Below are 60,948 nucleotides of genomic sequence, written 5' to 3' on the forward strand. Positions count from 1 at the left end.
TCAAGGAAATCATATTATCCTGACCGACAGCGTATGCAACGTCTTCAACCGCTCGGCTATTTAACCCTAATGACTTAATTATTGCTCGGCCATCTCACCTCATGACGTTATTATTGCAACTGATATTTTTGAGTCCCTCAACCCTTGCAAGATATCGGTCATATTTGACTGTTATGTTCATCCAAGCTTAGAGTGCAACCCTCTTCCGTAACCAACCATGTTTTCTGGACACTTCGTGAAGCAAAGGTTCCTCGTCTATGCGTTCAAAGGGATTTCCATTATTCCACACTTTCCAACCCATTGATGAGCATGATCTTACATATTTTATGCAAAGAACATTGCCATCTAGGACGTGCTGTGAAATATACAGGAAATGGATAAATGTTACTGAATTTTTCTTTTTCCAGCGATGTAGCAATACTTTTGGCCAGTGTGTGTATAATGATTTGTTTTCACGAGGTGTCGATGCGGCAGTAGACGCTTATGATGGTTGCATACTACCATGTCGCTTGCCGCTAACGCGCATTGCAGACAAACGGATGCAATCAAGGCTTAGGCCTACCATTGGTTGATACGCCTACGCCATGTCACTTGCCACTGCGGCAATCGGCAGAAAAAGTTTGACAGGGGCATTAGACGTGCCCATATCAGTGGTTAGCTACACACATGCCTCTCTTGTTCTGGTAGTTACGAATTTTTAAGAGTAGACGTTTGGCAAATAATAATATTCCACATTAAAATGAAGTAGTCCATAAACAATAGTTATAGCTTTCTTAGGTGGCGTAAACAGCGGAGCAGAGCCCCCCAGGAACAACCAAACTGATTAGCAACCACTCACACAAGTTTACCGTTTGCAAGAGCTTTAATTCATTATCGGTATTTTGACTCAATTATCCCTCCTCCCCCACTTTGGTGATCGATTTATTCCCCTCTCCCTGGCTACCACAGTGTCCTGCAATTGAAGACCTGGGCGCAAGAAGACCGTAAGTCCACTTGGCCCCTCAACATGTATACACTAAAGTTGCGTATAGTTTCGTATAGTTTCGTAAAGTTTTATGCATGTTCAGGGGCCAAAACAAATCTTTCACAACCTTTCATGATGTTCTCACCCTGAAACATGTATTATAAAACCCTAAGAAACTATACGTAACTTTAGTGTATACATGTTGAGGGGCCAAGTGGACTTACGGTCTTCTTGCGTTCAGGTCTTCAATTACATGTATACACTGGGATTTTTATCACTAAAATGAGCGCAAAGGATGGATCTATGATTAGCTTAGGTTGCTTGGGCGTAACATGTGGTTTTTATGACGAATAAAAAATCTAGGAGGTTGTTCCCCACGCAAATTTTACCAACACAAATACTGCACCATTAGGATGATTTGATTTGACAGAACACACCATGGTATTCAAAAGGACAATTCCAGCAAACAATGAAAACAATTTGCAACAAGTTTCATTTTAAGTTTATTTTAACGATATTCTACTAACAAATTGCTTACCATTATCTTATTAATAAGAGTGTATAATATTATGGTCTGACTTGACCATTTCGAGGGTTGACAAACAGAAGGCCTTAACTCACTTTTGGCCATTTTGAGATTTTGGTACCAAAATAATCTGTAATACCTACAGATTCTTAAAATCATAAGCCTTAACTCAATTCAACTTCCTATTGCATCTATAGCACAATAATACTTGGTCACATCTCAATGCAAAATATTATTTTTACTCATTTTTCTCAAAAAGGCACTTCTGTTTGTCAATCCTCGATTTGTAGGTACTGTATTTATTAGTGTATAACCATGGTACATTCAAATTTCTTTTTCACAAAATGACTGACAGATGATACAATTTTTATAATATACATTATACATTCATCAACGCATGCATTATTTACATAAATAGTTTTACAATTTATATTATACAATCGCACATAATTTTTCCAACCATTCAAGCATCCCCCTATACAGGTTACACATAGTTCTTGGTACTTTTTATTACATTCATCAAAGTTAACTTTTGTATACAAATATAAACGGCATATGCAAAGTCATTTCGAACACCAGTTTCAAATGCTTAAAATTCTTAACCTTAGACGTGTAATTGTTCCTATACCATGTATAAATTTTGTATCGACCCAACTACAATCTTTCATTGTTCTCTCGCAACCAAAAAAGAATCACAGGTCTACAATCCCACTTGATAACTCCTACTAAAAGTAACTCACACTTACGTTTCCAACCTTCGTATCTCTCCAACTCATATGCATAAGATGCATATACCAGAAAGGTGCAAGAACATTGATAGATTGTTATTTTACAATAAGGATATTCTGAATTCAAAAACTGCAGGTATTAAGTTTTGACACTATATCACGTATATATACAAAATTTACGTTACGCATAACGAAAGTCCACATAGAAACATATTTCATGTTGCACACAACTTGAGAGGGCACGGTGAAGTCATTTGAGACCATTTTTGGCCTAAAAATTTCAAAATTGTTTAAATTTCGTTATTTGGTTGAATTTTGACCTAAGACCCATTTTTATGTATCGATCAAGTGTTCTAGAGTATCTAAAAACCATTTTTGGATGTTCAAAATTGTGGGCAAAAATTTCAAAATTTTTGAATTTCGTTATTTGGGCGAATTTCGACCTAAAAACCACTTTCATGTATCGATCAAGTGTTCTACAGTATTAGGACACCGTTTTTGCACTTTTGGGTAAGTCCAAAAACGGTCTCAAATGACTCCAATACCCTTGATCGATGCAGAAAAACGATTAAAAGTGTTATATGCAACGTAATAGCGAATGTCTAATCTCTAATCTCGAGCCAACTTCACCTTGCTCTAGAGAGTTACTGCTGGCATACATCAACACACATTTGGTTTGATGCAATTTCGTAGACTAAATAGACCAAATCGCAAGTTACCCCTGCATTACAGCAGTGACATATTTTAATGTGTAGGCTACTCAAGGAAATCTTGTTATTTTATCCAATATGCAAACAATTTACTGGGAGCCTACAAAACGCTGTAAAGTGTCCAAATGAGCCTCATTTTTTTAATTTTCTTGAGGCCTTCACATCCGAAACTAATTTTAGCTGCCTCAACCGAACTTCAACTTTCAAGTAACTCAAATCTACCCTGTCTACACTGTCTCGTCTCTCTAGTAACTCATCAACTCCTAAATACACGATGCAATCACCAACATTATCACATTTTACAAAAAAGTGCATTATGAATTCACAAACTGTAAGTATGTTTTGATTGATATTACATGTACACACCTCAAAAATTACATTACGAAAGTGCTCGTGGAAATTTATGTTGCACACAAATGGTGGGTTACATCGACACACTCTGCACTACTGTTTTGCACTTGAAGAACAGCTTTTTGGGCCAAATACGTGAATAAGACACAAACTGTACATATCGCACGCGAAATCATTGGTGTATTAATATTTCAGTGTCACTATCTCTTGTTTTTGTTTGCATTTGTTGGCTACTCAGGCGATTTACGGATTTTCATCTATATAGGCACATTGTACTTTAATATTCAATACGGAAATTGTTCCGAAACATAAAATCATGTGAAGAACTTCCAGTTTTACAAGCCGTCGGCAACGGCCGGGGCTCGAACCGCTAAGGTAACCCCATATCAGTACATGCATGTATATCACTATAAAAAGATAAATTATATATAATAATATATAATGTATAGTTTATTATGTACCAATAAAATCAGAATAAAATGCAAACATCATCTAGATAACAAGAGAGGGTGCTAAATAATGTCTCAATATTAGTATTTTAAGATTTTAATTTCAATTTTAATACAGTGCTTAATATTAGACTTCAGTAGACTGCCTGTGTTAGATAATGAGAAGCTAAGTTAACCAAACTGAAATATTTGTAGAGTTATGCTACCTGGTTTTAATTTTTTGTGTCCAATCTATCAGATATTATTGTGGCTAATGTGTACAGAAAGGGGTTAATTGAAGAATTTATAGGTAGAATTAAACCCACTGTCCAAGCGTACATTTCTGGTTTGACAGTAACTGCCCCACACTGAACAAGCAAACACACAAATGCAAGTGGCACCCAGCAACAAAAGTCTGTTAGAACAATAACAGACATCTTCCTAGCCATGCGAATTTCTCTCTCTCTTGCAGAACTTTGAACCTGCGTAGAAGATTGCTTGGCCAACAGAAATATCCGGCAGTAAAATACAGCTATCGCTATAAAACAGACCAAATTCAATCCGATAAAAACGACAATTGCTATGTAACTAGCTACCTTGTATCCAGATATAAACGAAATCCGATGTAAAAGTTGATGAAATATATATGCCCTTCCTATCTTGAAATTCCCAAGCGCAAACAAAGCTCCGTGATCCTTGAAGCCTTGGTCATTAGGCCTAAGGAAACTACTCGAATTAGATATATACTCTATAGTGAATTCTGTTTCAGCAAACTCTATATAAATGTCTCGTGTTGATTCCACCGAGGTCTTAACCATTGGAATTCCAATACAGACTTCTGATATCTCAAATAAAAAGGGAAAGTAAAGTTGTAACACAATAGGACCCACAGAGAGAAGTAAGCAAACAGCCCAACAAATTATGGAGAATACATGTGTACGAGTATTTCCATATCCAATATCCAAAGGATACCTTATTCCAATATATCGGTCATAACTGATAAGAGTCACAAAAAACACCGATGCCTCACTTGATAGAATAGAGAGAGTTGCAGCAATCTTGCACACCGCAGTATGCCTCCAAGCATAAGAATACAAAGGAAAATCTTCTGAATAATACGCATCAGCACTTGCTAATATGATCATATCAACTCCCATTATAAAATCAGACAAAGCAAGATGAGAAATCAACACTTTTTGACCCTTATCCCCTAAACCTCTAGCTCGAAAAAAACATACTGCTCCATTTAGCATTATAGCAGTAATGCCAATAAGCCACATCGATATTCGTAGAAAGACATTGGCTAGCATTCTTTTACACGTCAAGTATACCTGACGGGGATGCGTTGAGATACACGTGATGTTGAGGGCATCCATAAAACAACAAGAGGAAAAATTGTCTACTATTATAGTTGTTTTCTCTAATCCTGTGAATAAACTGTGACTTAACAACTTCATCGGATTTCCTCTCAAGTCAATTGTTTTGTTTTGTAAATGTGAGGTGTAATTTTGTTTAGGCACTTGGATGTCTTGAATATTATTATGTGATATATTCAGAATATCTATCTTCCTTAACGGTTCAATTATCAGACTTGTGATATGAGTCAATTTGTTATGTTGTAAATCAATATACCTTACTTGCTCTAAGCCTTTAAAGGTATTTAATGGGACAAAGGAGAGATTATTTCCAGCTAATTGCAATGTAATTAGCTTAGTTAAGAATATGAAGGAACCTTCCATAAGAGAGCTAACATTGTTGTAATTTAAATTGAGTACCAATAGATTCAACATCTCATTAAAAGAGGTTTGGCCAATCCACATAATGTTGTTATTATCCACGTTTAGTATTTGTAAAGATGTCAGTCCTGCAAATGTAGAAGAATATACAAAACTTATCTTATTGTCATTGACCAGAAGAATTCTCAAATTTAAGCATTTTGAAAACAACGGTAAATCATGCAACAAATTAAAAGCTAAATTTAAATATCGCAAGAACACTAATCGGGTAAAAAGAGCTAGAGGTAAACTTTCAAGTTCGTTCTTATTTAGATCTAATAGAGTCAAGTTGATCATGGAACTAAACATCTCTTTAGGTAAGGTAATCAATTTGTTATTACTCGCAAACAATGTATCTAATTCTGAATCCAAATTAAGCAAAGTATTGGGAAGGATGGTAAATGTGTTACTTGAAATTTCAATCATTTTTAACTTTCTGACTGACTGGAATATATTGTCTGTAAATTCGGACACCAAATTACCAAATAAGTGCAATATTTCTAATTCCATGTTTGATCTAAACAATTGGTTTGGTAAAATACTCAATCTATTGCTAGATAAATAGATCACTCTTATTACTTTCAAATTACGAAAAATGCCTCCAGGTAATGACAACAACCTGTTCCTTGATAAATCTAGAAGAAGCAATTTTATCAGTGACTTAAAGGTATCTTTATGTATTTCTGATAAGTGATTGTCATTGAGCACTATTATTTTCAACTTAGAGTTCTCGATAAATAGGTCTTCATTCAATGAATGAATATCATTAAAGGCAGCTCTAAATTGTTTTAACTTCTTACATGAAATCAATAAACCATCTCTAAAATGGTATAACTGATTGCTTTCTATATGCAGTTTTCGCAAATCAGTCGCTCTTGCTGGAAAAGAAATATTATTAAATTTGTTGTTATTGGCGAATACAGATCTTATATGGTTTAGATTAAATATATCAGGGAAACTGGTAAGATTGTTAAAACTTATATCAAGATATCTCAATTTAATCAGCGGCGTAAATACATCATTGGTCATATGTGCAAGGAAATTGCCCTTAAGTATCAGTCTCTTTAAATTAACAAGGTTGTCAAAAATATTTGTGAGCAATGATTCCAGCGCATTCCATTGAAGATATAAATGACGTAAAGACCGCAATGTTAGAAATGGATCATTGGATAGATGTGTTAACCTGTTGTACTCGGAATGTAATATTTCTAGCTGTAAAAGAGGTAAAAGCACTCCTTTCGGCCATACATGTATGTTGTTATGACTTACATCCAATTCAATGAGATTAGTAAGCGATACAAAAGTTCCATTTTTAACAAATGTAATCGCATTATTATCCAAATGTAACTTACGCAATGAAATTAATCCGTAGAAACAGTGTTTAGGTAAAACCCCTGACAGCATACTGCTTGATAGAGATAATATCTTTAAATTCATTAAAGTATTGTTTCCAAAGTATTGTGTCAAGTCTCCTAGAATCACAAGTGCATTACTTCCAATGGAAAGGTGTTCTAAACTCTCCAGTCCCATTAAACTCATATATATCGATGTTGCGGACATCAAGTTTTGACTCAAATCTAATGAAACAAGATGATCAATTGTAGAGAATATATTGGTAGAAAGATGAACAAGCTGATTATAAGCCAAGAAAAGTTTCTCTAACTTAACAAGAGTATCGAAAAGCTTGTCTGACAGAACTGTTAGAAAATTAGATTCCAGATACAAAACAAGTAGCCTATCTAAACCATTGAACACGTCATGTGGTAAAACCTCAAGCCTGTTATAACTTAAAATTAGAATCCATGCATTTGAAAAGTACAAAAATGCGTCAGACGAAAGGAAATTGATTCCAGTGTGTGCAAATGTCATACCTGGTATGTTTGGATTGGAAATAAGAAAGACAACGGTTGTATCATCAAGACATTGTACTAACCACTCCTTACCATCCAATGTACAAATACAGTTGTCAGGACATATAATATCATATGAGTACACTGTGGTCCACTCTTTGATTTTATTAGTGTATTTCGCAGTCAAATACGCATTTGAATGGTAATAATACCACGCAACGTCTTTGTAATTGGAAGTTATACAACTATTTTCTGTTACTTGTTGCGTACTATATTTTAGACTTACTTGTACTTCCAGGTATACCATAACGAGATTAAAAATTAGCGAGTCGGCAGCTAACGAAACACTACAATTATTAAGAGGGAAAACAATAAATCTACTATTTTGAATTTGCTCAATAAAGAAATATGACGAGTTGTGTTCACCTTTTATTTCTAAAATCTCTATGAAAAACTGGGCATTGCTTTTTCCATGAAATGTAATAGTGCACTCACTGACAGCAAAAGCTTGTATGCCTATCGGTGAAGTGATTTCAAAGTCTTTGTAGCATGCGTTTTCATCCGGGTTTAGGGCACTACTCATTGGATACTCATAGGAAAAACTCTTAATAGAGTGACCAATAAACCTATTTATTTCGATACTAAATGGATAACTGTATTTGCATTTGAACGAAGAAGCATAAGGAATAACACTTTTAGGGTTGAAAGTGCCATTGTCATACCAGCTTAGAAGATCACTAAAGTAACCAAATGGGGCATAGTTCTGGACACTATCGAGTAATTCAAGCAAGTCCAGTGATGATGATGGCTCGCAGATACAAGACGAACAAATAGTATATACTGAGCATAAAATAGTCAGCATGTGCACTCCAGCTTGTAGCTGCATTTTAAGCTTAGTTAGGAAAGGCTCACATAAAAGAAGCCTTCAATGATCAAGTGCTTATCAAATTAGATATCCAGATATCTTAAATTGCTGACGGGGCAGTTCTGAATCCCGCAACAGGTCCAATCTAGTCTACCGGACAAATCGACAATAAACTTAAGTGTGATCCCTGATACTTTACCTTTACCTTTGTCCAGGCGTACATAAACAGCGGAATGCGAGTTTCGTCACCACTGATGTAACACGCTTTGTTTGAAATGTGTAGCTTTTAAAGCCAAATACTCCATACTTCTGAAAAGAAAATGATAATGATCGTACAAAGCATTAATTAGTTCCCAGCAAACACAAAACGTTTTCGACATCATTCGCAAAAGGTTATAAAAGGTTGTCAGAAAACGTTTAAATGTCGGGTTATATAAATGGTATATTAAGAGTATAAAACGTTTTCATAACCTTAAAAAACATTTTTTGATAATCTACTGCTCAGCAAACAAAAATGTTTTACAGAAAACGTTTAAATGTCGGGCTATATAAAGGGTATAAAAACGTTTTAATAACATTCCAAAAACATTCTTGAAAACTTGATACAAAACATTCTAAACAGAATGTTATTTTGGGGTTGAAAAAATATTTTGTGAAAAATGTTTGCCCAAAATATTTTCAATAACGTTTAAAAACGTTTTCATGACCTTTATATAACCCGACATTTAAATGTTATTAAAAGGTTTTGAAAAAACATGTTAAGAACAGTTCTGTGTTTGCTGGGTTCAAATATTTTAACATAATGTTATTTAAGTATTGACACAATATTTGGCAAAATGTTTGCAAAAATAGTTTACAATAACATTTTTGAAAACATTCAAAATATTGTTGTAGTGTGTTTTTCATACAAAACGTTTTAAAACGTTATCATGACCTTTATATAACCCGACATTTTAATGTTATTAAAACGTTTTTACCTAAACCAAAAGCCAAAATATAACTTATTTAAAACGTTTTTAAAACGTTTTTGTGTTTGCTGGGTTAGTCGTCAATAAGTGTCTAACATATCACATCGTGTTTGTATCTTCAGGACAACAGATGTTCTGGAGGTTATATATCTTTTCAGTATTTTCCGAAATCCTTTGACAATCGATGCTTACGCCGTCATTGAATAGTTTTGACTGGTCACAAGCCGCTGAAATAAAATGTAATTGTATGGAAATATTTTGCTAAAATATTTGCAAAATGTAACAAATGAAAGTGATGTTGTAATGTTTTTTCATATCAAATGCTTTCATGACTTTTATATAACCCGACATTAAATGTTATTACAACGTTTTGACCAAAACTAAAACGCGTTTATAAGATGTTTTCAACTGTAGGTTTTACAAAAATACCTGTGTTTGCTGGTATAGTTTCCAATGTACTACGACAGGTTTTCCTGAAATTTTGTGAAACGAGAAAAGCAAATTAAAAGTTAAAATTGTACAACCAACCTTATCACATGTCGTCTCTGTTGATCATTTCATGGATTCGAATAATCACCACCAGAAATAGTTCTCTCACAAAGCAATACACCATTAATTTTCCATTTATTATTATATTTCCTTCTTAAGAGCCGCGTTACATTGCCAAATTATAACCAGTCGCATCTAGTATCGTACTGTAAGATCAAAAACAGAATGAAATCACAAAGATAAAGTGTCGACAGTTGTTTAATACCGATCGCGATAATTGAAGCTATAATTGAATCCATTTTACGCAAGATTAGCAATACAACTTGTCTCAAAAATACAAAAGTACAACCAAAAGAAAACGGTTGGTTCTTCTACCAGTTTTTGGTTGACACAAAGGCTGTGGTACAGCTTAAATAGTTAAGGCTTTCTCCTTCTACTTAATACTGAATCTAAATCTGATAAAAGACCATACATTTCCAGGGTGGACATGAAACATCACATCCAATACCTTTTGCTTGATCCAATTCGTTGGTGTCGTTGGTTAGATAGGTTGTTTTGTGTGATTTTTTTGTGGACAGGTAGTTAGTTAGTATATGATTAAATAGAGAGATTGAGTAAGTTAGTATATGGTTAAATAGAGAGATTGAATATATTGCAATAAATAGCAGCTAAAACAAGCTTTTGGTGGTGGTGATCAGTCTTGTGAATAATCCGGATAGATCTCTAATGGCCAAAGAGTGAGAATAGCGTGTATAATAGCGGAGCGGCCCAAAATAGTTCCTTTAGTAATGAAGCAGAAATTTGAAAAAAATATGCAGTATATGATCGTAGTGGAAATTCACAACTACTGGTACTAGTATTGGCGACTTAATTTTGCAACAAATATATTTACGATTTGAAAAATATCAAAAGGTATAAATACGGCCTGGTGCGAAACAAACTATAAACCAAGTATCTCCTATCGTGAAGTTGTTTTTGCTAATGGCGCATATTGTCTAGACCTAGGATACATATTCTCAAATCATGACGTAATTCAAGTTGTTATTCCCATAATTCAACGTTTCCTAATACGAAACGCTGGATCAATACGACAAAACACAAAGCTCATCACCAACTGTCTCCTCGTTACATCTCTAATTGCTTCATCCACAACCAGTTCGTCGATAACTGCGGTCATCAACAGCATCACCTCAATATCTTGAACTCAGAACCAATAGTGTGTCATTCGCAGACAGATCTTTTTCATGCTTTGGCCCAAAAGAATGGAACAAACTTCCCATCTATATTAGAAATGCTCAGACTGTTGGCATTTTAAAGAAACTGCTAAATTGCCAACTGTTCCAACAAGCCTATCAGATTTAATTTCTGCCTTTCAGCGCCTTTGAACAATTGACTTTAGAATATTGGCGCTTTATAATGTTATTGTGTGACCCTTAAGGGTATCCGTAGGGAGAACACTTTGTTTTACGGCCAGGTCTGACCAGGTGCATGTTTGTTCGCAGTCTACAGGTGTAACTAGGTTGTTGTATATTCTATAATTTTCCTGGTGTGTTAACTGTGATTACATCTAGACACCAGTTTATTTTTTATTTGAACGGGACCCTAATTTAATGAGAAAAACGCCGAAAAAGAGAGGCCCGGCAAAAGCCGATTTGCAGACAATTTTGTAGCTACAGACAGCTCGTATTCCATATAACAACTACGGAAACCAATCAGTGCCAGAAGTGTTGATTTATATTTCATCCACTTAGGTTTGGCTTAACCCACTAAAAGGTAAAACTTTAAGGCTGATCATTTTAATTATAAATGTAGTGTGTGTGTAAAAGTATATTTCTCAAAATGGAGGAGAGCGCCTATGACTATTGTCCGTTCTGTCTACATGGTCTATGATAATTATTTTCTTACCGAAATATATTCACTTAACACAGACCACGGTTGCCAAACAAATGAGGGCAAACCGCGGTCAAATCATTGAAAAAGTCGCCCAATATTTTTTTTATCAACCGTTGGTTTCTATGAGATAAAAAACTACCAGAAGTCGCGTAAGCCAATGTTGAGAAGTCATGCTATATTTTTCTTAACCATCAATTGGTGTCTATAGGACAGGAAATTGTCGCGAGGAAAATCTTCAAAACTCATCCTATTGACCTAGGCCTATTACATCGCGGGTTTGAAAAGTCGCCCAATATTTTTTTTATCAACCGTTGGTTTCTATGAGATAAAAAACTACCAGAAGTCGCGTAAGCCAATGTTGAGAAGTCATGCTATATTTTTCTTAACCATCAATTGGTGTCTATAGGACAGGAAATTGTCGCGAGGAAAATCTTCAAAACTCATCCTATTGACCTAGGCCTATTACATCGCGGGTTTGGCAACCCTGCAATATATACAGTTATATAACATCGCACCGCATTGTGAGGTGAACGAACTGAATGTTGACATTGTATTCAGGATTTAAAACAAGAACTGTCTTTAACCAGACAATGCGGTTGGTATAAAACATAGCGTGTGATATCATGATATCAACTTCAAAATCTAAAAACAAAAGTAAAGAAATAATTTAGGGCGAAATAAATAAACAGCGTACAGCAGGTGCTATCTTGTCAATAATGATAAGAGGAACATGAAAAAAACCAGCAGAGAGCATGCACCCCAGTAAAGAGTTAAATAAAGCAAGGAAAAATCATAATGTGCAGAAGGCCTACTTTTCGGATGATATTCACAGAAACAAAAATAAAGAACTAAAGATCTAAAACAAAAGTAAAGAAAATGAGGGCGAAATAAATAAACAGCGTACAGGATGTGATGATAATTATACACTTCGACCAAAAATTAAAAAAATACTTAACACGCGACATAAATAAACAGCCATCTATCAAGAATGACAAGAGGAACATGAAAAAAACCACCTAATATATGAGAGCATGCACCCCAATAAAGAATTGCTTTAAAATAAAACAATGAAAAATCATGACATGTGAAATGTATGTTGATACACTTATAAATAATACTCAAGGGTGAAATAAAAACACCTTATCTACCGATATTTCCACAGTTAAACATACTCAGTGATCACTTGTACTACAACAAAAATAAAGAAATACTTCACAAATGATAAGAGGAACACATAAAAATAAATAAGCGAGCATGTCCCAAAAAAATTAGTAAAAGATAAAATAATGATAAAACGTACAAGAAGGGGCAAAATATTTGTCGCAAAAACTTATTAAATGCTCATTTGCTCTAAGATATTTAATGTTTGCAATTTACTCCTAGTTTATCATTTATTTATTATTTATCTATGCTTATATATCTTTTATTTATTTATCTATTAATTTATCTATTTATCAATTTATTTCAATATCATTATTATTAAGTGCCTATTTATAATGATATTTAAATCTATCAACATTATGCTTACGTCATCCAGGAGTTATTATCCCACTTGAAATCGCCATATAAACACAAATTAATAAAGAAATACCCAATGGGTGAAATAAAAAGCATGATCTATCTTTTCAAGAATGAAAAGAGGATATAAAAATATAACAGAGCATGTCCTATAAACATGATAAAGAATTATTTAAAATCGTACAAATGTGAAACATGTAATATGACATTATACTTAAGGGATCTGGAATGAGCGTTTTGAGCGTTTCGACAGTATTTTTTGTGGGAAATGAGAGCACATCAGACATATCGAATTGCATTCTGAATACGAAGAATGTCTTTCTCATATCAAATAATTTTCATTTTTTGAAATTCACGATATAATGCAAATTTTATGACAAATTATTAAAATTTGATATTTTTCAAATTAATGACATATTCTTAAAGTGTATGTAGCTGGGAGGAAAAGCCGACGATCAATTGAAAATTTTGACCTTTCATATTGAAGATATGGATTTTATTTCCCAAAAAGACCTATTTTTTTGGGGGGGGGAAATCCATATCTTCAATACGAAAGGTCAAAATTTTCAATTGATCGTCGGCCTTTCCTCCCAGCTACATATACTTAAAGAATGTATCATTAAATTTATAAAATTTACTTCGAGGACTGTTATATATCAAAAATATCAATTTTTAATGATTTGTCATAAAATGTGTATTACATTGTGAATTTCAAAAAATCAAAATTATTTGATATCAGGACATTCTTAGTATTCAGAATGCAATTCGATATGTCTGATGTGCTCTAATGTCCCACAATAAATACTGTCCAAACGTTCATACCCCAGCCCTTAACATAAAACAAAATAAAACGGTCATGATAATATGACATTAAGGGCGAACACCACTAATGAAGCGTCTTGGTTGAAATGCACGTGAAAATTAATGTCTTTCTTTGCTCAATTTGAGGCCTTTTTGGCTCTCATAGTTGCCTGATGTACCCCGTTACATTTTATTAAGAAACAAGGTAGTATAGTTTCTCTCCATTGATTTTGCAATAACGTCTCCAGGAGGGGGGCTCAGAGGGGCTTTCAGATTTATGCGGTGGGGGGGGGGGGCTTAATGGCTAAAATCGCCAAAAACCGCCTGATTTTACATATCCCTCTAGCGTTGGTTGTCAGTAGATTGCAGTCACTCCTCATCAAGTGTTGACAAAGACAACAGTGGTTGTTGAAACGTACACAGTAAGTGCATTTTCTTGGATCAGATACTACGAACTCTGGTTTACTAGTTTACTCTACCGATCCTGATGAATTTGTTCAATCAATAACGATATCTGGGGACCAATCACAAGCCAGATTCATTTAAAGATGCATTACATCATGACCAATTTTAGTTAGGCCAGAAATTGGCCTAACTCTCCATAGAATCCCGTGTTAAAAAGTTATCCGCAATCCAAAGTCAGTAGTCCACTTGGGAAGCTAACAAACAGAGGGCGTACGGTGACTGAAAAGATTAGATGTGAAAATCTATCAATTGTGCACAAATAATAATCAGAGTTTTAAGCTTTAAAAATGCAATAGCCAGAAGCACAATTGGCAAGTGGAGTACGGAGAAGTCTAGCTACACCCTGGAAGGAAAAAAAAACAGTATTTGAAACGAGGAAATGTGCAATATGACTTAATGTAATACATTAGAAAAGGCTTAAAAGGCAACTATTAGGCCCTGATTCATATTTAATCATCATTTAGGCCTGTAAATTAGATTGTCTGTGTAAATTTAGCAGGATCCGACTTTTTATGACGACTTTCAAAATGTGTTACATTTCAGAAACACCAAGCTGTTTGTGAGGTGGCGTTAGCTGTATGGGTTATAGGTTGAACTTTTTACAATATTTCTGGGAAAAAAATCCTGAAATCCATATATTAATTTTTACAATGGATGTCGTCATCTGACCTTCTGCTTGCAGAAAGGGAAGTTTTGAAGAACTGAGTTGTTTTCCCGGCCCCTGTCTGTACAGAAAGTCAGTGGGGTTATTTACTGGTGTGCACCCTAAAAGGCCCTTGTCATAACCAATGGTGGCGGCATGATTTTTCCCGTGCATGAGGGTTTAGGGAAAATTAAATTATATGTCTAAACTTGAGGTTGCATGTGTAAAACATGGTCTTTTTTAACGCATGTTTGGGGTATTGAAATGATATTTTTTTTGCTTGCACAATCATGGTAAAGATCCATGTCCAAGAGATTATTGGACATACAATACTTGGTAGGCCTAATGATAATGCGTAAACTTTGTACCTGTTAGGGAACTGAAATCAGACTGAAAACACAAACGTCATTCGAGGCTCTGTCTCACCAGTTGCATTTACAAGGCCCTTGTTATAACCAGTGGTGGCGGATTATTTTTTTCTTGGGGGGGGGGGGGGTCACACAAGGTTCTGAACAGAAACGTCACATACGGACCAACCCACACTGCCGAGAACCGCGAAAGCCGAGAACCGCTCTAGTTGTTATTATTATTGTTGTTGTTGTTGTTGTTGTTGTTGTTGTTGTTGTTGTTGTTGTTGTTGTTGTTGTTTACCCTTCCCCTCTCCCCATCAATCAATGTTCGAACACATAAGGAAACTGCTGGCGACATTGGTATTTCTCAACTTTGTACAGGGAGAGAGGTGAGAGTTTTCCGTTCTTTGCACGAAAGTGTTCCAAGAATATTTTTCCAAGATTGTAGATAGTAAATGCGCACTTAAGGAACCGACCTGAATCTTAAAAAGCCACAGTGACCATAACTCAATTGTTGTCGCTTTCAAATGTGTAAACAAATTAAATTGAGTGAAGTAATTTGACAAAAATAACGGGTCAGACCTTATACCAGGTCGATCCTTGCATTTGTTTTACTGAGTGGAAAATTGAATAAATCATCTGTATAATTATATACTCAGTGGCGTATCCATTTTGGAGGGGCTGCCGGGCGGTGTGGCCGGTGCCCTCCAGACATCATAGGTCATCGGTATACGCAACTGTCCCCTGGGCCGTTTATACCAGCAGTCCAAGGGAATTACAAAATCGACTGAAATATGAGCTTATTCCTTTTCGCCTGTTTGAGTCTAAAATTAATTAAATTTTGGCATTTTTAAGAATTAATATTGCAAATTGTCATGGCTCCGCGCGCACTTGTCCTGGTCATATAGTCATTCACAATTTTACGGTACGGCGCTGAGCGTTTTAGAGGAAGGGAATCACAGACTTGACATGCTTGACACAAGAACACGTGTTGGTGTTACTAATCAAAACTTTTAAAATTACTTTAAAATCTTTACACTTAAAACAAAATGGACAATAACACTTAAACTAACAAATAAGTGGTTGAGGTATGGATAAATTTGTTTTGCTATTTTGATACACCATTGGCCATGATGTGACTTTATTTCTCCACTTATATTAAAAAAGAAAACGTTAAAAAAACTTTTTCCTCGAAACATGCAATATATAACCCCATGAGAACTACCTGCCGATTGGCCAAGAAGAAGTTTGCATTATCAATAAGATCAATCAGCAAAATTATTAGAATAATTTCACCACGCAAAAAAATTGGGGTGAATTTAATATTTGCAAAGCTCCATTCTGATTGGTGACTTAAGTGAAAATATCATATAATTGACCAATCAGATGCAATGTTAGATCGGCAGATAGTATTCTGTCACGCTGTAATGAGTCCGTTACAAAATGCAGCGAGAATCGTTCTGAAGGAGGAAATATCAAGATTTGTAATTTTCAAAATATTTTACTATTAAGTTGTGCGCAATATAAAAACATATCCACTATGACATAGCAGGTAAAAAAATGAACATTAGAGGAATTTTTTTATGAATTATGGAATTGATTGGATAGAAAAGCAACAATTGAATATATGAAAACAAAACCCACCCAAGTCCATACTTTGGCCACATTGAGTTAAGCATGGAAAATTGTTGCTATACATAGGCCTGTCATATGTATGGAAGAACAACTCAAAATCATCCTCTGTGTTTATTGAGCATGTGAAAAATAGCATGTATGAAAGAACCACCCAAGTCCATGATTTGAGTCTTGTACTTGTAACACATTGATTGAAATCCAGAATGTATAAAAGTCCACTTGTAACACATTCATTGCTGGAGAGTGACTTTTGAAAAAAAAAAGGTTTAATCAAGGAAAGTGTGTGTTTTATATTACCTGGCAGAATGCTTATCAACATTATTCTTAACGGTGTGCTTTATTTTGTATTCTCTTACTAGTGGTAATCTCATTCCAACATTGTTGTCTTTGTATATGATTTTAAAAAACAAGTCCAACATTTAAAATAAACCCCACGAAGCCCCTGAAATGCTAATCGTCATACTTAATACAGTTTAACCCACTCATTTGCACGTAAAACTTACCATATTGACCAGGTAAATCTAACTGAAAGAATTAAAATGATACACAGGTTTTTTTCTCAAAATCACTTCCCATGGACTTGGGTGGGTTTTGAATTCATGTATTCAATTGGATAAAATGCTGTCCTATAAATGGGTGATTTGTTTGTACATTTTTGCAACACAAAAGTGAACTCGTAATATAACCTGTGTAGAAGAGATAAAAGTTTGGTATTTTATTGGCAAAACTGCACAAATGTTTGTATTATTGGTTCTGCTAGAAATGGCCATAATTTATAGGTCATTTTATTGCATTAAGCTATAAATTGGGTGGAACTAATGCTGCATTTGGATATGGCAGTTGTGTTATTATCACTGAAAACCGATAGTAACATTTGATTCAACTTGTAAAAATGCCAACATCTCATTCCACTTGTAAGTGGAATATATGTGGCGCTGTTCATGTACTGTGTGATATTCTCTACGTGTTCAGGCGATGGACAATTCTACCACCAAACACTTTCATGCACCGAAGTATTACGTCGACAGTTTGAGAACTTGATGTGATGGAATGTAGCCTGTAATCTTTGGTGTGGGTATGTATTTTTGATTGTATTTAAATATTGTTATGTTGCATGTAATATTATGGTTAATAGTATATCCGTATGTATATGACCCATCCTTAAACAGATAAAGTATACGTACCTGTATGACCGTTCTTTATTTTATGCAATGTCGTGTGTAGTTGGTATAGTAGTTGCAATTATTGATAGCCTAGTAAATTAGGTCGAACGTACACTGTTGCATCGCATTTCAACATCAATCACCCTACATTGGCTTTAATTAATCAAACAATCGATATTGTTTCTATGTGTTGTTGGTTTGAATTAAAGGCCCATTCAGTGATTTGCTCATCCGGACGATCGTAAAAATCATCCAAATTCAGATTTTGGTACCTTTGTTATTGTCATAAATATGTAAACATAGCCTGCGAGTGGTTCAGCCGAAAGCCGTGTATTTAAGACAAAAATAAGGAATTTACATGAATCTGTAATTTAGATACTGACAGTATCTAAATTAGCTACATGTATTTGAATGGGGCTTCAACTTCGTTAATACTGCTGTTTTCTTTGTGTTTTGGCAAATTTTTCATTTCAAAAATACCAAATGACAATTTGAATGACTTATCCTTCACTTTTAAGCAATTCATAAACACTTTTTTTTTACACTTTCGCTAGGATCACTGAATGGGTCTTTAATAGCACTACTCTATTTTGACCATTATGTAAATAATGCTGAATCAAGCCATGTAGTCCTATTATAATACTTCATGTACTTGGAAAGATTTGACTGAAATCCGTAAAAATGTTTTGGCAAGATTGTTTATCATTTATTGCTAATTACTACCCAGCAAACACAAAACGTTTTCGACATCATTCGCAATAGGTTATAAAAGGTTGTCAGAAAACGTTTAAATGTCGGGTTATAAAAAGGGTATATTAAGGGTATAAAACGTTTCATAACATTAAAAAACATTTTATGATAATCTACTGCCCAGCAAACACAAAATGTTTTACAGAAAACGTTTAAATGTCGGGTTATATAAAGGGTATAAGAACGTTTTAATAACATTCCAAAAACATTTTTGAAAACTTGATACAAAACATTCTAAACAGAATGTTATTTTGGGGTTGAAAAAAGGTTTTGCGAAAAATGTTTGACCAAAATATTTGCAATAACGTTTTAAAAATGTTTCCATGACCTTTATATAACCCGACATTTAAATGTTATGAAAACGTTTTGAAAATAATATCTTAAGAACATTTCTGTGTTTGCTGGGTGCAAATATTTTAACATTATGTTATTTAAGTGTTGACAAAATATTAGGCAAAATATGTTTTCAAAAGTAGTTTACAATAGCATTTTGAAAACATTTAAAAAATGTTGTAGTGTGTTTTCATACAAAACGTTTTAAAACGTTTTCATGACCTTTATATAACCCGACATTTTAATGTTATTAAAACATTTTCACCTAAACCAAAAGCCAAAATATAACTCATTTAAAACGTTTTTAAAACGTTGTTGTGTTTGCTGGGTAATTTGTTTATTTTTGTTAATAATCTCATTTATTTGTCATATCTTGAGAGACTTCATATGTTTCGTGTGTAGGTGTTGACGGGTCTGCTTATGTGGGGTGGGTGGGAGTGTGATTTGGTGTGAAGTCGCTTGTCTAATCCATGCGCGTATAGGGGGGCTTTGGGCGAGAGCCCCCCTCCCCTCCGGTAAAAGCAGGGGGCTGCAAAAAGAAAGGAGCGTCAGAAGAAGAAAGAGCAGAAAATTGTCAAAAATGTTAAACAAATGGAATTACTCATTTAAAAAAATTGTTTTTTAGTTGGTAGCGCCTATTATCTTTTTCAAAATCGGAAAATGGATAAATCACTATGAGGCCAGCTGATACTTTTTATTTGACGTAGAATATTCCATGCAACATGTTATTCCCATTTATCATGGGTCATGTTTAACTTCTAACGAATGGTTGTTAACGTATATACAATCAATAATATATTTCCACCAGACATTCGACATTAAAATTAATTTCCCGTCAATAAACATTCGTTAGAAGATGAAAAAAAATTAATTGAAATGGATTGAATAACGAATACTTATTGGAACGAATATTTGGAGTATAATTATATATATTACTTATACACATGCACACATTATATCTTTCTGTACTTAGATGTCTTTAAGGCCATATTATAACATTTTCATACAAAATAGATCAGTATTTCTTTGTCATAAAATGTTAATTTTTACTGTCAGAAGGCAAAGCAAAGAAAATCGGTAGACTAATACTTCCATCGTAACAATAAAACGACGGTACCTTCGTTTTATTCAAAATCTCGGATTTTGACAAAACTACAGCACATAGGGTTTTGATTTTTGCAATGTATGATGGTTTAATAAAGTACAATATAATCATGTAAAAACGGAATTTTGAAAAATATCGAAGGTGTCCTCCTAAGCAAATGTTATAATATTGCTTTAAAGACGACAATAATTAAAATCATTCCAAAATATAATATTATTCCTTTTCAATTAACGAAATGGCTGTGCATTATTTATGACATTACTTATATTTCTTGACAAGCAAAATATCTTTCTGTACTTGGATGTCTCATAATAACTCATTCCATAATAGTTTAAGAAGGCCAAGCTGAATGCAATATTTTGTTTTGCTAGACACACTTACATTTGCTCTATTTTACAGGTGATATGTAGTCACAATGGTATTTACCGGACAGTATGGATTTATATTTGCTCTTGGCTGTTTATTAATATATTGTCAGCTCCCTACGTTAGCAGCTAGTGGTAAGTGCGTTGTCATGCTCATTTTAATTTTTAATTATTTTAATACAAAAACACCATGAACATGAGCGTCTATCTTACTTAAAATATTAACATGTATTGATATTAGGTAAAACTGTATGACACATGAAATTGTGTAAAAAGTTTAATGGATATTGCAATATATCAAATTATAGTATACAGTGTCATGCCATTGAACGCATACTAAATTGTATTTAGAAATACCTTCTAACATTAATGCAGCATATGCAAAGTTTGGCTACGGAAATGATTATCTTATATATGCATCTACGCACAGTTTTCACCTCGATACATCCGAATACACAGATATTTCCAAACACAGCGAGTCCAGCCTCTACGCAATCTGTGATTATACAACACTGTTGCGCGCATAGCATCATAAGAGCTGTATGAGATCTGGTGGAAAATAGGAATCTGTGATTGGTTTTTGACAAAACCTCAAGTGTTCCCTTCATCCAATCAGAATTGTTTTATATATCGAACGAAATCTAACACTTCCCCCTAAAAACACCTTTTTCATTACGTCAACAGACAACGCAATTTTTTATAGGAAGGTGAATGTGGTAAATCTGTTGAAACGACCCATCCAAGCACATTTTTGACCAAACTGTAGGTTTTAAAAGTCAAAACCAAAAATGTTCCTTACAATATTTTTTCAAATTTTATGTCATTAAATGAAAGAGTACACTTATATTGTTCATATACGAGTACTAGCTTCATTTCAATGAGCAATGGTCAATTCTCTTTAAATTGCCAATCTTTACTTTACTAAAAAGCACTTACAAATTGATATAGAGTAAAATATTGATTTTGTTAATTGAGTCATAATCTTTAATAGAGCTCGTTATAGCCAAGTATGAAATCTGCAATGTTTTGCCAGAAATGTACCAACTAGTTGATTTATATGGACAAAATATCCGTAATTTAAATTTGTTCTTTTTCGTTGCTTTTAATTGTATTTGGAATGTATAAATTTTCTCCATAGGGTACAAACTTACAACCACTGGTAAATTTTATCTCAAAATAACTTCGTTAACGTAGGTTTAATGCATAACAACACGGACAATGTCATTAGAATTAAACAAATGTTTGATACAACGACGTAGTAGTTACAACATTCTATGAATGACATTTTTATAAAGCGCAATTCCAGTTTCAAGGGCGAAAATCAGACATTCTAACACATTACACTCTTTTAAATGATTGATAAAGAATAGAATTGAATGACAGTTTTAAAAAAAACACCGCTAATGGAAATTTGCGTGTGCATTCCCTCTGAATTATGAATAATAAATAAGTTAACATTGTTAAAATAAAAATGTATGACATGAAATATTCAGCAATTAATTGATATCTGAAATATTGCTATTGACTGCGCCAGACAATATATCCAGTAGGGGCACCGGCGCCAGAGTTTTTCTGGAGGTACAGGGGGCAAAGTGAATTTCAAGTGGTCAAAAAATGAAATGCCATGAAAACTGTAAATTTTGGATTTGTTTGTTAATTTTATTGGGTGGGACCGTTGGGAGGGGCAACATCAAGGCTAGACCATTGAGGGGCACATTAGAGGTTGAAGCGCTGTAATTTCAGGCTTTAAATCAGTGCTGTATTCATGGTGATTGATCCAGCAAATCTTTCAGCCCTATTGTTACAGTTGTCACATTTTGTTAAACTATTGGATTTTCTGGTTGACTAAATAAACAATTACCTTCTCAGTAGGGCCATCAACAATAGAGCAGTGACTAGCTTTAATGGCATACATGCACATTGTATTGTGTGGGGGTGGGGTGTGTGTACAATTGTGTGTGTGGGTTGAGAAAATAATACCCTCTGTATTTTGGCTTATTTAATGGTAGATTGGATAACAATACCCAAATCAACTAGACTACATAATTTAATGGTAGATTGGATAACAATACCCAAATCTACCAAAAAACGTTTCAAAACGTAAAAAGGGGCCAAGTTTAAACAATCTTTCCTGTGTGGCTTTTCACCCTTTTTTAAACTTGGTCCCATTCATGAAGAATGAGTCATAATTTCTACATGCAACAATTAGGTTTAAGACTGTTCGAAAGCGGTGCAATATGACGTAGGCTATGTATTATCAAAAACATTTGAAGGTTTATGTTTCATTATATTGCGTGTTCATTAAGAGTAGTAGAGTATTATAATACTTAGCAAATTGAGTGTCTGTCAACCTGCTACATATAGGCCATACATCTGTACATAAGGCGCAGAATCGCACAAGACGATGAAGAATTTAACAAAGTGAGTATTATTTTGCTACTTTTTTTAAATCAAAATACATTATAACGCCTTTACGGAAAAACTTCAATCAAGCACGAACATTAATTAATTTACTCTACAAAATGAACACTGACAATTAAGAAAACAAACAAGGAGCCTAAAGATGACTTCGTATGGGTCTTTAGAAACTTTCATAAATGGGACCAAGTTTAAAAAAGGGTGAAAAGCCACACATGAAAGATTTTTTTAACTTGGCCCCTTTTTACGTTTTGAAACGTTTTTTGGTAGATATTCTTTTTTTGACGTAAAATATATTGCGCGGTAAGTGGTTCTTTGTAGCCATGCGAGGCGAACTAGTTGGATATCCATATTTCGCGGTTAATGGTTCTTTGTAGCCCTGCGGGCAAACTAGTTGGATATCCATATTTCGCGATGAGTGGTTTTTTGAAGCTTCGAGGGGCAAACTAGTTGGATATCCATATTTCGCGGTTAGCAGTTCTTTGTAGCACTGCGGGGCAAACTAGTTGGATATCCATATTTCGCGGTTTGTGGTTCTTTGTAGCCCTGCGGGGCAAACTAGTTGGATATCCATATTTCGCGATGAGTGGTTTTTTAAAGCTGCAAGGGGCAAACTAGTTGGATATCCATATTTCGCGGTTAGCGGGGGATTTTTGGCCTGCGGGGCAACCTAGTTCTATATCCTTATTTCGCGGTTAGTGGTTTTAATGACCCGCATCCACCCACTGCATGGGGTAAAAGAATTATTTAAAAAATTAATAGCTGAACCCAATAGTTCAGCCAGGGACTGGAAACGACATATTTGATTTCACTCACGTAATACATGTAGATCAATATGACCTTCATCCAGCAAGGATCAGCCAAGCACGAAAGGTTTCTTGTTTATCTCTTCAAGTATTTTTACCTTAGGTCTATAATCATAATGCAGGTCTAATTCCCAGGCCTAAATTTAGTGTACTGTTCGAGTAGGAGGATTTTTTGTTTGATATTATTCTTGATTTTGAATAATATTATAGTACCTGTTCGTTTCCTTAGCATATATCGGTTATTAAAATTACAATTTACCACATACACATTCCAGTTTGCAAGAGGTTTATAATGAATAAATGAATAGGCGTTATTATTTCGAATTCACATAATGGTGTTTGATACATGCCCGCATTTGTGATACTTACGTCGGGGAGTAACATAATATTCTGTGTGCGTGAACTAATAAGATCTGTAGTACCAGAGAAGATGTAAGAAAAGAAGGGAGTACAGAATTACATCCTTGAGATAATCCCGTAGGTAATCCTGTCGCACCTATTCATAGTCCTTTATTCTCAAGTAGTTACACATCTACAAGTAGCCTTTGATCATGTTGATGTGATGTGTGTTGTCGACCACGGTTGATTAATTTTCACTCCAGAATTGGAAATATTTCCAATGTTTCTATAGAGAATTCCTTGAAAATATGACACGTGTGTGTTAAGTAGCTGTTGCTCTGATGGGATACCACACGTGGATACTACAAGAAAGAAATGTAGTTTTGTAAAAATTCCCACAAAATCCGCAGATTTTGGAACATTATATTAATCATTTAGGGAGAGTGTTTTGTTAGGATTTTGTTAGAAAAGGGATGATTGTTGATCATGTTTATTTTATTGTTTTATGTATTTTCCTGTCATTTCCTGCAAACCTAATAACAGATCTGGTATCATAAATCGTAGAGGTTGAAAGAGTCAACAAGCGTCAGAAATTATAATTTGCCATGGAACTTCGGTCATATTTTATTTGAAATATAACTGGATGTTTGGGTCTGCATGCATGGTATACATAGTATGATGATATACAGACACTGACCTTTCCTAAAACTAGTAAGCAGCAACTTGTGTATCACACCCATCATGGGTTGTTAAACCTGAATAGCGTGATTTCTTTTGAATGAGCGGCAGCACACATATTTTGTTTGAGGATAGCTGGATCTATCTCCTTTTCCTCACATCTTCTCTGGTAGTACAAAGCTGTCTTTTTATCTAGTGTTTAGACAATGTTTACTCAACCATTGCTATCAATGGATGTTGCCATTTTGGCGACTTCTAACTTTTAGTAAGCCCAAAATGAATCAATAAAATCGTGTATAAGATATTTGCGGGGAGTATTTGGGCGCGATTACAAAAATTTAGAAAATAAATGGGCACTTCTGGGTTTGGTATCTATAGATTCTATAGAATTTAAGTATGATATATTTTCGATGGTAATATATTTTCACTTTCAAAGTTTGTAGTTTTCATAATTGCAATTTCTGAATATTATATAAAAAGCAGGAATAAATGTAAGAGTATCGGATCATTTTGAATGTTAATAAATGCGAAACGCCGGCGGTAGACACCAGCGATATCAGAGATTGCCGCGATTCTTGCAGTAGCTTTTATGAATAGAATACAATAGCGGATACAATAGCGGATACAATAGCGGAACAATAGAGCTCTCTTACGGGCAAATAAACCTCATCGCGTTTTGCTAAATGTCACTTCTTCTTTTTCATGAACTAACCGTTATTTTTAAAACTTGGCAAAAAATCGACCGATGTTTTTAATCAACTAGACTACATAAACAAGCTTAATGGATTATAGATATAGGAGAACCTCAACATCAGGAGGATGTCTCATAGTCTGAGTTAAAGCCTGATATTACAGGGACTCAACCTTAATGCATTTTGGTAATTTCAAGAGGATACCTCATGTTGCATTTGGAAGAAATATGTTTTCAATTAACATAACGACTGGATGGGTGGCAATCATTTTGATACAGCCTGTATCATGCATTATGCCACTTTTCTCAATGATGTTGTGGAATATCAATAATAAGATGAAACCTGCATCATATTTATTTGTTATATTATTATCTCTCTTACCACTAGATTTCGTGAATTGCAGCAGCTCAACATTTGAATGTCATAATGGTGTGTGTATCGGACAAGAAAACGTATGTGATGGGACAGAACAATGTCCTTACGGGTCCGACGAACGATATTGTGGTAAGCACTAACGATGTATAGCTGTGAATACGTTTACTATCATCAAATTGTGATCACTCCCTCCCTTCTCTAGATCTCTCTACCCCTCCCCCTTCCCCATCTCTATCTCTCTCGCTCCTCCCTCTTTATCATGTTTGTCGCTATCACTGTCTCTTGTTTCTCTTTCTACCTGCTTGAATTATTTATTTTCAAGTATTTTCAAGTATTTGTTTAGATCAATTTAAATTAAACGATCTTGAAAATAATAATGTATTAAAGGATAATGACTAATTCATCATTCAGCTCAGACCTTTTCATAGAGATTTTGGTTTACAATGCTTTTTATAATGCTTTTTGAAAGTATATATGCGAATAGGTCTATTTATTATTAACTTGCCCTTGCTATATACTAGCTATTGTACTGCGTTAAAATGAAAGCATTCAATTCAAAGACGTTATGGTTACTCGACTTATGATTTGAAATCTTCTATTCGATTATTTTATTTTATTTGATAGATATAATAATTATATGTGTCACTCTACTGTTAATGATATCAATATAAATCATAATTACTACCAGTAATTTAATATTTATCAATTTAATCTATTTTTAAAGTGTAAAATAATATAATAGGAATAGGAAAATAAAATGACCACAATACTAATAACAAAAAAATGTGTCAGTAATTGAAAAATGGGAGCAGATATTTCTGAAGATACAAGAATTAATAAACAAGGGGCAAGTACAAACGCTTGAGCTGAAGGAAGGTATTAAATTGTATCTATCAAAATAAGATTTAAAATGAAATTATTAAAAAGGTGAGTTTTAATCAAATGTCAGTGTGACCCTGTCCCCTGCACAATAATAACATTGTCGATTGGAGACGTTATCCAAAGGGTTGTCTTTGATACCTGCAGGAACGTATGATTGTTCAACATTACATTCCAGAAATGCAAGAGTAAATCACATAGAAGCTGCGGTATAACTATTAAAACATTATTCAAAATATAAACTAATACTTGTGTTAGCCAAATCTAAGGTAAAAATGCTCACGAATCTGAGTTTTCGCCATCTTGGCTGATGGCTTGATCACAGATGAACTGGTCCACTGCTTTTCCCGCGAGATCTCGTTACCCGGAAGTGATGTTGATTCTAGTAGTGGGTCATATACATGATCTAGAAAATGTGCACCCTCCTCACGGTTTACTAGGCAATAACTCACCATATATGGCACATAGCACAAGATAATCATGTCATCGACTGGGACCAAATTACTCGACAGAGACTCAAATGCTTTCACACGGAGTGTCAGGGAGGCCATCCAAATCAGAAAGAAAGGAAAGAACTCTCTTGGTATTTATTGGTCAATATCACCAATGACATACTACTCAAGAATTTTAATGTTGAAAGCTAAATTGAAACATTTGTGCTAAATAGATCTACATTTAATTCATAGTTGTAACAAAGGCCTCAATGGAAATCACATCCTCCGAGTCTCACAACAATCCAACAATATATATTCAGACAACCTTTTAATATGTGCTGCTCAATGGTGATCACATCAACCAAGTTTCATAACAATCCAACTACCTATTATCAGTAACTGTTAACCTTGATATGACCTTGATGGTTTTGACACTTGTAATCACATGCACCACGTTTTATGACAATCCTACTACATATGTATCAATGCTCAGTTGACATCAAATGCGCTGGACACAATTTTGAACATTCTGACAATCCAACAATATATACTTAGTCAACCTCAAATGACCTTTAACAATTTTTGCACCCATCATGTCTGTAATAATCTAATTCCTTCAACTTCATCACAAGTGCATTTCAATTCTGACGAACACTTATTGATATTTAGGTTCAGTAAATATCACTTCGAACCTTCCAAATTTTGTATTTTGCATAGGTGTGCTAACATAACATGCAAGTCGAAAGCCGGGTATGACAATTTTAATGACTTATCCTTCACTTGTTGTACACAATATTTTTACACTTTCGCTGAGATCACTGAATGGGTCTTCAAAATGACATACTTTCAAATGTCCTTGGTTAGTCGGTTTGCTAACATGCCAAGTCTTCACGTGATCGATAATACTGAAAAAGGAATCAGCAAGGAATTGCTACGATATCATGTTTTGGTTGGGACAACGAATGATTTGGTCTTCACAAGGTATTAGACATTACCACACAGTTCAGAACTATTCGTCGGCTGTATTCCATAGTGGCGTATAGTGAGGCACCGCGAATAAACAACTTTTCGAGAAAAGCGGGTTTGAAGAAATGCCAATTTAAAATCGAGTTGTGTAAATCAGACATTCGATATATTTTGTAAATGATGTGAAATTTCTGTAGTAAACTAAATAGATTTCATTTCTATATATTTATCAAAAGAAATAAATACATAATATAATTCATATTTGCTGTCAAACTGAAAACTATAAGTACAAAACTATACGTCACTAAGGAAAACACGCAAAACGCAAAACGCAATACCCTAACCTAACGTTAACCTTACGCCACCTCGAATCTCGATCGCCGTGTAATCCCTATGGCATTACTTTTCGTCGGCTTCATTCCATAGTGGCGTATAGATCCGATACGTCACTATGGAATGTAGCGCGGTGTACGCCACTATGACATGCAATGTTTTTAATTTTGCCGATATTTCTTATTTATAAAATGTGTATAAAAAGTGGCGTATGGTCGATACGCCACTATGGATAACACAAAACTTTGTAACAATACGCCACATTTAAATAATTAATTACCAATTAATTAGCTAATTTTGACTGATGAAACTTAGAAAAACGAATGAGAACATTATTAAAAACATATGTGTCAATTTTTTTTTAAATGACCAAAAATCACTATACGCCACTATGATATACAGCCAACGTATTATAATGCGTTAGGTCAAATATTAGCTTAAACCTGTTACAGTGATAAAAATGTATATATTTTTTTGTCTAAAGGTGGATGTCCACAGAACTGGTTTGTTCGAGGAGACTATCTTTATTTCATGAGCTCTCAAGGACTAGATTACAGGTCAGCTATAGAAGCTTGTGAAGATTTAGGAGCAAACCTTACCAGTATACATGATGAGGACGAGCTTCTATTCCACAGAAGTAAGTTTAGTGTAAATAAGGCATATTCATGATGTCCTAATCTGGAGGTTAGACTGAAATTTCCTCCATGAATCCTGGAGTGCAATACATTCACCTGCTATGCTTAGACATTCTGCGGTATTCCTAACAGGTGATTGTATTGTCTCCCATGCCCTCTTCCGGCACAGTTAAAGGGGGTCTCCGGAAATCATAACATTATGCTTTATATGTTAGAAAAATAATTATCAGGCATGAATCACATGGTTTTATTTAAAACAAACTCACATTGACCATAAAAACGAATAAAAACAGTCGGCTCTCAACACGCGATATTCAAAATTACCGCGCCGAAATGAAGTGCAAAGACGTAATCCTTCGTCAGCCTTCATTGCACTCGACAATTTCGGCGCCCGAGAATTTTGAATATCGCGTGTTGAGAGCCGACTGTTTTTATTCGTTTTTATGGTCAATATGAGTTTGTTATCTTAATCTATGTTGAGAGACGGATGTTTATTATTCGTCTTTGGTCACTATGAGTTTGTTTTAAATAAAACCACGTGATTCATGCTTGATAATTATTTTTCTTACATATAACGCATAATGTCGTGATTACCGGAGACTCCCTTTAATGTTACGTCCTCTTGTGCAAGTGCCCTATAATTACTCTCATAATTATGTTTCTTTATACTTCGACTTTTGTATTTAATGTACAACTCTTTACGATATTATTATGGACTACTCAGTTGTTCAGATTGTTCCTGCGTTCAAACGTTCGTTCTGTGTTTTGTGATGAATAATGATTGGTATGATAACATAGAAATTTGTACATCAAACAGATTTAATCATAAGCGTTGTTTATGTTCAATTTTAAACAACAATGCTAGGACCTACAAGTATGTTCCTGTAATCGAAGCAGTGGTAATATTGGTTTCTTTTATTACCGTAAAAAGTATTAGTTGATTGTTGCACAGTATTTTAACATTCAGTTAATCACAAATAAACTTGATTACAGTGCTTGCTCGTGAAGCGAAGACAGCCGTGTGGATAGGATTTAATGACCTGGACGATGAAGGGAATTTTGTATGGATAGACGGATCACCGGTAGGTTTGTTAGATTAAGTGAACCGTTGTTAATAGTATGAAAGTAGTTTGATGACATCAAATTGACTGACACACCCCCACACAATGACACATTCTCCCACAAAACCCTCCCCACACAAACACTAGGAACCCCAATATCTGTGATTTACTAGTGTAATTACGATTATAATACAATTTCTGTTTTCCTAAACACAATGAGGAACATGAGTTAGGAAAATATCATAAAATAATAAGGTTTGAAAAGAATAACCAAATGTGTTTTAAAAGTAGTATTTTGGTATTTTCATCACAAATGAGCATTGTAACCCAAATTTGACCTCAGTTTTTTCCATTCTAAATATTTACATACTTTTATATACTTTAGATCAATAATTTAGCAGTTATGAGGCCCAAAAGTTTCCATAATTCCAGGGTTAAGACCAACCTTAATGGGCGCTATGCCTTCATTTCTATTTTCTCTTCTGTATTTTTGCCATTTGTACAGTGGTACATGTCTCACTCAAGGCGAGCAAGCCATTAAGGCTTGAAGGTGTTACGAAAAAACAGAACAAATCAATATCAATTCATGTGCATTGCTTAACAGTTTAATTAATAATTGGTTCAATAACAAGTTGTAAGGAAACGCAATGCAAACCAAAGTTATTGCATCGTTTGCATTCATAAATGATCGTAATCCGAAGAGCAAATATTAATTGTTTTATTTTATGAATATATGTACCTATTTTAGGTATATGTATTGACATTCAGTCTGTGTGGTAAATGTAAACATAGACCCTATGGGTAAAATATGTATTTTTCTTATGGGGTCTATGTTGTAAATTATTTAAACATGGATAATTATCGATTGGACGCTAAAATGACTGTCATCATGGTCATGATGTCCCGGGTTGTCGGGAGCATTAGCACCTGGTCTCTTTAGATTGAGTGTTCATACATACACGCTGTATAACAGCATACGTGATTGGTCGAAGCCGCGCTAGAACCTATGGACGCTCGCGAGTAGAATATACGCACGTATGCTCGCGAGCTTTTTACGCAAAGCGCGAATGATGTACGCGTGTCCAAATACGAGCAAGTAAACGTTTTCTTACAATTAGCGATGGAAAACTTTTAAAAAGGATAGGGAATTTGTAGTTTTTAGTCTAAAATGACAGTATTTTTAGTTGTGAAGGAAAATAACAGCACGCAGAATGTTGCATATGTATTAACGGGGTTCATTCATATATTTTCATGACTAAACGTTGTTTATGCCCTCGGGCATAAAAAATCGTTTAATAATGAAAATATATGAATGAACCCTTAATTGTTAGTCACGTCCAAGGTTAAAATTTGACAACATAGGACATTGTGCTAGTATTTTCTTTAGATTTTGGTTACGATTGTCTAGAGAACTTGAAGATAAATATGATATATTCTGTCCACATTATATGCAATAATATTGCATATTCTCTGCATTGACAAATCTGTCATCGTGTGCAAATGTGTCTTCGAATGGCTAAAGTGGACAGAGCATCAGTTCAAGCCAATTATACTAATGAGGCCGAAGACCTTCAATTTCAGTCTAAATGACGTAAAAGTAAACATGAACATAATAACTGATTATTCTAAAATCGCTCAAATACACGCGTTTGGTTTTTCTTCTGGACAATACCAGCAAACACAAAACATTTTCGACATCATTCGCAAAAGGTTAGAAAAGGTTGTCAGATAACGTTCAAATGTCGAGTTAGTATATAAAGGGTATAAAACATTTTCTTAACATTCAACAACGATTTTTGATAACTTACTGCAGATATTCTAACAAAATGTTATTTAAGTGTTGACAAAAAAAATTGATAAAAAAATGTTTGCAAAAAAAGACATTTTAAAAACTTTTAAAAAATGTTTGTAATGTATTTTCATACACTGCAAAATTCAAGTGTTTAGATTCTAAACGCCTTTTTGTAACACTTATGAAACGTGTCACAGTATTTCTTTTCTAAACATGTCACAGTGTTTAGTTTCTATAACAGTCAACACCATGTTTAGAAACTAAACACTATAGTGTCCAGGTCAACTAAACACTATAGTATGATGTTGATGTTGACTGCTGTAAAAACTAAATATGTCGCAGCATTTAGAAACTAAACACTGTGACACCTATTACACACTGTGACACGTTTAGTTTCTACTGCAGTCAACACCATGTTTAGAAACTAAACACTATTAAGTCTAGTTGACCTCGACACTATAGTGTTTAGTTTCTAAACATGCTGCTCAACACATGACATGTTTAGGACAATGTGTTTAGCCAAGAAGTGTATAGGATTTTCAATCACATACCTAATCTTGAATATGTGACATGTTTAATGTGATTTCAACCAAAACATGATAGATTTTCATTCCTACACCATTTTTCGTAAAATATGATAATGTTATTAATGCGCTGCCTATAGTGCTACAATTGTTTTATACAAACATACAAAAACTTACATTTTCTTTGTCATTTTAATAATTAACCAAATTTCAAAAAAACACATTTACTTCATTTCCATGTTTAAAAACATTTGTTTTCAGAATTTCTACCATAAAACAGTTTGATACAATGCATCAAATATGAATGTCATTATATAAGGAACAATATGCCACTATCCTTACAATTTATCTGACATAAATATGCTAACATACATAATTAAATATCCACAAACATGCTCATGAAAATATCAGAATAGTCACAATTTCAAGCAAAATGCAATACATGTACTTAATTCGCAAAATCAACTTTAGGCCAGGTGACCTCAAAGTTTCTCATTTTGCAGGATAAATGAAATAAGCTAAATCAGTTATATTAAACCTGCATGTTAATTTCTGAAACTATTTTTCAAATTACCTGACCAGGAAGTGAGAGAAAAATTTGAAAAGGAAAAGTATAATCTGACAAAACTGATTTTGTGAACAAATTGACATTTAGCAACTTTGTCTAAACTGTTTTTCTTTTGCAAAATATAAAATGGTCACTCAAGCCGATTGGAATGACCTTGGTTTGGTTTTTGGTAATAAAAGCTCAAACCATTGGGTTTCTAAACTATCATCGGTCAAGTCATCTCTATTCCTAAAGGCAATGTCATTTCTGATCAAAGTGCAAACCCCACCCATTCTCAATTTCTGTCCTTTCTTATAACACAGTAGCCAACTATCATTATTTTACTATCAGTCACAGAATCATCAAGTAAAATTTCGCTTGTAGATAATGACGGATGAGGACGCACATGAATAATAGTCAGATGGTTTGATGGTAGCTTCCTTGAGTTGGCACTGTATGTCTTTGACGAATGAAAAATTAGACTACATACATGTAGCCCAGGCTATCAAGACAAGGTTGCATAATTCATCAGACTTCTTTAAGATTATTGATGAAAAGTCTTGCCATGCAAAACATGTTTATTTACAATTACCTTAGCAACAATTCACCTAGTAGCATTCACTAGCAAAGTAGTTATTCACCCGAGCTACAACTTTCCCGGTGATGTAGAAACACGTGTTTTAGCTATAAACAGCCTGATCACCCAGCTAAACACAGCTATAGTTTCCCAGTTAAACACTGTGTTCAGTTTCTAAACATGTCACATTCTCGGTCACATGTCACATGTTGCTAAACGCGTCACACGTTACCTATTTTAAACACTATGTTTAGCATATCAATCTTTATTGTTTTTACCAGTTAAACACTTAGTTTCCCAGCTAAATACTGTGTTCAGATTATAAACACGTCACATGTCACATATTTGGTTTCTAAACGCGTCACACGTCACCGATTTTTACAGTGTACAAAACGTTTTAAAACGTTTTCATGACTGTTATATAACCCGACAATATTACTAAAACTTTTTACCAAAAACAAAAATCCTAAATATAATTTCGTAACATTAATAGCAATTTTGTATTACACGTACAGGTTGATTTTATAAACTGGAATCCAGGCGAACCTAACGATCTGTATGATCCCGATGGCGAGGACTGTACTAATCTATATTTTGAATCTGGAAAATGGAATGATTTCCCGTGTCATTGGACAAGTAATGGATATTTATGCAAGAAACCAATTTCAGGTTGGTGTAAATAAATAATAAATGTTTTAGACTTAATGACGGTTGACACAGTCGGTGCCTATACGTAATTAAAGTCAACCATTTTAGAATAATGTTGTGTTATAATGTATTACAATTAAAGCAAAAACGCAACTCCGAGGAGAACCTTCAAAAGGTTGCAATTTATAACTATGAAATCAATGCACGAGTTTAATATTCATTTCCAACATGTGTGTCAATATACTTCTTTTTACAGGTGGGGAGGCAGAGATTGAAAGGCTAATTAAAGGCAAGCGTATTTTCTTGTTGTTTCTGTACACAATGCCTATGAGAAAGTAATAACCATAACCGAATCTGAATGTGCTTATTCTTATCGTCGAAGATGTTGTTGACCTGCACCATTGAAATACAAAATATTTGTATTATTATTACTATTATTATTATTATTATTATTACTATTATTATTATTATTATTATTATTATTATTATTATTATTATTATTATTATTATTATTATTATTATTATTATTATTATTATTATTATTAGTGTTATTATTATTATTATTATTATTATTATCAACAGCTAATATCAGCTATTAATATTAGTCGCTGTTTTATACTACTACTCATACTATTTAACATATCGATAAAAACACTGTCAACGATAATAAAGTGAGAGCACAATTACTGTGTTTTATTGTTTCGTCTTTTTACATTTCGTTACGGGAAATAAATTTCAGCATTTTTATTATTGCTTAGCGTCCATATTTTATCATAATTTTGGTCTGTACAGTATCATGAACGATAACAAGTATATAGTTTAATGAATATTATCTGTATAAACAAATTTGTGATGCTTTTGCATAATTATATTATAGCGAGGGGAAATTCCAATGTAAGCAAAGGGGCTGAGTCGATAACGGTCTTTCGTATATAATATATTCCTTTAATATTATTCACAGGTGATTCAGATTTTGTCCAATCAGCTATACAAGGTAGGTTTATGTTTGTATAATGTTTTATAACGAGCAAAATCAATCAATCAGTAATGCTGGAAAGGGAATGTACATTTTCAAGATAATTCCATGTTTTGGACCAATACGTCATTTACATTATTCCTTAAGACAACACTTATTATTCTTGGAGTCCAATATTTGAATCCCCTTTAATTTCGACAAGGATTTGAATTTTCAAAACTTTTACTATATGTTAAGTAGAGACTAAGAAAAGATTACCAATAGACTGACTTACGTCAATAATAGCGTCAGATTAATTGGCTATTCCAAAAAGTATTGGCACTCCACGAAAACGCACAAAGATGTAGATTCCAGACATTTAAAACAATCCCAGCTGACAATGGCAAAAAAGGAAAGTCTTAGCCCATTTTTACTTATACATGGCCAAGGCAACGTAATATACATTTTTTTGTCTTCTTTAAAAAAAATATCAATAACTCCTGTAATAGCTAATTATATGTACACTTTGCCTTCAAAAAGGAAATTGTGAGATGCCCATTGGAATGAGCACAAACACTATTCAAGACCATCAACTATCGTCATCAACCGTATTCGATGCCAACCACCAGGCTCATTTTGCTCGTTTGCTCAACCCAAGTTTCTGGCGACCCAGTGAGGATGATGCAGCGCCTTGGTTACAGGTATCTTTCGAACAACGCATGGTTGTATCTGGATTGGTTTTGGATGGTGATTGGAGTATCGAGTATGGGTGGATATGGATTGAACAGTTTTATTTGTTGTACAGTGGTGACGGAGTAACATGGAAACCCTATGTCTATTCAACTGACGATGATCAGGTAAAAATATTGCAATTCATTATTGTAGGTATGTCTCTTGATGAATGGGTTCTTTGATGTGTTTATTTGTTTGTTTACTTGTTTGTTTGTTTGTTTGTTTGTTTGTTTTTGTGAGCTTGTTTGCTTTGTATAGATTTTTTTCTGAAGATATTTTCATAACACTTTTTTTTTAATTAAAAGAATCATAGTCAGGAATCTTTTGATTTGAAATAATCATGACTTTCGCAAATTTTAAACTACCATAAATTAAAGACCTAATGTCATGTAGCTCTAGAAAATGTCATGTAGCTCCGCAAATTTTAAACTACCATAAATTAAAGATCTAATGTCATGTATCTCTAGAAAATATTAAAAGAACTTGCATATTATGTGACGTGTCTTGTTTATTATTGCATCCGTGTGTTAATGTTGATGGTTGAATGGTTGAATGGTAGTTTCGACTCTACTATAGAAAAGAGATTGTGCTCAACGATCAACACAATTACAGTAAGCCAAAAAATTAAGGTACCAGTTATGTTTACCCCTATATATCCTAAACAAAGACAGATATGTCATAATTGGAACCAGCAGCCAATAGCTGCATCTTTTGAGCTCGAATTTAAGACCTCATTTGTTGAAATTGTTCTAGAAATAAACCCACGACGATCCAAAAACCCAAGGAAGATTCCAATTTAAATGTTGCAGTTTGCTCCATTGCAAGCACTATTGATGTATGCAAAGCATTCGCGAGCAAGAGAGCTAACGATGTGCTTCCATTGATTAGCACGTTAAAACTAGCGTCGTGATTTCATTGATTAGAACACAAAAGTGCAACTTTTCATTTCGTTTCTTCTTTAGGTTTTAGATCATCGTTTCTTTAATTCTCAACCAATTTCAACAAAATTAAGTCTTAAATCAGAGCTAAAGAGTACAGGTCTTGGCTGCTTGTTTTAATTTTAACATACTTGTCTTTATTTAGGATGTACAGTGGTGAACACAACTGGTACCTTAATTTTTTGGCTTACTGTATATTGTAATTCGTTACTTTATATTAATACAGCTTTTAGATCGTGTATTGAGTTGTGCATTTTATTATTATTCGTTAATAACATTTTGTGTTGTTATTTAAAGTGCGGAAATCTTGAATGTAAAGTGGAAACGAAGAACAACTTGGACGTTACTGTGTTTACAAACCAGCATGCATGCCGACGAGTTGTTGTTTTGTATCACCATATAAAGGCATCTTTCTTGCGGATTTATCCCGTGAAAACAGACGAAAGTACAATGGGAATTATTGGTTTGCGTCTGGAAATACTAGGTTGCTTAGACAATGGTAATGGTTTGTTTTATAAACAAAGAAGTACATGGTATTTTAAGGCATTGTATTCATTTGATACAAGCAAGTTATTTGTCAACAACAAAATAACAATATTAATGTTTCGTTGTAGTTGTAGTTGTATTTTCAATGTTATTAATATTAAAGTGGCAAATCTCTCGTTCAATTGAATACGAAGGGCGATTGAAATGTAACCTATATAACATTTCACCTTGCGTTATGTCAATATATGAGTTATGATTAAATGTCTATTTAATTTTGCTTTAAGAAGCAGGTCCTTTATTTTATAATACAAATAGTGTTTGACTAAATGGACTTTAAATAAATAAAATGACTCAATCGTATCATACTTTGGTAGTCCAAAGGTTTTGTTAGGTGATTAAGAAAGCTAATAAAATTTTATATCTAGTAATTTATTATGTTTACTCATAATAACTGGGGCTTTCAATTTAAGTGGTGAGAAAACAATAATTGGTTTGGAATTACACTTTGAATACTATTTATTATTTGATTTACAAATAGATTGTGATTATTCTATCGGGCCATCAGCAATGACCTTGACAACTTCAAGCAACTTGGATGAAATTCACACGCAAAGTTCTACCCCATTGCGAATCATACCAGATATTGGGGTTCTTGGGCGTGGTTGGATACCAGATGACACCGATACCAGTCCATGGATTCAGATGGAATTACAGGAACATTATAGTATAAGAGCTGTTATATTGCAAGGATGTGGTCATGAGGATTCCTGGGTTACACAATTTTGTGTGTCATATAAGAAAGCTGAAGAAAATAGGATGACTTTTTATGATGGATCATCATTGGAAAATTGCAAAGTATGTAATAAATACCATACCTGACTTGTGGTTTGTAACCACGTGCATCCAGTTTGCAACACTTGTATGATTGTGAAATCCAAACTACATGTATTGTCCATTTGGCTTCCAAGATACAGTGACGTCAATATCTTGTCGCAGTTACTTCGTGCTTGTACAAATACCCCGCCTTTGATCATTTAAAAAGGCCAGTCCATTTAGTCAATGCGCGCGATGTAATACTGCACGCGATGTAATAATGCGCGCGATGTAATAATGCGCACGATGCACACTGGGTCACACTCTGACGCCATTGTTGCGAGGAAGCCAGATGTACGATAGTTACGAAAGCTTTACACTTGTATATTTGTTGTTTCCTTATTATGTAGCCTACATGTGTTATCCGAGTGCCTTATGTTGGAGTTCGATACACAATGTTCGATTAATGTCTCTATATAAACATCAAACAAGGCTCTCTCACTCTCATCTCCGGTTATTTTTTTCTTATTTTGCATATTAAGCTATTATATGGGAATGCAGACAACGGCAGTCTTGTGCGGATTTGGTTGGAAGAGTTTGAAACCGATGTTATTAGAATATATCCTATTGATTGGCAAAATAGGCCTTGCCTGCGAATAAGCCTTATTGGATGTACTTCAGGTAAGACCATGTTCCCGTGCCTTCCAGGACATAACTGTTAACTATATTGCATTTATTGTATAATAGTCCAGTCAACGTGGGTTTTGACTCACCACTAATTGCAACAGAATTTTTTTCACTGCTATGAATGTCAGAGATGTCCCTGAACAGCATACAAAAAGTATACTAAAATATACTTGGTGGAAAGGTAGTTTTTGGCGGGAAAAGGTCATACAGGGGTCAAATTTCAAAATCATTTTAAAAACTATACCAAATTATTCCTCTAGTCATAAGGATTCAGAAAAAATATAGTTTGCCATATCTGTGATGTACGGTTCTTGAGTTATAACCAAAAAGGTCAAAGGTCAAATGTTGGGTTCAACCGAGGTCAAAAAACTAAAAATTGTCTGATTTTAACCAAAATGGTCTCAAATTGTTTGGCTTGCAAACATAATTCATTTAAAGAATATTTGCACTGTTTAGGTTGTTTATTACATGCGTAACATCGAAAACTAGGTTGGGGTCAATAGAGTTCAATGGTCAATGACCTCTTTCACCCTGCTACCTAGGTAACGAAACATCCAAGATATGGCAAACTATTCTTATTTTGGAGTGTTTTTAAAGGACGAACACATTGAGACCATTTTTAAGGAAATCGGAGCATATTTTCGCAGATATGACAAACTATACTTTTTCTGAATCCTTAAGACCAGAGGAATGCTTTGGTATAGTTTTTAAAAAGATTAAAGCAATTTTGAAATTTGACCCCTGTATGACCTTTTCCCGCCAAAAACTACCTTTCCACCAAGTATATTTTAGTATATTTTTAGTATGATGTTCAGGGGACATCTCTAAAATGTATAAAAGTGAAAAAATTCCTGTTGCAATTAGTGGTGACTGACACCACTTATTTGTTTAGATTGACTGGACTATAAAAAGAAAATGTGTTGTTCAATTTTCAAGTTAAATACGAAAATATACATCAAAAGGCAACGAGATGCGGATAGACATAGCAGAATTTAAAATACCTACATTAAATGTTTTATAGGTGTGAAACGATGCGAAATGGATCACCTGGCTGGCTGCGACTTCACACGAGTATGCACCTATCACAGTGGTCGCATTGCATCGGTTGGATTCCCAGAACCGTACGCGCAAAGAAGTGCTTGTGCCTGGTCTATATCAACACATCCGGGAACTTATATCTCATTGACTTTCCTTCAATTTGATATCCCATCCTTGGGAGATTGTGATTCGAGTTCACTTACACTTTACAATGGTAACGCGGAAAGTAGCGGGACAGAGATTGCCGTGTATTGTAATCAGCTAGTACCTCCAGAAGAAGTTTTCAGTGATTTCAACAACTTGTTTTTGAAGTTTCTTTCTGGAGCTGAAGAGACAGGAATAGGGTTCCTCGCTGAATACGAACAAAGACGGCGCGATGAAGTACCTCTGATACCAACTGTTCCAGGAAAGTTACTGAGTACAATGTCTTGTGTATTAATTTCTAGCATTGTTTAAATAAGAAGCATTATAATCGCGCCATTGTTTTTTGAAATGACAAAAACATTTTAAAGGAGACATCATTATTTGTGGTATATTTATAGAAAGGAGACATTTTTGGCAGGATCGTAAATGGAGAAATAGCAAAAACTCTGCCTGGGGGTGATTTTTTCAAAATTTTGGGTTTGTTGCATATTTGTGATGTTAATAATGTTTAAAATATTATCTGATAGTTTCAGACCGGAATATAACTGGCATCTTGTATTATTTTTTCAGACATTTTTCAAGATGTCAATCAGGATGTCAATTGACAATAATATTTTTAAAGGCCGATATCTCAATTTCCATTTATAATACCATAACTTATAAACTCAATATCTTCGTTCAGGAATGTCCGATTACATTGGAGAAAACGGCGTTGTGGAGCAAAATATCTCTATATGTAAAACACTCAAAATTGATAACCTACCCAAAAGTTTCTCTTTTTGATATACCACGTCACATTTACAGATTCGTATTGTAACGCCAGCTGGTCATACTTCAAAGATCACTGCTACAAAGTTTTTAATTCGCCCACATTGCTTCGTTGGATTGACGCCCAGGACAGTTGCTCAGAACTAAATGCCAATCTTGTCAGCATTCGAGATCGCCAAGATATGGAATATATTCACTCACTTCTTGTGGAAAGTCTTGGTGATTCTGCAACACCGCCATTCAAAGCATACATAGGTGAATTACTCCTTTTTATGCAAATCCATTTTTATACTACATGTATTTGTTTCAGGGAAGAAATCAAAACCCGACCGGTGGTCGATAGCCGGTATCCCGGGCGGTTCCTTCATGTTGCTGCAGGTTTCTATTATTCTAAACTATGGAACGGGTTCAACCGCCGGTCAACCTGCGGTCGAGTTTTAAACTCATCCCTGATAAGAAATCTCGATATTTGTGGGTTTTTTCAAAGATTAACTATATAATATTTCCCAACCTTTCCAATCCTACAGGTTTAGCATTGCAAACAGATACATGGAATCATAGATGGGTTGATGGCAGACCGTTGAGTTACACCGACTGGATTGTACCAAACAAGTAAATGACATTATTTATTTTCACATTGATACATTATAGATACAAGGTTTAATAGCCACTTTCGTTGTGGATGCCAGAAGGAGCCAGATTAAACTATTTCTGAAAACTGAAATGATATTCTCTTTAACCTTTTGAAGTATTATTATGTGAAGTGATTATTTCTAAAAGCACCTGTATAAGCATAAAAAGAAATTCACAGCTATATACAGTTAAGCCAAATAATTAAGGAACCAGTTATGTTCACCCCTGTATATCCTACACAAAGACAAATATGTCAAAAATTAAAACAAGCAGCAAATATTTGTACTCTTTAGCTCTTATTTAAGACCTTATTTGTTGAAATTGTTTGAGAAGCACGACGCTCTAGTTATCTTGTTCGAGAACGCTTTGTGTACAAATCAATTGGGCATGCAATAGAGCAAACTGCAACTTTTTAATTTGCATCTTGCTTGGATTTTGGGATCGTCGTGTCTTTATTTATGAACGATATCAACGAATGAGGTCTTAAATTCGAGCTAAAAGATGCAGCTATTGACTGCTGGTTCCAATTATGACATATCTGTTTTTGTTTAGGATATACAGGGTGTGAACTTAACTGGTACCTTAATTCTTTGGCTTACTATATATCCTTGGAACTGCAAGAATTTCGAATCAGCATTAAACGAAAAGTAGTATTAATTTGATTACCTAATGATTGAAATTTATATTTAACATTTTTTTAAATTAACACAAAATTATTTTATACAACAACTCAAATGTAATCGTACTATATAATATCCACTGAATTAAGTAAAGAAAATGCGCAGCAATTCTAATTATAATGTCAGTCTCATAAACCCACTTCCATTTTATCTTGCAGATTGCAACCACGGGAGGACAGACAACCAGACGGTGGTCATTTGGAATCCTGTGTTCTCATACATCTGGCTAATTTCCATTCTACGGATCATTGGCATGACGTTCCATGTGTAGCTGATAATGACGCCAATCAATATATCTGTATGAAGCATATTCAAGGTAGAGTTTATATAATAATGCGCACAAAAAGTATCCGAACACTTAAAACAAAAGCAACATCTAAATGGCACTCAATCTAATGTACCAAATAAAGTAATCATTTTTTGGGTAATTTTGTTCTACGTACACTAATTCAACGTGCCAAGTGATGGTCAGAAATCATTTCGCCAATACTGGGGGCCATCGGTACCAAACTGGTGTTCTAACTGCCCAATTGGGTGGAAAAGCGCAGCTTCAAAATCAATCTTATATTGTATTGCATTGTAACCTTTCAGCCTTCTTCTGTCACACGGGTGATGGAACACAATTTAAAATTCCCGCAAAACCTGCATCATTTCACATTTCAGGTGGGATGGCCCACTTCAATGGCTGCCATTGAGGTAAAGGAATGCGTGAAATCGGATTTGTCTATTGAGTTGTTTCGACGTCAAGTTGTGAACTTATTATTCATACGTCACACGTTCGATTTGAAAACGTAATGGATTGGCTGGGACACGTGTGTTTTATAGATATATAATTATGACATGTTAACTGTGATCATTGACCTCTCCCTGAAATCAGTATGATCAGCTTGTTTATCGCTCTCCTCCTAGCCCTAGAACTCTGTAGTCCATTGTGACCAAGTTGGTACAAACATCTACTAATTATCACTTTATTTTGAATAGGTGGCAACACACATAGCTCTTTGTAGTGAACATCGAACTCTCTCCTTTTCTTCCTTAGCCATTTTAGGTCTGTTGTTGTAATGTTCTTTCTTTCTTTCTTTCTTTCAACATTTCGAAGGACATTGATATAATTCACTCTAGCTCCATCATTATTTGACCGATTATGACCAAAAGTAGGCAAAAGCTCCACTAGTCTTTATATTTGAAATGACCCATTTGGGGTCAAACGTCACAGATGAGTAATTTTGGCTCAAATGTGATTTTTCCAAAAATGCTTCTTCTCCTACAGATTACATGGTACAGTAATGACATTTGGACATTGACCTTGGTATAGCCGGGTCTATGGGGTAAACACAAATTTTGGGCCAAATGTTATTTAAGTGGTATTTCCGGTACATAACCTACAGATTGGTATTGAGATGCGACTGACACATATGCATTGACATTAGCTGGTGTCTAGGGACCGCAGAGTTATTTCGTTAGCTCACCTATAGCATAATACGAGTTCAAAGGGTCCTGTATTACCTTTTCCGCGTATGACAAGCAATTGGTGTCATAGCTTTCGACTACTACTGGCTATATGCCTTACGGGGTAGATAGCTGGGCTAATTGGATATAGTTAATTGTTATGGCTAAGGTCGCGTATATAGGTATACGTAATAAGCTCTAGTTCTCATCTTTCCTGATCAAACTAAGTTTGATTCTTACGACATAGGAGGGGAAGCGGAAGGGGAAACCCCTATATTTTTATTTTCTTGTATACAATCTACCTTCTATAAATAAGCATAACAATTGTCTCTTCTTATATATATATTGGCTTTAAATAAATATGTAAGATGTAATGCTTAACTGTTAAACCTTCAATTATTTATATTGCCAGTCGTCAGTTAAAAGTAATTTGATATGATTCACCATTACCAATTTTGCTTGATCGCAGTCTGAGTGGCAAAATAATCTCCAGTGGATTTACCACAATAATTGAAACAAAATGGCGCCCATTCTTTTATATTTTATGGTGTAGATAGTTTCTAATTTGCACGAAAACCTTTTAAAACTTTTAAAGTAACAAGAATCTAAATTTTCTAATTTTGCGACAAGTCTCATTTACTCGCGTTGGATCCAAAATGCTTCCTGTAATGTGACTTTAATCGTTATACAAATGCTATTACCAAATGTGCCGATTGTATAAGAACATTGTGGCATTATTACCAGTTACCAAGTCTAATGTTACATTTTGAATAAAAATGTACCTCCATATCAAAAGATGTCTTTGAACAGTGCACTTCGGTTATATTTATAAATGCGCTTTTAAAAATACTCACGTGACCACCTCCGCGCTGCCATAACAGCTTGTAGGCAGTAAGTGACCTTCTACATAGCGGGTGGTACATGAGACTACTGTGCAGCTAAATTGTCTATTTTGTTTAACTTTGTGATTATATTGTAAAAGTTTCCGTCGTTGAACATTTTTTTCCGTCGCCAAATACTTTCAAAATATTGCTTTTAATAACATATTACAAATTCGGAATCCCTACGTGTGCTATTCAATTAATAATTAAATTTGATGACATTCATCTACAGAGTTCCTATCCTTATCAATGCTGGGAGGATTTGGTCACGCTTGCTGGTCTTGGTATGTCGTGCCCATGCGTATTTGTAAAAGCGCATTTATAAATATAACCGAAGTACACTGTTGAAATATCACAAGCCTTCTGACGAAAACAAAGCAAAGGCATTATCTACGAAGTCTGTAGCCAGTTTTCATGTATTACATAAGGACAGGGATCATAAATTTTCATTGAATTGGCTCTGCAATTAGTCACAGTAGCTCCTTTGTATTCATAGGGTTTTGTACACGGTGCACAAAAATACAAGCTAACAATTTTTCAGTCATACTGCAGTTACTGTCCGTTTTCCTATACACAATACACAGTGCTCTTACCATTGACGCGTGACCTCTACAAATAGCGTACGTTAGAAGTATGGGGATTGGCCTAGTTAACGTCGCTGTGTGAAAAATAACCGGCCAATATTAACAGTATTCTTCTAAAATTCTAGAAAATATAGTTTTGTAACATGTCCTAAATTTTTAGCTAATTTAGATGTTTGGAAATATTCGTACTTTGGTGTTTTAGGAAGGATATGTAAACGACAGATAACACCAAAAAATATGAAGAAATTATTTCCAAACCGTGTTAAGTCAACAATCATTATGTTGCTCATTTTCAAGAATGCTGGTTAACAAAAAGCAGACCATTGTCTCATTTCGTGAACAAAGGTCCACATACCATTGTTTCCTTGCGTTTCCTTTAAATCGGTTACCCAACTGAAGCTATAATACCAGCTCATTGTGATACCGCACATATAAAACAGACACATGTGCACAACCAGAGAAGATCTGATTTAATCAGTTGAGCTGTTTTCAATGAGTGTTATCTTGGTTTAATAGCTTTTAATGGGGTTTAAGTCCCGCAAAGGTCGTGGTGAATTCTACTGTATACATGACTGCATCATGTTACATAAGCCATGGCTAACACCCCATATAAAGAAACTCATCTCTTACGCAAGGACACTTTGAAATGGCACTTGGAACCTGGAAATGAAGTTTAAATAGAGATTGGTAAAGCTAAAGTGACTTTACAATTCCGAAGAGTAAGAAAAGTGCAAAACACTCAGCCACGCAAATAGCATCAAAGAATTAAGTCTATGATGAACTCCACTAACTCGAATCATGACATGCATATAGAAACTATATGTCAAATGTTATTAATTCCAACTTTGGGAAGTATTAATCTGCCTACTCTTCTGTATTGCCTTGCTAGTTACTTTGGCAGCCATGTGTCCTGATGTAATAAGTTTTTTAAATATTTATAGCTGTTCTTTGCTTACATTTAGTATACATTATGTAATTCGGCCTCCGGAACGTGATTTTGTGGAATAAAATCATATCATTGTTTTATATATTACGTTATACATTATGTAGACAGTGCGACAGTGTTGGAAACAACTTTTTGGAATCAAACAGTACGAGGTATGCTTTGGTTTTGATTTTATTTATTTATAATCTGAATATCCAATGTGAAAAAGTGTATTTGACACAGTACATAATTTGTACGCTTCAGCTGGTATGCTGTAAGTCAGCCTCAAAGTCAAATTAATAACCACCTTTCTGGAGCGGACAACAAATAGGGCATATCTACCCAAACCGCCCCTTTGATCGATGAGGCCATGATGTATGATTTCGGTCGGTCCCCAAATTTTATGCCAAAATATTGAGGTCAAATGAGAAAAACATATTTAGCCGCTTGTGGAGCTCTATGAGGGAATTAGAGGAATAAAACCGGTGATCCCCGGTTTTAATATAAAAACTCCAAATTTTACTGTAATTAAAGCACTTCATGATTAGTCTTTCATGTGCTATTTTAGTACACTATTGGACATTACAATCATGCAAAGGTATAGGGCGTCGCTGTGGAAATCACACATTATGGCTTTAAGAAAGCACTTCATTTTTATTTGTTTTTTATTTTTGTCGTTGCTGATGTTGATATTTTCAGATACATGTCCAAAGAATACCGTTGCGTGTAAGAATGGAGAATGCATTCACAGGATCCACGCATGCCTTCCCTCATCAGGATGTCAGGAACAATGTAACTTACGTAAGTTGAGTGGAAGAATTTGTTCCCAAAACAATGATTGTTTGATAATCAGTTTTCTATCATGTGATGCATGTTTTATTGATAATGTTTTTCGAATTCACCAATTTCTAACTCACGTGTTACTTTTGAATATAAGTGTAATACCAAAATCTATATCACTATAGTATAATGCATGACAGTTGTCCCGGGTTTTCCCGTGAGTCACGTGATTATATTTAACGCTTCTGATGAAGTCCCACGAATATGGTGATGAAATATTAAAGTAAGCCACTATTTTGTTGAGAGAAATGTCATTAAGTACCAATATCTTACCAACAGCAGTTGAAGGAACAATTGCATCCATCCATGGTCATTGCCGTTTGGGGGAATTCCAATGCAAGCGGAGTGCTGAATGCGTGTCTGTGTCATTCCTATGCGATTATGTGATACATTGTATTGATGGTTCGGATGAAGAAGGTTGCTGTAAGTTTGTCTTTTTTCTGCCACACACTCTCTCTCTCATATTCTTACATTTGATTGTGTTCATCCATGCATTGATTGTGTTGATGCATTTATATCTGCTTGTATTTTCCAACACCTTAGTGACAATTTTGTTATAAAAATCGAAAAATCATGGATTTTCCCGTGTATGAAATAGGTTAAGGGTAGACGAGGTATTGTTGGTCGAAGCAACCTAAAAATCGATTTTCATTATCTAGATCAATATATTATTGAAAAATAACACCTTGATGTTTTGCAAAAATTCATTTTGCAAATCATATACTTTGCAAACTTGCTTAATTTATTGTTGTTAATGAGTTATGTACGTTTTACAAAAGTGTTGTTGTTTCAGCCCTCTTTACAACGTAACTCAGGAACCGCAGCACCTATAAAAGTATATCTGTGATGTTTTAATTCTTCTACACACTCGCTATGAATTGAGCAAATCAATTTTTGCCACCAAAGCTCACTACCATTCGTAAGATGCTGTGAACTACCAAATCACAACAGTTTAAAATAATTAATAACCTTAATAGATGCGTATCACTTCTTGCTCGAGAAATTTTGCTCAATAATGCACTTGTAATGAGATGTTGATACGTCTAATGCTCCCCCCCCCCTTCGGGGCTCGTGCATCAGACGCATCAGCATCTAAGTACGCGTGTAATATTTTGAACAAGTTCACTCCTAACAAGTGATACGTATTTATTAACATATTTATAATATTGTATGGTACTTTTCTATGTAACTAAAATGGAAGCGAAAATTACTGACACTATTATTATATCCAAGGTGGTAAGCTTAATTTTAACATTTTCATTCGCATAACACCTAATTTATTGTGACACAGATTACCCAGAGTGTAAACCTGATGAATACGTATGCTCTAATGGGCAGTGTATAGATGGAGCAAAAAGATGTGATTTAATTACTGACTGTATCACGGGCTCTGATGAACAGCGGTGTGGTAAAGTATTTCATACCATGAGTGTGCCTTTAATATCAAAAAACGACTCCTATAATACTCTGTAGTAGTTATTTACTTTCCTAAAAGCAATTTGTATTAAAATGATGTAAAGTTAATGATATGAAACAGTAACATCAAAAAATATCACATATTGCATTGTGACGATAACGGAAGCAGCAACACCAACAACAATAACAAATATAGTAAGCCAAAAAATTAGAATACCAGTTGTATACACCCCTGTATATCCTAAATAAACACAAGTATGTCAAAATTAAAACAAGCAGCCAATACATGTACTCTTTAGCTCTAATTTAAGACCTTACTTGTTGAAATTGGTTCAGAATTAAAGAAACGGTGATCTAAAAGAAACGAAATCAAAAGTAAGTTGCACTTTTGTGTTCTAATCAAAGAAAGCACGGCACTAGTTTTAATGTGCTAATCAATGGAAACATGGCGCTAGTTCTCTTGTTCGCGAATACTTTGTGTACAAATCAATAGGGCTTTCAATGGAGCAAACTGCCAAGTTAAATTGGCATCTTCCTTGGGTATTTGGATCGTCGTGGTTTTATTTCTAGAACAATTTCAACAAATGAGGTCTTAAATTCAAGCTAAATGATGCAGCTATTGGCTGCTAGTTCCAATTATGATATATCTGTCTTTGTTTAGAATATACAGGGGGTGAACATAACTCGTACCTTAATTTTTTGGCTTACTGTATATGAAGAAGAAGAATTACTTGATTTTGTGATAGTTTTGTCAACTGTTGTTATTCTTATTCTAGACGCCTCTAATGTTGGTATTCAATGTTATGACGGAACATGGATACCTACGCATGCATACTGTGACGGGCAAAGAGACTGCGCAGGCAAGAATTGGGAGGATGAAAGTTTGCAATGTGGTTAGTATTTTGTTATGTGTTATATCTCAAACTTCTGATGTTGAGATTTATGTAATTAAATCTACAAAAAAATCTACATAGTATATTTAAAGAAGAGGTTCCAAGTTCCAAAACAAATAACAAGAATTATTGTCAACATCTTCGTTCATGTACTAATAAAGATCAAATGGAAATAAGCCAATGGCAGATCATAAGTGTGTTGTCGGAAATTGTGTGAAAATGTGTGAAATTTTGAACTTCAAATCAATAATTTATTGACGTCCATTTTTAATGATCCCAGTGAGTGTATATTTAAAGAGTGGTTTAACTTTGTGAGCTACAGCTATGAGATGTGTAAGCATCCATTTAGTCAGCTTATAGACAGTGGTGAAATCATCCATTTAGTTAGCTAATAAACAGTTGTTAGTTTTGAAAGCATCCATTTAGTTAGCTAATAAAGAGTTTTGAGTTGTGAAAGCATCCATTTAGGTAGCTAATAAACAGTTGTGAAAGCATCCATTAAATTACTGTACTTGAATTTCAATCTAATTTTCCAGATATGAATGAATTGAATTTCACCTGTTCAGCAGAAGAAATAGAATGCAAAAATGGTGCATGCGTTGAGAATGTACACACATGTATGTATGGAAGAGATCCATATGGGTTTCCAGAAGGATGCCGTGATGCTACTCATCTTGAAAACTGTGGTATGCTTTTGAATAAATAAAACAGACATATACAACCGATACGCCACTGTCCCCCAGTGGTTTTTGCAAAATAATAATATTTTTGTTTCTTGCGTACACATCTTAAGTTTAATCATATACAATTATTTACAATAATATTTTTGAAAGTCAAATTTGACACTTTTTCTATATTTAGAGGAAGCATTATGTGGAGATGACACCCTGAAATGTCCCAATTCCTACTGCATACCATTGGCGTACCAATGCGATGAAACATGGGATTGCCCGAATGGGGAAGATGAAATTCATTGCGGTAAGTCAGCAAAGTTTTCATTACTGCTCATACAATCATGTATACTTATATTATGAGATTTTTGCTTCGAATATGAAATTGGCCGGCCTTGTATAGTACAATATTTTTACATCCACATTTTAATTTCGCATTCAAAATGTCTTTAAAACGACTTTGCAATCAGAAGTTTGACAGTCTAGTTTATAGAGTGTAATTTCATTTTACATGTCGACGACTTTTGACATTGACAATTGTAATCCTTATAAGATTGACTAGTGTTGTACTTTTATTAAAAGTTTATGTTTTATTTATAGCATGTTGAACAATTTGACCATATGTTGTTGAAATAAATGATTTTCTCCCCTTTTTCGATAGATCATTTCAATCGTCCTGGTTATTACAAATGTCATGATCGCGATAACTTTTTGTCACAACATCAAATGTGCGATGGCACCATGGATTGCCCAGGAGGAGATGACGAGTTATTTTGTGGTAATATAATTATCTTATTTTTTACTACTTTCCTTTGGTAAGCATAGGCGTAGATCCCTGGGTGATGAGGGGGATAAATCCCCCCAATACTTTGCCTGGGGACAATCACCACCCCCCCCCCCCCCACCCAAATTGTTGACGGCTGTTTGTGGGTTTCTGATCAAATTTACCTTATATTTGGCCATTTTAGGCCCCAAAGTGCAAATTTTCCACTTTTCACCATATTTCACAGTTTAGCTTTAAAATGCCAACATTTTTCGCGCGCTTCGCGCCCATTTGTACCATGAACTTATTCTGGCGCTACAAAGTGCTGGATTCACTATACTACAAGAAATTATTTCCACCCCCCTCCCCAAATGTCAAAAAGAAATCTACGTCACTGTTGGTAAGCACATGTCACACTTTCACTTAGCCTTCTCTGTATTCACAAAAGTCTACATCCAAAGCCCGCGTAATACAAATACAACACAAGAACATATGTCATTGTGGGTTTAATGTCAATATAATGATGTTACTCTAAAACATCAATTTACAATCCATTTTCTAAATCACACGAAATCATTCGTGAAGCGATGTTCACCATGGAATTCAAAAACTGGACTGGCAAGAGCAACCGTTGGCGGCGCATCGTATTGTAAATACCAAGAATTTGTAAGCCTTCCAAATCAAATATTCCTTTGACACTCTATCTGCATTCCAACGACTTCTGCCGTAAGAACTCTTAATATTCTGACTGATTATACCCCCTGTAGCGTGTATTATTATGATTTGTAATGTAGGGGCAACTGACACAACAAATGGTTCAACACCACTAATTATCTATTGCACGGGTTTCAATGGGAAAATTGCTAATTTCGGGTGGAATTTTCTCATATTCAGAACTCTCACAGTTAAATACTACTAATATCAGGTGAAACTATATGATTTAGATGCCAAATGATCAAAAACTCAACATAGGTTGACCTGAGACTTTTCTTGTTTTAATGCACTAAACCGTAAGCACTTTAAAATGGCAGTGCGCCCTCGAAGCTGAAAGTTACATGATAGGGCGAATATATATACTAAAAACCGATGCCGTGCGTGTGAATTATTACAACAAAAATGTCATGCAATGACAAAAAATATACCATTTTGAAGCATCAAACCCTAAAATGTACTTTTTTGGCTATATAACTTGGTCAATTTCAGCGATTTTAATGCAGTCTTTTCAGATGCCATGCAAACAAATAGTTACTCGTCGTATTTCCATGCATCGCCCAAGCCTATTAGTGGTGTATAACCAAATAATTACGCATAGATAATGCTCCAAGGGTCTAAAAATAAAAAATTACTTTTCTTGAGGACGCTTAGTATAATAAATACTAAGTAGAAAGAATGCTCATTTCTTATATTTTTGATAAAAGTAGATGAACAATGAAATTGAGGTTCTGTTAAATCCGCAAATTAATTTACTGACGAAGTTGTCTTGTTTGATAGGATTGTCTTGTCCTGATAGATGCATATGTGTTGGTCTTTTCTTTTCGTGTGTGGACACACTATGGAATGCCAAAATGACATTGCAAATTCACGAAAAAGCACGAGAAATGTAAGTATCGCTTTAATTCACCCCTTGATTAACATGATTAAGAATGATGTTGATCGTCGAAGTTTATTCGAAGTCAAAATAGAATACAAAGTGTCCCATAATAAAAATTCCCTTTAAAAGGGAAAGCCGGCTTCAATGTAGAAGAGGTCTTGTAATTAGTTTGGGTGGAAGGCATTTTTAGGATCACGCTTTTTTAGGATCCATCATGTTTCATGACAGTCCACCAAACCATCAATGATGAGAACATGCACACAGAAACAGCAAACTTGTTGTCTTTCTGCCTTTTACCCTTATCTCATATAATATTAAGAAATACACTTCAGTTTTTAGTTAATTGGCTAAAAACTGCCATTCTACTTGCCTTATACATGCACATTAATTTTCCATTAATTCGCAATGTATAGTTTCTTATAGCACATTATAAAATGTCTAAAGACTGATGTGTTGATTGTTAGTCCGATACTCCGGCGAAGCTATGAAAATGGCATCTTACCTACTCCATTCTATAGTCTGCATTGTGTGTTTTCTCTTCAATCATTTTGTTGAATGCCATAATAATTATTTAATAATCAACATGATAAAATAAAAAAGGTTGATTCACTTTAGTTTAATATGTGTTATTTTATTTATTGATACTTTACCTACCTATTTATAATACATGTCAAATGGGGTATATTGTTCAATAGGCCTACATGTATAATAAATTATGCCCATCCCCCATATCATAGATAGGCCCTGAAATAGCATCGCATTTTTCCCGTTGAAAAGACAAAACTGATGTTTAAGATATCAATTATTTCATTCATGACATTTTGAGTCATTTTTATCCATAAAACGATACAGGATATAGGATATTTTTTACTTTGACTTTTACATCCATAAAGGTTTTAATTCTGTTATCAATACACTCACATCTCATGCTGTGTTGGTCTCCAGGAGGTCTGCAAATGTAAATCTAAGAACGCCTGTTAACAAGGATACTATAAATTTCTTTCGTTGATATGCTGTGGTAACTATTATAGGCCTGGCATATAACTTTTAATGTCATATTTCTTCAAACCATAACTTTTGAAATTCTCACTTGTTTTCATTCGTTGAAACAGCAAAACTTACTTTCTTTTTCTTACAAATCAAATAGTGGGCCTTACGTTATATTTTCACCATAAAAAGGTCCGCAAAGTAATTCAAACCAATGCTAGTAGGCCCCCTACCCTGTAATCTCTTTAGCAAACAAAGACGATCTCCGAATTATATAGCCAGCTCTTATTTCAAGTTTCAACCATTGTGTGTTTACATAATGTGAAAACTCCATCTTTTAGCTTTAATTTAACATCACGAAACCATACCTTCAAACAGGTTTATCACATGAACTTCAGTTCTCTGCCAATTATAGCTAAAAGATGTGGTTTTCACATGAAAATGATGATTGAAAACGCGTTTTAAAACATCACTACATTCGTTGGAGCCCGCTTTTTATGGGACACCAAGTACTGTATTTAGTGGGCGACATAATTAGTAAATGTATACTCAATTTTGTTTTAGAATGTTTTTAGTTAAGGGACTGATCGTTATTTACGGCAGGGGTGGGGGAATGGGCGTTTTGGAAAAAAATATCGACAAAAAAATTCGCGTTCCCCTCTTGCGTCCGCTCGAAATTTTCGGATTCCCCCTTGTTTTCCCGAATTTCTCCATTTAAAATTTCGCGTTCCCCCAAGACCCCCCCCAAATAATCGGGTTCCCCCCCTCAAAATGCCCCCCCCGTCGTAAATAACGATCGCTCCCTAATATATTTATTTATTGATATATTTTATATCTAGGCACCTAGTCAAGCTTAAAGGAGTCACCGTCGCCGGCTTGGATGAACTATCACTTGAACGTGTTTTATCTATGGATTTAAATAGTTTTCACCACCTGGTTGTATTGTAAGTCCATATGTTATAAAAACATCGAATTTTCATTTAAAATAACGTACTCATCTTTACGTTATATTCTGAAATGGCTGCTGAAGGATTTCTTTTCATCGAAGCAGAAATTTGATGCCAAATCAGCCGAGCAATTTGAAACGTGGATTCAAATGGGGGGTGCATTTTGTTACGATAAAGGCTTGGAATTTAAGAGTTATATCACTAAAAGGTCATAAAGGGGTCAGATTTTAAACTTGAATTTGTCCAAAACCGCACAAAATATTCCTCTGGTCAAAACGATTCAGAAAAAAGTATAGTTTAGTCTAGCTGCCACATATGGTTCGCGAGTTATAAGCAAAAGGGTCAAAGGTATCGCATATCGGGATCCACAGACGGTCAAAATCTAAAATAATGCTCCGATTTCAACCCAAATGGTCTCGTCTTGCTGTTTGTCTTGCAAAAGCAAAAGGTCAAAGACATCATACATTGTGCAAACTATTCTTTATTTTAATTTGTGTCAAAATTCATACAATAAGAGACCATTTCTGACTTTGTTGAGACCAAATTGCAATCTTCTCGAGTACTTTCTATACATCTCAGCTCAGAATCATATGACCGAACTTTAATCTATGCGACCTTAAATCTTTTTTGAGCAAGGTGCATTTTTGCCACCAACGTTTTTCATTCTGGTCAGATTATTAAAGCCGATTCTAGAAGGTTAATCACAAAAAAGCTCACGTGACTCTCCATGCTTTTGACTATTAATATATTTAGCGTTTTCATCGTTTTCTCTATATTATCAGAAATTTATCCGGTAACGGGATCGGCATTATTGGATCACGTACTTTTTATTTCAATAACAATTTGCGAATAATGTAAGTATAGGCCTAATGGTAGATCTTAAATTAAAACAGAACAAAGCTATGAAAATTACATTAGAAATTACATAAAAGTTACATCAAAATTGTTCAAATACGTTGATGTATCAAGTATTATGTTTACGTTGTGTCCATATTTTATGTGTTCTGGAGATTAACCTCAAATATGTTGATTATTACAGATCTTTGGCGGACAACTCTATCTCATATATCAGAAATGCATCATTCATTAATCTAATTCGACTAGAGATTTTGTAAGTAGAAGCAAGTAATCTAATAGCGCATATTTATCATTATTTGTAATATTATTTTTCATATCATGTCATTGCTCATTGCCATTGATATCCCAATAATATATGCGCTTCTTTTGTTCCATTTTCAGAGATCTGTCAGGTAATCCTTTGACAAAAATCCATGAAAATGCTTTTTTGAACTTGCGGAATTTGTTACACTTGTAAGTATTTTATCTTAATAAACATGTAGGTCTATATTAGGACAAGGACGTTTATCCAAATATTATGGGTTTGACAGGTTGCCGAATATCGATTTCTCTTTGATAAAATGATTTTCCTCGAATTAGCAAACAGGGAATCCGACCGCGCGTAAACATGTATGTCATACTATTTCCCCGGGACTATTTTGCTCACTTATCACGCTAAATCACCATTAAATAATTGATATTCTGCCCTCTGGCTCCAAAATCTCGATTCAAGTGAAGCAATGCGTAACATAAATATAATAAAGACGAATAGATATTCAGCAGTCTGCCAAACTCATACCTCAATCAATAATTAACTGTGCGAAAATAATATGAACAACAACAAAAATCCACTTTAATAAATTTCATAGAATGTAGTTGAATTCACCTTCCTTAAATTTTTCGCTGCTTTAATATATCATTTGATCCATTTGATTCCAACAGATCTATAAAAGATACATATATGGAGCAAGGAACCTACAGCATGTTCCGACATTTAAACGCTCTTCAAATTCTGTAAGTAGTTAAACATTTCTTCGCGATTAATATCGATATATCTTGTCATTTGGACTAAAATAAATTCCGTATATGTTTGTTTATTTTTAACTTAAACAGACATTCCGATAAGTACCTGTTTTGCTGTTTAGTACGCGACTTGGAGGATATTACTGAATGCTTACCAGAAGCTGACCAATTCTCATCTTGCGAAGACCTTATACGCGTTCCCGTTCTTCGTGTGTTCATATGGATACTCGGTGTTAGTGCACTGCTTGGAAATGCCTACGTTGTCTACAGAAGGCTACGACCAACGAGCACCAGTAGGAGGGATATCACTCGCGTACAAGATATAATGGTAGGACATCTGGCAGTTGCTGATAGCCTCATGGGTGTCTACATGCTGGTGATTGCGTCTGCAGATGTTCATTATCGAGACAGATACGCTTTCTATGCTGAACAATGGCAGACGAGTTTTGTTTGCAAATTGGCTGGCTTCTTGTCAGTTCTCTCCAGCGAGGCATCGGTGTTCTTCATGACAGTTATAAGCGTAGATCGCTGTTTTGGAATGATATTTCCATTCACTGATTTTAAACTCCGTCCAAAATCGGCAAAAGTAGCTGCTGTGCTTGTCTGGATTGCAGTTGCCATCATAAGCTTATTACCAGTTACAATAGACAGCTATTTCGGCGATGCGTTCTATGGGCGATCCACCGTTTGTCTGGCATTGCCACTGACGGCAGAACGTCCTCCAGGGTGGGAGTATTCAGTAGCAATATTCATTGGAGTAAATCTTGCTGCTTTTATCACCATGCTTGTCTGTTACTCAGCTATGTACTATGTAGCAACTACGTCATCTATCCATGTAGGGCGCCACAGTGAATCGAGAATGAGAGAAATACAACTCGCCATGCGTATGGCGTTTTTAGTTTTTTCAGATATGTGTTGCTGGATGCCGATCATTGTAATTGGTATTCTATCACTGACTGATACTGTCACTGTTCCTGGTATCACGTATGCGTGGACAGCAGTTTTCATTTTGCCGCTCAATTCGTCCCTTAATCCATATTTATACACGCTGCTGTCACGGGAAATCAAAAGGAGAAAATCAAATGCTTCGATGAAGAGTAAGAGAAATGATTCACTTTCATTATCTGGTGATGGGAAAAGTAATGGCGGTTATATTCCTGAATGTATTAACTTGACTAAGGAAGAAAGTAAGTTCATTATTGTGAGTCATCTTTGCTACATCATTAATTTAAAAACACCAACTTACTAGTCAACTAAAAGTTTTGTCGACTAATAGGTATAATCATACCTATTATATATTCAATGAATGTCTGTTTATCAATTGAAGGTCATTGTTTTGATTTTATGTACCTGTCTAACATACCGTGTGTATATGAAAAATTTAAGTAAAATGATTGAGTGACTTTGTTATCTTAATGAACACGTAGTAATAGTACAGGGTGTATCAAAATGATTGGTACCCATCAGTTTCCAGTTATTATGGACAAGACTACCACAATAAAATGCAACACAGGAGCTACTTCATTGATAAATGAATGTTATGAAAGGTCATAATACTATTAATAAATCCTGGACATTTCAAGAGGATTTTTTTTTCAATGTTACATATTTAAGAAGCAGGCTTATCAATAAACAACAAAAACGTCCGGTAACAAACATCATTATACAGCCTGTATATCTCATAGCTCTATCAGTTATTTATAAGCCAAATGTTTTATAACAAAATTCAAATAAATACAAAACTCCCACATTACATTTCAGAATTCAATAATCGGTTGCTGAAAATCAGTAAAGAAATGGCCAAGCATAACATACTGATAACCAGTCCGGTCAATTGCGTCAGGGATTTTACATCTTTATCCAAATTAAAAGCCCAACATCCTCTTTCTAAGGTGGAATTCGAATCAATTTCCCGTGATCTTCAAACGTCTTTAGAGTTTCTCCGTCAAGAGAAGATTTCATGCGATTACTTGACCGATGATCTTGTCGTTGTGCAAGAAGTAAGTGATAACAATACAGGTGGCAAAAGTATTTGCAGCGAACGCTAATTAAAGCAATAATGTGTGATTTGCTCCACAGCGACGTCGTAAATTTGTACTCGAATTTCTACTTTTTGCATGATTGTAAATACCCAATAGTGAACTAATACCATGTAACAGGCTAAGCCTTAAGATCTCCGGTTTTATTCAGAGTTCACCGATCGTATGATAGCTGACATGCTTCGTACATTGAAACTTTGTGAATGTCGCTATTCATCTTACATCTCGTTTATACGTCCCAGCTGTTTGAAGCTTAATAACGATCGAAATTTAAAGAGGACATAATGTGATTAGTGAAAACTAACATTTTGTGGAAAACAAATTGGAATCTATTCTTTATTGAAGTCGCACATTGTTCCTTTAAATCTTTATCATGTAAGTTGATACATAAATATTTTGTTCGATATTATCTCTCTTTCTTGTCGTTGCTCAGATAAACAAAAGATAGTGTGACGATATTTTTAACGAGAAAATTAATGTTGAGGATTGCAATGAACACATACGTGTGGCGTCCTATGCTCAGGACGCAAGGGTTTATTCAATATGATTGATACATACATGATTAATTTACCAATATCTGATTGTATTTCAGGATAATGAGAAGAAGATAAATGCATACTTGATAATTACAAACATGACCGATGCTTCAAATGATGCGTCCAGGAAACCCGATCTATCACGTTTGAGCCAGCTACACGATGACCAAGAGAAGATCAATTTGTTGTTGAAACATTGAATCAAAACATTCAACTACGGTAACCGGAAGAACCCTAATATTAAAATATTGAAGTATATTATGTGTACATTCTCGCCAATCTTCGAAGATTTTTGTCCGATATATATCAATTTTGTTCGTTTGAAGAGATCATGAACTTAAGAACACTTATGACACTTTAATTACAAGGGAGTGTAGCATTGGACACAACCTCTCTAAATACCCCATTTTCCGACCGAAATTTGAGCACTTGGGTAGTGGTAATTCCACACAATAAGCGTTAATATGCGGAGCCGATTGGGGCAAGCAGAACTTGGTGTTGCTCTGACGAAACAAAATAGGTTTGCATCACTTAATTAAAAATAAGTTCCCAGACTTAAGTCTGGGAGATCAGTTTTCAACAAGGTATACACCATTCGATTTCGTAAGATGCTTGCAACCTGGGGGGCACTTAACACAAATGACCATTCGGGTATGCTCTCCCGGAAAGACCCCCCTTTTTTTGGATTTCGCAGCTCCGAAAGACCCCCTATATTTGACCAAAGTAGAGCTCCGAAAGACCCTTGATTTTGATCATTTCAACTCTAAAACGTTTTTTCAGGCGATTTTCAACCAGAAAGCCAAGAAAAACCCTTGATTTTGACTGTTTGCAGTGGGGGCTAGCCATTTGAATTCAAAGGATTCATATTAGCTTGTACTAAAGCACGCAGCAAAACAACAGTAGTTTTTATCTCAAGATTTCGACTCACTTGTCCACGAACCTCGTATATCTATGTCCTAAATGCGGTCAGTTTCAGACGGAGGTTGTTCAATATTTGAATGTCCGCAGACAATTTTTCTTCGTTATCCAAAACAGGAACTAGAACAGCTTAGTCTTCCTTTACCTGAAATAAACAATATCATCATTACATTCCTCGTGCAATTAAAAAATGGTAATCTTACAAATTAATTATTCAAAATATGTTTAATGATAACATTATTACAATAACAAATGAATAGGTTGAATAATAAAGTAATCTTCCTGACAATGGTGTGAGGTTAGAGTTCAAATGTACCAAAACTGTCCCACAATGCATTGCGTGTTGAAACTCCAATTTCCTAATTTAAATAGAGTCAAATTTGCTCTTATTTGTGTTTTGTTTGTAATGTGGAGATTTCACATTTTCCTAGATTAATTCCTTGATTTTGAAAAGCTGAAGAAGACAAAAAACAAGAAAATGACAAACTTAATAGAAGAAAAAAGGAGAAAACCAAAAACATCATAAAAGTGTCGGTGCCATCAACAGTCATAATTATTTTGGTAGCCCATTATCAGACGACTGATACTCACGATTTTTCAATGCTAAACCAGAAAGCAATTAAAACTGCTTTTTGGTTTAGCATTTGAGCTGCCAACCCAAATGTGTGCGCTTTATTTTAAATCTTTATAAAACTATGATAATGCTAAAACTTAACTTTAATTTCGAAGATTTTCGCTCACTTTCTTTGCAAAAATGTATGTGCTACTCCGTTACGCCTTTAGGCCGAGCGGTTCAACTAGCGCCACCAATCATTTTATTTTAATAATGCTGTACAATAGCGGGCATGCACATCGCACACTAAGTCGGTGCCATAAACAAAGTAACTAGGGATAGGGGCTCCATGGTACCAATGACTTATTAGTTTTCTCAATATTTTGCAATTGACTCTGCGACGCAGTTATTTCACGATCCTAGCAATCCCCTAGCTACCAACGGGAGGGTCATTATATTAAAACATTTTAACCATGTTATTAATAGGCATGTCCACTAAAAATTGAAGTACTTTAAATTGATTCAGACCTAACTTATTGGATGGGAATTGATGAAAGAAACATTTTGGCGTTTAAATAATCTTAATCGGACGTTTCATTCCAGAGATATGGCCTTTCGAGTGTCACAGTTTTATATAGGGCTGCTAGAACATGTTAAAAAGTTAAAGTCCAAAAAGGAATACTAACAGAAAGTGCAACTTTAAGGTACTTTTTCTTAATGTATTTATTAACTATCTGATCTGGAACATTATATTTGCTTATAACAACATGAAAATAAGATCATCCTGAAAATTTTATCGATTTTGTTGACATACAACAAAAAATATAAGACCTCAAAACCCA

General features: G+C 34.6%; 4 protein-coding genes across 4 annotated transcripts; all 4 read left to right on the forward strand.

Annotated features, from left to right (window-relative positions):
• The first annotated feature begins 17,933 nt into the window (after nt 1-17,933).
• Nucleotides 17,934-34,414, forward strand: LOC140166798 (low affinity immunoglobulin epsilon Fc receptor-like). Its single transcript, XM_072190288.1, has 6 exons — nt 17,934-18,034; nt 20,710-20,810; nt 25,996-26,112; nt 29,080-29,232; nt 30,224-30,312; nt 34,247-34,414. The coding sequence occupies exons 2-6, from the start codon at nt 20,726-20,728 to the stop codon at nt 34,412-34,414; spliced, it is 612 nt and encodes a 203-aa protein (XP_072046389.1). The 5' UTR covers nt 17,934-18,034; nt 20,710-20,725.
• Nucleotides 34,415-35,332: 918 nt separating this feature from the next.
• Nucleotides 35,333-40,484, forward strand: LOC140166799 (lactadherin-like). The gene is made up of 6 exons (XM_072190289.1): nt 35,333-35,373; nt 35,875-36,191; nt 37,302-37,503; nt 38,029-38,345; nt 38,846-38,984; nt 40,012-40,484. Exons 2-6 carry the CDS (start codon nt 35,886-35,888, stop codon nt 40,482-40,484), a joined length of 1,437 nt encoding a protein of 478 aa, XP_072046390.1. The 5' UTR covers nt 35,333-35,373; nt 35,875-35,885.
• A 492-nt stretch (nt 40,485-40,976) lies between these two features.
• Nucleotides 40,977-54,201, forward strand: LOC140166800 (uncharacterized). Its single transcript, XM_072190290.1, has 13 exons — nt 40,977-41,195; nt 41,468-41,552; nt 42,412-42,569; nt 46,218-46,265; nt 46,792-46,893; nt 47,212-47,355; nt 48,224-48,340; nt 49,125-49,241; nt 49,778-49,927; nt 50,103-50,219; nt 50,574-50,690; nt 52,167-52,275; nt 54,093-54,201. Exons 1-13 carry the CDS (start codon nt 41,123-41,125, stop codon nt 54,199-54,201), a joined length of 1,446 nt encoding a protein of 481 aa, XP_072046391.1. The 5' UTR covers nt 40,977-41,122.
• A 1,252-nt stretch (nt 54,202-55,453) lies between these two features.
• Nucleotides 55,454-59,170, forward strand: LOC140165371 (G-protein coupled receptor GRL101-like). The gene is made up of 5 exons (XM_072188693.1): nt 55,454-55,511; nt 55,980-56,051; nt 56,151-57,247; nt 57,822-58,060; nt 58,692-59,170. Exons 2-5 carry the CDS (start codon nt 55,999-56,001, stop codon nt 58,833-58,835), a joined length of 1,533 nt encoding a protein of 510 aa, XP_072044794.1. The 5' UTR covers nt 55,454-55,511; nt 55,980-55,998; the 3' UTR covers nt 58,836-59,170.
• The last annotated feature ends 1,778 nt before the right edge of the window (nt 59,171-60,948 follow it).

This window comes from Amphiura filiformis, chromosome 12 (genome assembly GCF_039555335.1).
Source record: "Amphiura filiformis chromosome 12, Afil_fr2py, whole genome shotgun sequence".
In the NCBI taxonomy this organism is placed as follows: domain Eukaryota; kingdom Metazoa; phylum Echinodermata; class Ophiuroidea; order Amphilepidida; family Amphiuridae; genus Amphiura; species Amphiura filiformis.

Bases quoted from the DNA above. Each gene is read 5' to 3' on its own strand.
- LOC140166800 (XM_072190290.1), top strand. From the start codon at position 41,123: ATGGAATATATTCACTCACTTCTTGTGGAAAGTCTTGGTGATTCTGCA. The intron at 49,242-49,777 runs GTTAGTATTTTG...CTAATTTTCCAG, and splicing joins GGATGAAAGTTTGCAATGTG to ATATGAATGAATTGAATTTC. The intron at 52,276-54,092 runs GTAAGTATCGCT...TTTTATATCTAG, and splicing joins CACGAAAAAGCACGAGAAAT to GCACCTAGTCAAGCTTAAAG.
- LOC140166799 (XM_072190289.1), top strand. From the start codon at position 35,886: ATGCCCATTGGAATGAGCACAAACACTATTCAAGACCATCAACTATCG. The intron at 36,192-37,301 runs GTAAAAATATTG...TGTTATTTAAAG, and splicing joins ATTCAACTGACGATGATCAG to TGCGGAAATCTTGAATGTAA. The intron at 38,346-38,845 runs GTATGTAATAAA...TTGCATATTAAG, and splicing joins CATCATTGGAAAATTGCAAA to CTATTATATGGGAATGCAGA.
- LOC140166798 (XM_072190288.1), top strand. From the start codon at position 20,726: ATGGTATTTACCGGACAGTATGGATTTATATTTGCTCTTGGCTGTTTA. The intron at 26,113-29,079 runs GTAAGCACTAAC...TTTTGTCTAAAG, and splicing joins GTCCGACGAACGATATTGTG to GTGGATGTCCACAGAACTGG. The intron at 29,233-30,223 runs GTAAGTTTAGTG...ACTTGATTACAG, and splicing joins CGAGCTTCTATTCCACAGAA to TGCTTGCTCGTGAAGCGAAG.
- LOC140165371 (XM_072188693.1), top strand. From the start codon at position 55,999: ATGGAGCAAGGAACCTACAGCATGTTCCGACATTTAAACGCTCTTCAA. The intron at 56,052-56,150 runs GTAAGTAGTTAA...TAACTTAAACAG, and splicing joins TTAAACGCTCTTCAAATTCT to ACATTCCGATAAGTACCTGT. The intron at 57,248-57,821 runs GTAAGTTCATTA...ATTACATTTCAG, and splicing joins TAACTTGACTAAGGAAGAAA to AATTCAATAATCGGTTGCTG.